The following is a 72,089-nucleotide window of genomic DNA, read 5'->3' on the forward strand; positions in this document are numbered from 1 at the left end:
TCTGAGTGTATAACAGAGCTCCACAGCAATAATACTCCCAGTAATGTCTCTGAGTGTATAACAGAGCCCCACAGCAATAATACTCCCAGTAATGTTTCTGAGTGTATAACAGAGCTCCACAGCAATAATACTCCCAGTAATGTGTCTGAGTGTATAACAGAGCTCCACAGCAATAATACTCCCAGTAATGTTTCCGAGTGTATGAGCTCCACCGCAATAATACTCCCAGTAATGTTTCCCAGTAATGTGTGTGAGTGTATAACAGAGCCCCACAGCAATAATACTCCCAGTAATGTTTCTGAGTGTATAACAGAGCTCCACAGCAATAATACTCCCAGTAATGTTTCTGAGTGTATAACAGAGCTCCACAGCAATAATACTCCCAGTAATGTGTCTGAGTGTATAATAGGACCCCACAGCAATAATACTCCCAGTAATGTTTCTGAGTGTATAACAGAGCTCCACAGCAATAATACTCCCAGTAATGTGTCTGAGTGTATAACAGAGCTCCGCAGCAATAATACTCCCAGTAATGTGTCTGAGTGTATAACAAAGCCCCACAGCAATAATACTCCCAGTAATGTGTCTTTAAACTACAATAAATGTGTTTAGAAATCATTCTGGGTAAATAAGATACATTGTTCTTATTCTAAATTAAATTTAAAGGGACTCTATAGTCACCATATAAAAGCAAGAAAGACAGGTCCCCCAGCCTTCCTTCTTGCTTTTATATGAACTTTCATTCATTAAAAAAAAAAAAATCGGTGTTTTTATATTAAAAACTTACCTCCGTTCCAGCGCCGAGCTCCCCGCTAGGCCGCGCCCCCTTTTTCGTCAAAATGACGAAATCGCGGGGCCCAATGGGACGGCTTCGCGCTGGACCAATCGCGTTCTTCATAGAGCGGCATTGAATGCCGCCCTATGAAGAACCTGAGCGCTTTACCGCGCATGTGCGCGGAATGCGCGTTCGCGAGCTGAGCTGTCTGACTGACAGCTCAGCTCGCTTTCTAAAATTATCAATAATAATTTAGGGCCCCCACCCGCCCTGTGCGGCGGGTGGGGGCCCTAAAATTATCAATGAGGGGGGGGACCTACTGTCCCCCCCCCGGCCCCCACCCCTGTGCGGCGGGTGGGGGCCCTAAAATTATCAATGAGGGGGGGACCTACTGTCCCCCCCGGCCCCCACCCCTGTGCGGCGGGTGGGGGCCCTAAAATTATCAATGAGGGGGGGGACCTACTGTCCCCCCCCCGGCCCCCACCCCTGTGCGGCGGGTGGGGGCCCTAAAATTATCAATGAGGGGGGGACCTACTGTCCCCCCCCGGCCCCCACCCCTGAGCGGCGGGTGGGGGCCCTACAATTATCAATAAGGGGGGGGACCTACTGTCCCCCCCCGGCCCCCACCCCTGTGCGGCGGGTGGGGGCCCTAAAATTATCAATGAGGGGGGGGACCTACTGCCCCCCCCGGCCCCCACCCCTGAGCGGCGGGTGGGGGCCCTAAAATGATCAGTAAGGGGGGGGACCTACTGTCCCCCCCCGGCCCCCACCCCTGTGCGGCGGGTGGGGGCCCTAAAATGAACAATAAGGGGGGGGGACCTACTGTCCCCCCCCCCCGGCCCCCACCCCTGAGCGGCGGGTGGGGGCCCTAAAATGATCAATAAGGGGGGGGACCTACTGTCCCCCCCCCCGGCCCCCACCCCTGAGCGGCGGGTGGGGGCCCTAAAATTATCAATAAGGGGGGGGACCTATTGTCCCCCCCCCGGCCCCCACCCCTGAGCGGTGGGTGGGGGCCCTAAATACAAAGGGGGGGGGGGACCCTAGTTAACCCTCCCCCCCCCAAAAAAAAATATCTCCCTACCTACCCCCCTCACCCTAAAAATAATGAGGGGGGACCATTAACTAAAAACCTGTAAAAAAAATGAGATAAAATCAACTTACCATTCGATGTTTTCTTTCTTCTAAAATCTTCTTTCTTCAGCCCCAAAAAAGGCCAAATAAAAATCCATAATAACCGACGCAATTAAAAAAAAAAAAAAAAAAAAAACGAGCGCAAAAAAAAAATAATCCATCTTCACCCATGGAGGGCTCCGCGCAGACTGAGCTCCGCAGGGCGGGGGAAGGCTTATAAAGCCTTGCCCCGCCCTGCAATTAGGCTAAGAACACTCTGATTGGTGGGTTTAAGCCAATCAGAGTGCTCTTTGTCATTTTACAAGCGTGGGAAAGTTCTTAGAAATTTTCCCACGCTTGTAAAATGACACAGAGCACTGTGATTGGATGGATTTCAAGCCATCCAATCACAGTGCTCTGTGTCATTTTACAAGCGTGGGAAAGTTCTTTGGAATTTTCCCACGCTTGTAAAATGACAAAGAGCACTGTGATTGGATGGATTTCAAGCCATCCAATCACAGTGCTCTGTGTCATTTTACAAGCGTGGGAAAGTTCTTTGGAATTTTCCCACGCTTGTAAAATGACAAAGAGCACTGTGATTGGATGGATTTCAAGCCATCCAATCACAGTGCTCTTTGTCATTTTACAAGCGTGGGAAAGTTCTTTGGAATTTTCCCACGCTTGTAAAATGACACAGAGCAATGTGATTGGATGGCTTGAAATCCATCCAATCACAGTGCTCTGTGTCATTTTACAAGCGTGGGAAAATTCCAAAGAACTTTCCCACGCTTGTAAAATGACAAAGAGCACTCTGATTGGCTTAAACCCACCAATCAGAGTGTTCTTAGCCTAATTGCAGGGCGGGGCAAGGCTTTATAAGCCTTCCCCCGCCCTGCGGAGCTCAGTCTGCGCGGAGCCCTCCATGGGTGAAGATGGATTATTTTTTTTGCGCTCGGGTTTTTTTTTTTTTTTTTTTATTGCGTCGGTTATTATGGATTTTTATTTGGCCTTTTTTGGGGCTGAAGAAGATTTTAGAAGAAAGAAAACATCGAATGGTAAGTTGTTTTTATCTTATTTTTTTTTTCTTTACAGGTTTTTAGTTAAAGGGTCCCCCCTCATTATTTTTAGGGTGAGGGGGGTAGGTAGGGAGATAAGTTTTTTTTTTTGGGGGGGGGGGGGGGAGAGGGTTAACTAGGGTCCCCACCCCCTTTGTATTTAGGGCCCCCACCCACCGCTCAGGGGTGGGGGCCGGGGGGGGGACAATAGGTCCCCCCCTATTGATAATTTTAGGGCCCCCACCCACCGCTCAGGGGTGGGGGCCGGGGGGGGGCAGTAGGTCCCCCCCCTTATTGTGAATTTTAGGGCCCCCACCCGCCGCACAGGGGTGGGGGCCGGGGGGGGACAGTAGGTCCCCCCCCTATTGTGAATTTTAGGGCCCCCACCCACCGCTCAGGGGTGGGGGCCGGGGGGGGGGGCAGTAGGTCCCCCCCTTATTGTGAATTTTAGGGCCCCCACCCACCGCTCAGGGGTGGGGGCCGGGGGGGGACAATAGGTCCCCCCCTATTGATAATTTTAGGGCCCCCACCCACCGCACAGGGGTGGGGGCCGGGGGGGGACAATAGGTCCCCCCTTATTGATAATTTTAGTGCCCCCACCCGCCGCACAGGGGTGGGGGCCGGGGGGGCAGTATGTGCCACCCTTATTTTTAGGGCCCCCACTCACCGCTCAGGGGTGGGGACCGGGGGGGGGGGGGGAGGAGAGTAGGTCCGTCCCCCCCCCCCCCCCTTCAACCACTATTGTGGCCAGACAGCATCCCTGTGGGTTCGGGCTTCAGCTGTCAGCTGAAGCCACGCCCACAGCAGTGCTGACAGGCTGTCAGCACACAAAGCGCGTTCACAGTGCTTTGTGTGCTGATAGCCCGTCTGATGCATTCACCCAGAATGCATCGGACGAGAGGCCTTTTTAGGGCCTCTGAACTCGGAAGTCCCTCTGGTGGCCGTCTGATTGACTGCAACAAGAGGTGTTCCAAGCTTCCAATGTAAACACTGCATTTTCTCAGAAAATACAGTGCTTACAAGAAAAAGGCTCCGGGTAGCTGTAGCACTCACCTAAACAACCTCATTAAGCTGAAGTTGTTCAGGTGACTATAGTGTCCCTTTAAGTTGTATAAACTGTTATTAGCAAATCACCTGGAATGCCTATGAACAGCCCCGCCCCTGGCTACAACCCCACTAATACCCCTACAATTAAAGTGCCCCCTCTTTGTCCATTTGAAATACTGAGAGGTATGACAATGTATTGTGTTTCTCTTTTGATATCACTTCTACTGAATCTCTCCTACCTGCATGGGACCCTTCTGTCACCAGGCCAATCACATTTCCTTTCTTCTACTGCACTAACAGTTAATGACTAGCCATTTTGGGGGCTCAATTCTTGGGTGTGTGGATAGCTTCCCTTTTTCCAATCACCAGGAAATCTACTGCTCACTTCAGAAACTGCAACTTCAAAAAAACAAAAAATGCAAAGAAGACCTTTTGAGTTTGGAATTTCCTTTTGCCATTATGAACCTGACCTTATACAAAAGAAAAATGGTAATGACATCTGGGATTTAAATCTGTGCAGAGAAAATGATTGTACATTAGTCACACTACCTGTATATGGATATAAAACCCAATGCTTTTTATTTCAGAAAAAGAGTATTAGCGGAACATCACCTTTTATAGATTGAGATTCCATTAATATTTCTAGTCTGAAATCTACAGCTATTAAATAAGGATGGGCATTATAGTATCTAATAATATTTTTTATGGCTTATCAAAGCGATTCTGCTAGTGTAATTGCACGGTGCCTTCTACAACGTGGTTTTCCATAAAATTCTACTGGTTCTGATAATGCTCTTTGTGTTTTATGATTATTCTGTGTACTACATTGTATTAAAACAGGAAAAAGTGTAGCAAGCCCTATAAACACCCCTAATCACCGACTGCTTTGCAGGCTGTCGCTAAGAATAACACACATTTTACCTTTTGAAAACAGTGTGATTTTTTTTTATGAATTACAGTTTGTAGAATACGGTATATTTATTAAATTAGCTGCTCCAGAGGATGTTTCGGAAGCCGCTCGATTAAGCTAACAAGCCTATATCTTGCTGCATGGCAAAGATTTGAAGAACCAAGTGTTTATCCCTCAGGAGTCACATGATTAATAAATACTCATGGCTAAAGAATCTATTAAGGATGCAGTCAGTCCATGTGGAGTGGTTTTGCACAGGGGGTGAGGGCACATACTGGCATGCCACTGGCAATTATTATATACCGGTTACATTGACAATACCCAGCTTATTAATTAGGACATTTTTATAGAACAAGTACAAATAAAAAGAACTCTTGGTAATGCGTCTACAGACCATGGAGTAGCGTTCCACTCTAATAACGTTTACTGTAAAATGAAAGCCGCACAGTTTGTGTTATACAGTCGCAGTGTATTTGGGGGATAACCTGTTATGGAACAGTTCCTTTTACCCTAAATTACTGTAGCCCAGTGGTTCCCAAACCAGTCCTCATGACCCACCAACAATCCAGGATTTATGTATTTCCCTGTTTTATTCCAATGGAGATACTAACAAAACCTGGACTGTTGGTGGGTCTTGAGGACTGGTTTGAGAAACACTGCTGTAGCCCATGCCTCTTCCAGGAAGGTAGCAGTGCTGGTCAAGGGTGAAGGGCCAATGACGTAGGTGGGACTGTCAATGTTTATAGTTGGTTAACAGCAACCAACACAGTCCTCTAACTGCTGTTTGCAGATATTTAGGAGTAATGGCCGACAATGGATAAACAGGTGAACAAGTAAAGAGTTAGCCTACAAGATACATGTGGCAAATTTTGAGAAACCCTTGTTAAGAGCCCAAGGAGGGGGCCAAAGGCTGTCCGGATAAGGGGCATGTGGGGGTGTGGGAAGGTGTAATGGGGGAGGAGTGTTAGGAAAGGGTGTGATAAAGGGGGGAAGGGGACTGTGGTATATATAGGCGTGCATTTTCTTCCCTTACTTTAGCCATTTTACAAATTCCAGAGTAGTAGCTTCCCTCTCTCCGTCCCTCCCTTGTGGTTTGGCTGGTGTTTTGTGAGGTTGATTCCTTTTTCCTGTCACAGCTGGTGGGGAAGGTCCTTGCCAATTGGGAGGTATCAGGAGCACATGGGGAAGTAGGAAGGTCGGGGCTGATTCCTCCCCTAATCTCTGGTACATGGTTTGGCTAAACAGACGTGCCCACTGAGCCAAAGACCGGCTAGTGGTTGGCATTGTGGTATGGTAAGGCCAAGTTGGAGGCCAGTTGTTGGTTAGGACGAGGGGGGAGGACAGACCCCATGAGGATTTGGGATTATCGGTGGGATGAATTGACAAGGACGAGTTTATGTTAAACAGAGCACCACAGCAATAATACTCCCAGTGACGTGTCTGAGTGTATTACAGAGCTCCACATCAATAATACTCCCAGCAATGTGTCTGAGTGTATAACCGAGTTCCACAGCAATAATACTCCCAGTAATGTGTCTGAGTGTATAATAGAGCTCCACAGCAATAATACTCCCAGTAATGTGTCTGAGTGTATAACAGAGCTCCACAGTAATAATACTCCCAGTAATGTGTCTGAGTGTATAACTGAGCTCCACATCAATAATACTCCCAGCAATGTGTCTGAGTGTATAACATAGCTCTAAAATGAAACTGTCCATCTTTGTCCATTTGAAATGTTAGGAGGTATGCTAATGTAAGATAGCCTTCTCTCTTTTAATTATAATATATAATAATGTATCTAATTAATATTTTATATTTTATTTATAAAATAAATCTGAATTCTTAATTTTTTCTGTTTTTGTTAAAGATCCTGAAGGTTTATAAGGTGCAGCACAAGTTATGCGGTGTGCCAACATTCGGCTGATGTATTTCAACCTCCGAAGGATCAAGAAGTGAAACTCAAGTTCATGAGCTTTAGGGAGATTGAATGTCTCTAAAAAAGTGCTCTATTAATCTGTGCTTTTCCACATGAGAACAGGAAATGATACCCCACGAGGTGCCATGAATATTGAGGGACATGGTCTACAAATGCCCTCCTATACCTTACTGCAAATATGCTATCAGCAGGAACGCAAAACGATCGTCCTGACCTTTCGTCGAGTTAAGTATATGGTATAATCAGAGGATTTGAGTCAAAAACAGCATTGTATCAGCGCTATATATTCACCAAAAAGACGAAAACAGCTGACAAGCTTGACATTTGCATTAGAGCAGCAGCCGGTAAAGTCTCCCAGTTCTGTACAGGAATATTATAACATCTATCTTCTTAATTTGTTTTCTCTATCACTTGTAAGCCCATCATTCATGGTGCGATTTCACAGCGGCAGCTATGATGCTAAGTATAGTCCATTAGTAGCTGTTGGCAGTGTAACAGCCATCTTCCATCGGCAGAAAGAAATTTGGTGTTAAGAAGAACAATGATGATTTGCAAAGTTAAGGCTTTTTAAAAAAAAGTCTCAATTTGCAGTGAAATTGGATTAACCCTCTGAGTTTTGCATTGTTAGCAAAAGAAAACAAAACATATATACGTGCAACTGCCTACAGGGGGACTACCTGCGTTGCCAGGCAGTCCCCCAAACATTAAATAAAGGGGAAATAGTTTAAAAAATATATTTTACTATGCCAGATATATATATACAGTATCTCACAAAAGTGAGTACACCCCTCACATTTCTGTAAATATTTTATTATATCTTTTCATGTGACCAGAAATTATACTCTGCTACAATGTAAAGTAGTAAATGTACAGCCTGTATAACAGTGTAAATTCGCTGTCCCCTCAAAATAACTCAACACACAGCCATTAATGTCTAAATCATTGGCAACAACATAATCCAAAACACAAATATATAAGAAATGACTTCAAATGTTTTTTTCTTAATTTTTATTCTATGATCGATTGATAGAGTAAAACCGAAATATCTGATATTTAGCTATTGCCGACAAACTTGGTACCAGGAGTGAATCCTCGCAAGGTCTTAATTTTCCTCTGCATCTTTATCTGCTCCACAGGAAGGAAGGAATCGTCATCTTACGTGGAGTCATGGCTCATTGACTTTAATAGCTGTTAAAACTAGAGATATCTCGTATCTCGATATTGAAAAAAAAATAATTGTAACACTTTTTTGAAACATAAATAGTGCTGCTAGAATAGTGTAGTTTATATTTTTTACATCTTTTTTTGCATTGATATTACTGTTTTATAATAGATTAAAAAAGATAAATTCTGTTAAATTTGCTGAATTGTGATTTACCAATTATTTCTCAACATATCTAGTGGATGTCGTCTTATGCAATAATTATTTAGAATTGTATCATTTAATTCAGTCTATTGGATCTATTGGTCAGCACTTTCTTTGTCCAGAAACAAGGTGGGTCTTGTAGAAACCATACTTGTGGCATGAATTCTACATACTGAGAATCACTTCTTATATTTCTCCCTATGCCACAAAGAATAGATACATGTCTACACAGAGAGGTTTTTTTCTCCCAGATGTTCCACTGTATCTTCTGTGCAGATGCCTGTTTTTTTCAGTATGTTTAATATGCTCGTTCAGGTTGGAGCCTTCAAACATAGCCCATAACTCACTGCTTCATGGTGTCCCGGAATATCTTGTAGAAATGCTGTGGATAAATCCAATGCAGATCCCGTGTGGGGTCAGTCTCTAGAGTATACGAGACACAATTTGCCTTCCATTAATTGACTGTAGACGAGCCAGCCAGTTCATTTTATGGCTGTCAGAGTTCTTTAAATATTGCTTGATGATAATGTTCGCAATCACTGGAATGAAGCACTGTGCAAAAAGGCATTTCTTTCATCAGTAGTCTGTGTGCTTCAGAGTTTAATTAGTAAATGGATTATTCTCAGCCTGCTCTAATTGTTTTGAGCTCAGAACAAATCTATGTACTGGGTGGCTACAAAAGACTCTGCACCCATTCAATAGTTCATTTTATTTTACACAGAATAAACATTTCTCAACTTTCTGTTATTTAAAGAGGAACGACCACTCCCCGGGAATTGTATTAATATTGCTAATAATTAACTAATATAATGAAAACAATGAATTGGACAATGGGGAGTAAATGGCAAAAAAAGTAGCGTGGCTATTTTCACACCAAACTTTTATACACATTTTCTGTTCACACAAATATTTTCCTCCATCTGCATCAAAGTGGGCCTTTCCTAAAAATGTGGTTCTCAATGGAGAATTCTTGGAATGACTCAGATAATCAGTAACTATGATTAGGAGGAGCCACAGGTGTGGTGAGACCGACGCAGTTTGGGATAAGGGAGTTAAATAGCTTTAACTCTAAACGCCGGGACCTCTACATCTAGATACTTATGTACCTCTAATGGTATATACAAATGTTCGAGTGTTCCTTTTTAAATAACTTTAGCTATTCTACAGTACATTAAATTAAGTCAAGTGTGTGTATGCTTGGGGAAATCTATATCCTTTATAGTATTAGATGCAATGGATTGCAATCTGGTGCTTTCTGTCACATCTCCAGAACATTTTGGCAAGAAACGTCAAGAAAATGTATGGGTTAGGGGGAGGGGAGCTGCAAAATACCTTTTCATCCTTATAGGCAAAAATCCTTGTACCGGCCCTGCTAAAATACAGTGTTTTATTTATTTCTATTTGGATAGTGATGTGTCTCTTTAAAAAATGAAGAAAAAAACGCCTTCAAATTGTGAATGCATCTTCTTTTTCCTAGTCATATTACTTAAATGTTTTATTTTATGAATTTTAGTCAATGGTAGAAAAAAGGAGCAAAAATCTGAACTCTTTAAATAAACACTGCAGTTGTTATGGTGCCAGGAGTATCTTGGGTCCCCCCATTACAATGAGTCAAACATTTTCTGATGGGTTTGACTTCTTAACTGAGGTCCACTTCCTACCTTCACTACCATAGGCTGAGAGTCGGAAGTTCCTAAGTTGGAGCCTTCACTAGCCCTCCTGATCTGATTGGCTGAGAGAGATCAGCTGACACTCTCAGCCAATGAGCTCACCTCTGTATCTCCCATGGGACAGAAGACATCATGATGCTCCCAACGTGGTCGAGCATTCTTGGGCGTCTGCTGAGAGAACCTGTACACATGCATGCATCATGGATTTCTTGCAGAGCAAGCACGCACGCGGCACTACGTATTAATATTGAATTAATTCACGTAGTACACTGGGCTTCACAAAGAAATCCGTGTATACAGTGTAAATTATAAGATAAAATAAATTTTTAATATAAGTAAATAGTTTAATGCATAAATAATTTGAATTAGTTATCAGGTTGTGCCTAAAACAGTGTTTGACAGTTCCCCTTGAAACCAGAACAAATCTCATTTCTAATCTCCGTATACGCAGAGCAGGCAGATCAGGTTATAACCCTCGTGACACTGAACCCCTGAGGAGGCGGTTTCTAAAGCACAGGTTACATAAGGGATGCAGTTCTTTATACGGAGCATTGTACGCTGACCCTCGTGACATGGGAATCGACAATCATATTAAATGAGTTCCAGGATTTCAGCTCAGAAATAATGAGGTCTGTGTGCGAAAAAAGGTGATACGCGGAACAGATACACAAAACTGTTAATTACAAATGTAATCATGTAGATAAATATTTTGCTGAATTGTTTTCAAACTCCATTGTACGTGACTGCACAGGGGACGTGTATAAAGGTGGGGCAATGAAATTCTCTTCAGAACATAATGATGGTTGATGAATAAAAATATAATATTCATGCAAACTGATGTTTTGTAGTTTGTGTAGGCTCAAATATTCTCTACCAGGAAGAAAACATAGTATGCTGTTGGACTTGCTAAGCCCTTCAAGAACCCATGGTGTGCTGTGCATATAATGATATAAAAAGATTTATGAAACTCCTATTCCTTAATAAATGTAAAAAATCCCCAACGATGTTGTGGTTTTGGTTAATTCCCCCCTCCAGTGTGAGCTGCGGTGTTCCCTGAGTATTCTACAGACAGCAGTTACATTGTAATGTCCATATCTCTTTAGTGTAAAAGATATTGGGGGGGATTTGGTTAAAGGACCCCTCAAGTGTGAACTGCTGTGTTCCCAGAGTGTTCAGCATCTACAGACAGCAGTTACATTGTAATTTTCATATCCCTTTAGTGTAAAATATATTAGGGTTTTGGTTAATTCCCCCCCTACAGTGTGAGCTGATGTGTTCCCAACGCATTCTACAGACAGCAGTTACACTGTAATGTCTGTATCCCGAGATATTGGTGTTTTGGATAATTGCCCCCTCCATTGTGAGATGCAGTGTTTCCTGCACATTTTACAGACAGTAGTTGCATTGTAATGTCTGTATCCCTTTAGTGTAAAATATATTGTTTTTTTGTTTGTTTGTTTGTTTGTTTAATTGCCCCTTCCAGTGTGAGCTGCTGTGCTCCCTTTACATTTTACAGATAGTAGTTACATTGTAATGTCTGTATCCCTTTAGTGTAAAATATATTGGGGGGGGGGGGGGGTGTTTAATTGCCCCCTCCAGTGTGAGGTGCTGTGTTCCCTGAGTATTCTACAGACAGCAGTTTCATTGTAATGTCTGTATCCCTTTAGTGTAAAAGATATTGGGGATTTTGTTTAATTGCCCCCCTCCAGTGTGAGGTGCTGTGTTCCCTGAGTATTCTACAGTCAGCAGTTACATTGTAATGTCCGTATCCCTTTAGTGTAAAAGATATTGGGGTTTTTTGGTTAATTGCCCCCTCCAGTGTGAGCTGCTGTGCTCCCTGAGTATTCTACAGTCAGCAGTTACATTGTAATGTCCGTATCCCTTTAGTGTAAAATATATTGTTTTTTTGTTTGTTTGTTTGTTTGTTTAATTGCCCCTTCCAGTGTAAGCTGCTGTGCTCCCTTTACATTTTACAGATAGTAGTTACATTGTAATGTCTGTATCCCTTTAGTGTAAAATATATTGTGGGGGGGGGGGGGGGGGGTGTTTAATTGCCCCCTCCAGTGTGAGGTGCTGTGTTCCCTGAGTATTCTACAGACAGCAGTTTCATTGTAATGTCTGTATCCCTTTAGTGTAAAAGATATTGGGGATTTTGTTTAATTGCCCCCCTCCAGTGTGAGGTGCTGTGTTCCCTGAGTATTCTACAGTCAGCAGTTACATTGTAATGTCCGTATCCCTTTAGTGTAAAAGATATTGGGGTTTTTTGGTTAATTGCCCCCTCCAGTGTGAGCTGCTGTGCTCCCTGAGTATTCTACAGTCAGCAGTTACATTGTAATGTCCGTATCCCTTTAGTGTAAAATATATTGTTTTTTTGTTTGTTTGTTTGTTTGTTTAATTGCCCCTTCCAGTGTAAGCTGCTGTGCTCCCTTTACATTTTACAGATAGTAGTTACATTGTAATGTCTGTATCCCTTTAGTGTAAAATATATTGTGGGGGGGGGGGGGGGGGTGTTTAATTGCCCCCTCCAGTGTGAGGTGCTGTGTTCCCTGAGTATTCTACAGACAGCAGTTTCATTGTAATGTCTGTATCCCTTTAGTGTAAAAGATATTGGGGATTTTGTTTAATTGCCCCCCTCCAGTGTGAGGTGCTGTGTTCCCTGAGTATTCTACAGTCAGCAGTTACATTGTAATGTCCGTATCCCTTTAGTGTAAAAGATATTGGGGTTTTTTGGTTAATTGCCCCCTCCAGTGTGAGCTGCTGTGCTCCCTGAGTATTCTACAGTCAGCAGTTACATTGTAATGTCCGTATCCCTTTAGTGTAAAAGATATTGGGGGGTTTGGTTAATTGCCCCCTCCAGTGTGAGCTGCTGTGTTCCCTGAGTATTCTACAGACAGCAGTTACATTGTAATGTCCGTATCCCTTTAGTGTAAAAGATATTGGGGATTTTGTTTAATTGCCCCCCTCCAGTGTGGGCTGCTGTGTTCCCTGAGTATTCTACAGACAGCAGTTACATTGTAATGTCCGTATCCCTTTAGTGTAAAAGATATTGGGGGTTTTGGTTAATTGCCCCCTCCAGTGTGAGCTGCTGGGTTCCCTGAGTATTGTACAGACAGCAGTTACATTGTAATGTCCGTATCCCTTTAGTGTAAAAGATATTGGGGGGTTTGGTTAATTGCCCCCTCCAGTGTGAGCTGCTGGGTTCCCTGAGTATTGTACAGACAGCAGTTACATTGTAATGTCCGTATCCCTTTAGTGTAAAAGATATTGGGGGTTTGGTTAATTGCCCCCCTCCAGTGTGGGCTGCTGTGTTCCCTGAGTATTCTACAGACAGCAGTTACATTGTAATGTCCGTATCCCTTTAGTGTAAAAGATATTGGGGATTTTGTTTAATTGCCCCCCTCCAGTGTGAGCTGCTGTGTTCCCTGAGTATTCTACAGACAGCAGTTACATTGTAATGTCCGTATCCCTTTAGTGTAAAAGATATTGGGGATTTTGTTTAATTGCCCCCCTCCAGTGTGAGCTGCTGTGTTCCCTGAGTATTCTACAGACAGCAGTTACATTGTAATGTCCACATCCCTTTAGTGTAAAAGATATTGGGGGGTTTGGTTAATTGCCCCTCCAGTGTGGGCTGCTGTGTTCCCTGAGTATTCTTCAGACAATAGTCGGTTTGTCTAACTGTTTGGATAAGTGGCAGCAGCCACATTTACACTGCTTAGAGTAGGACACTGATCCTCACCTGTAATAGAGAGATTGGAGAGAGAATAAAACTCTTATATATTTTACACTAAAGAGCTAAAGAATATTAGGACTTTCAAAGCAGTAAGTAATAAATACTAGCAGGGCTATTTACTAAAGTCTGGATTATCAGAAATTGAAAGTAAATTTAAAATTTAAAGGAACACAAACAAATGTATTCCTGACCGTATGTTGTAAAAACCACAATTTAGGTGGCTGGCCCCTCCCTTATACCCCTTAGAAAATGTTAAAACTCCCCTTATTTCCTTATTGGGTCTGCCGATGTTGGCCCTGCCCCCGATCCTCCTCCTTGGTGACATCATCAGAATTTCTGATTTTTAGGGAAAGGAAAGCATTGGATTGGTTGAAATCGACAAGGTTGGCAGAATGGCGACGTGGCAAAACAGCACCTCCAGATGCATTGAATCAATTTATCTCTATGAGGAAAATTCAGCATCTCCACGCTGAATGGTAGTGCTGCTTACTGTGCAGCACTGAGCCTGGAAGCACCTCTATTAGCCATCTGAGGAGTGGCCACTTGGAGGTGTCCCTGGGGGCAATGTAAACACTGCATTTTCTCTGAAAAGACAGTGTTTACATGAAAATGCCTGAAGGTAATGATTATAGTCACCAGAACAACTACATTAAGCTATAGTATCTGGAAAAATTCTCCAAGTCAACACTGTTTCTAGTTCTGCTATTTTGGTGTAAAATGTGAAATTCACTTTGAATTCAGGAAAAGTCAGATTTTTAGTGAATAACCCAGTATGAGATTTCACTAATAACTTTCTCATGATAGTTTCTCTTTAAGGGGCTGGTTTCCTTTGCAGCTGAATTTTTTTTGCAGTAACGTGTAAAAAAAACAAGGAAAGTCTTGTCTACAGAAACATTCAAATTGAACAGTTACACAACTTACAGGCATACAGGGTTATTTACAAATGTGAGAATTCAAAGTGAATTTCTAATCTTAGGCCAGATTGTCTGAACTGAACGCACAGCTGATTTACAGAATATTTCATGTTTGGCTGGTCTGACATTAAATTTGAATTCTTACTTTTGTGAGTAACTCTGTCAGTCTACTTTAACTGCCACAATGGCTACAGAGAGGGCACGATAAATACCAATGGAACTTGCATCATGTGAAGTGTTACAGGCAGTGGGAATCTCCAGATTCTAAGATTATATAATGTTCTAGATAAACATGTATGGACACTATAGTCACCAAAACAACTTTAGCTGAATGAGGCAGTGTTGGTACAGATCATGGCACTGCAGCCTCACTGCTCAATTATCTGCCATTTAGGAGTTAAATCACTTTGTTTCTGTTTATGCAGCCCTAGCCACACCTCCCCTGGCTGTGATTGACACAGCCTGCATGAAGAAGAAAAAAAAATGTTTTATCTCCTGCTCTGTAAATTGAACCTTAATCACACACATGAGGCTCCTGCAGGGTCTAGAAGGCTATTAGCAGAGCAGGAGATAAGACATTCTAAACTAAAAAGAATTTGCAATAAAGGAAGTGTAAACATTAGATGACTCTTTGCAGGAAGTGTTTGAAAGGCTGTACAAGTCACATGCAGGGAGGTGTGGCTAGGGCTGCAGAAACAGAGAGATTTAACTCCTAAATGGCAGAGAATTAAGCAGTGAGACTGCAAGGTCATGATCTATACACTAAAACTGCTTCATTAACCCCTTAAGGACCAAACTTCTGGAATAAAAGGGAATCATGACGTGTCACACACGTCATGTGTCCTTAAGGGGTTAAGATAAAGTTGACTTGGTGACTATAGTGTCCCTTCAAATATTAAATCGTTGTGAATGGAAAGCCCAACTGAACAGTTGAGGGTAAAATAGTCGAGATGTGACTTTTACTAAGCTGTAGAATTTCTCTGTACTAAGCTGTAGAGTCAGCTATTTTGATCTAATCGTGGCAATTTGTTTTTTACTCACTGCAGTTTAGAGTTTAGGGAATAAAATCCTTCTTGTTCTGCAAGTGTTCTATTAGAAAGTTTTTACACAGAATGTAGAGCGAGGCCGGGTCTCATGTCATTGATCTTTTAAACTTTGTCTAGGTTAATTTTTAAGCAACAACTAATTTTAAGATAAATGTGCTTAGATATCCTGATAACTCTGGAAATATTACACTAATTCTGTGATTTTATTCTATCATTTGGGCATGTTACATTTTGTATATATTGTATATTAATACTGTTTTTGTATTTTATTGTACACTAACTGTAACAATGCAATGATTTGTGGACCCAGGACATACTTGAAAACGAGAGAAATCTCAATGTATCGTTCCTGGTAAAATATTTTATAAATAAATAATTCTATCATTTGGCAAAACAAACTGTACATGGATAATATAAAAGAAATCCCAGTTCCTTACAGCAACAAGAGTCAGGACATTATAGTTACAAAAGATAAGTCAAAGTCTAGAGAATTTGTAATCATTGTCTCATCATTAAATCTAAATTGTATTAAACCTGCACGTTGCGTCTTATTATGCATAGATCGCAATATGCTTTATGCATGCACGCACATCACATGTCAAGGAGAGAGAATAAATTACGCATTTTAACTGTGAAGTTCAACAAGGTTAACTGCTGTGTAATTGCTGTCTAATTTTTGACATCCATCAATACTAATTAATAACTTTTCGTGACTTCTACACAATTTTGCACCTGATATCTATTGCATTTAGAACTTTGAGTTTGTTTTGGAAACTGCAGGAGGCAAAAGTGACACATTTAATCCGTTTACTGCTCTAACTCGCAAACCATCTGAATCTTAGGTGATGGACTGTATCCAAGAGAAATCCAGTGGCATATTCGATGTTTATGCAGTATTTAACGCAATAAATAAGGAGGACAATAATATGTCACTGCCCTAATGAATAATGCAAGCATCAACAGGGCTTATTTAAATTTAGCTTAACCTTTTCTGCTGATGGGTTGTAGGAGAAGAATAATTGGCTCAATTAAATTTTAATTTGAAAAATATTGCTTCCCCATGACGTTTTCTTTTAACTAAAACATTTGCCGAACCGTGTCTAAATAATGGAGTTTGTATAAGTTTGTTAAAGCTCTAAAGGGCACAAGAAAAAGAGGAGAAGGGAAGTAGAGGACACGAACTTGATAAATGGAACAAAAAAAATAAGCGAAAAAAAATAGTGCAGTAAGTTTTAATACCGAAAAACTACTCTCAAAAGGGGCAAAACTCTTGCAGTTATATCACACAAAGAAAATTTGTATCTAATGGTCCAAAGCCAACTGCCAACAGCCAACACCAACAGGTTTTATCTAATGGTACAAAGCCAACTACCAACAGCCAACACCAACAGGTTTTATCTAATGGTCTAAAGCCAACAGCCAACACCAACAGGTTTTATCTAATGGTACAAAGCCAACTGCCAACTGCCAACGCCAACGGGTTTTATCTAATGGTACAAAGCCAACTGCCAACTGCCAACGCCACCGGGTTTTATCTAATGGTACAAAGCCAACTGACAACAGCCAACGCCAACAGGTTTTATCTAATGGTACAAAGCCAACAGCCAACACCAACAGGTTTTATCTAATGGTACAAAGCCAACTGCCAACAGCCAACGCCAACAGGTTTTATCTAATGGTACAAAGCCAACTGACAACAGCCAACACCAACAGGTTTTATCTAATGGTACAAAGCCAACTGCCAACAGCCAACGCCAACAGGTTTTATCTAATGGTACAAAGCCAACTGCCAACAGCCAACGCCAACAGGTTTTATCTAATGGTACAAAGCCAACTGACAACAGCCAATGCCAACAGGTTTTATCTAATGGTACAAAGCCAACTGCCAACAGCCAACGCCAACAGGTTTTATCTAATGGTCCAAAGCCAACAGCCAACACCAACAGGTTTTATCTAATGGTCCAAAGCCAACAGTCAACACCAACAGGTTTTATCTAATGGTACAAAGCCAACAGCCAACACCAACAGGTTTTATCTAATGGTACAAAGCCAACTGCCAACGCCAACGGGTTTTATCTAATGGTACAAAGCCAACTGCCAACAGCCAACGCCAACAGGTTTTATCTAATGGTACAAAGCCAACAGCCAACACCAACAGGTTTTATCTAATGGTGCAAAGCCAACTGCCAACACCAACAGGTTTTATCTAATGGTACAAAGCCAACTGCCAACACAAACAGGTTTTATCTAATGGTACAAATCCAACTACCAACAGCCAACACTAACAGGTTTTATCTAATGGTCCAAAGCCAACAGCCAACACCAACAGGTTTTATCGAATGGTCCAAAGCCAACAGCCAACACCAACAGGTTTTATCTAATGGTACAAAGCCAACTGCCAACGCCAACGGGTTTTATCTAATGGTACAAAGCCAACTGCCAACAGCCAACGCCAACAGGTTTTATCTAATGGTACAAAGCCAACAGCCAACACCAACAGGTTTTATCTAATGGTGCAAAGCCAACTGCCAACACCAACAGGTTTTATCTAATGGTACAAAGCCAACTGCCAACACAAACAGGTTTTATCTAATGGTACAAATCCAACTACCAACAGCCAACACCAACAGGTTTTATCGAATGGTCCAAAGCCAACAGCCAACACCAACAGGTTTTATCTAATGGTACAAAGCTAACTTCCTGGTAATCATTGACTGGGATCTCAATTATTTAAGGCTGGATTCTAAATCACCGCAGTTTCTATTGGGTAGTCCTCAGCAGTAATGCAGAGGGTTGAAAACAACGAATGAGGCAGAAACCCAAACTCATTTCCAGAAGGAATAGGCAACTGGAAGCCTAATCACATAAATGGAATGGTTAATAATGTGTTTTGCCCAGGTAGGACTTTCTCAAAGCAGGTGTAGTCTAAAGGACCAGAGTGTGTGACAAATATGCAGACTTTTCAAACCACTTTATTCTAAGACTGCTAGAGGAAATTTCAGGATGGATAGATACAAAAACAGAAAATGAGGACAATTAAAAGAGGAAATATGTGACAAATGAATAGAAGAAACAGCATCATTTTCTAGTATGCATTGTCAGAATTTCAAAGAGAATTTGAAATGTGAGAACAATATCGGTGAATGGAGAAAATCTTCAAATCAACAATGTTTTAAAGTCTGCTATTCAGTCCTAAATCTTAAAATGACTTTGAATTCCCCTTAGTTTGCACTTTAGTTACTAACCCTGACAGCTTTGCCTGTGGGTGCAGGATTTGGGGCAGGTGCAGTGTAGGGTGCAAGCAAGCTACATCTGGGTAACGAGTTTAGTTACAGAAGTAAAACTTCCAAAACAGCTTTACTTGAAATATTCAAAAATATGCCTTTACTTAGGAACAGGAATTTTACATCACCTTAAATTTGGCGGTCTTCTGAAATAGAAATGTATGCAAAAACTGGTGGAATTTGACATGAAGAAAATATTTAGATTACTTTTAATACACTTCAATGAGTAAAATAAAAAGGCACTCCTCTGCCCACATACAAAATAAATAAAATAACTGTTTAGAAGACATACCCCAAATTAAAACTTCCATGCATTTAATATGCACTTTTCATTGGGGCTATATCTAAAAACAGTTTGCAAAACCTGCAGATCTCTTATCTGCAGCCTGTTCAAACCCTCCCCTTCTAAAAGGCGGTGTTTACATTGATAAGCATGCAGGGACAGGCTATAGACACCATTAAGCTGTAGTGGTTCTGGTGACTATAGTGTCCCTTTAACCAACACTTTGATAACTCTCCTTTATAATGTCCACTGGCAGTATGTACAACAAGCACAGTCCTTTAATTTTTACGCACAGAACTGTCTGGGAAGTGATTCCTGAGGTTTGTTTTTTTGTCTTCACTCAGAGATCTATCAGGTCAGTACCTTCTTAGAGTGGGTTAGAACTGGGATCATTTCAGTGTTTAGTTTATTGAATGCAGGTTCATTGCATGTTAAAGCCTCCAGACTGCCTAAGGTCACTCTCAATGATTTTGTACAAAATAAGTTAGCGGAACAAATCTTCTTTAAGTGAAATATTGTTCAGAAAGATTTCTTATTTAGCAGGCAAGTAGACGCTTGAGTTGTGTAATAACATAGCTCTCTCTTAACCTGTCTTATCAGTCGTTATCGGGTTAACAAACATTATCAGCTCTGTGATAGAAAAGTATTTATTAAATAGACAATCACTGAATATACTCCTTGTGACAGACTTACTGACAGCTCATAATTCACAAACTAAGTCCCAGCATCTCTAAGTATTTGATCAGGCTTATTTACATGTTCTCAGATTCCTGCTTTCTCGTACAGGATTACATGATTCAAGAATAAAGAAAGAAGCATTTATCAGCCTGCATTTTATTTCTCTTGAAGTAACAGGATATAACGAGCTAGCTAAAACTTCTCTTTAACTCTTTTGTATTGTGAAAAGCAATGCGAAGACAAATTAGCCTCACTATCTATCACTTCGACTCTACCAAGCACCCAGAGCCCCAATAGGTGGAGTAATACATGATAACGTCATATGCCCACCAGATGAGCCCCAATAGGTGGAGTAATACATGATAACGTCATATGCCCACCAGATGAGCCCCAATAGGTGGAGTAATACATGATAACGTCATATGCCCACCAGATGAGCCCCAATAGGTGGAGTAATACATGATAACGTCATATGCCCACCAGATGAGCACCAATAGGTGGAGTAATACATGATAACGTCATATGCCCACCACATGAGCACCGATAGGTGGAGTAATAAATGATAACGTCATATGCCCACCAGATGAGCACCAATAGGTGGAGTAATAAATGATAATGTCATATGCCCACCATATGAGCCCCAATAGGTAGAGTAATACATGATAATGTCATATGCCCACCAGATGAGCACCAATAGGTGGAGTAATACATGATAACGTCATATGCCCACCATATGAGCACTGATAGGTGGAGTAATAAATGATAACGTCATATGCCCACCAGATGAGCACCAATAGGTGGAGTAATAAATGATAACGTCATATGCCCACCATATGAGCCCCAATAGGTGGAGTAATACATGATAACATCATATGCCCACCAGATGAGCACCAATAGGTGGAGTAATACATGATAACGGCATATGCCCACCATATGAGCACCGATAGGTGGAGTAATAAATGATAACGTCATATGCCCACCAGATGAGCACCGATAGGTGGAGTAATAAATGATAACGTCATATGCCCACCATATGAGCACCGATAGGTGGAGTTATAAATGATAACGTCATATGCCCACCATATGAGCACCGATAGGTGGAGTAATGCATGATAATGTCATATGCCCACCAGATGAGCACCGATAGGTGGAGTAATACATGATAACGTCATATGCCCACCATATGAGCACCAATAGGTGGCGTAATAAATGATAACGTCATATGCCCACCATATGAGCACCAATAGGTGGAGTTATAAATGATAACGTCATATGCCCACCAGATGAGCACCAATAGGTGGAGTAATAAATGATTACATCATATGCCCACCAGATGATTTACAACCAAATCCGTTTACTAAGGCACAGATTTTAGGATCAAACTAATAGCCCCTCAAGTTGAGCTGAAGAAAATCATTATGTCTTTAGATGAAACAAATGAGAATAACAATCTGAAAACTATTCAAAACAGGGCTCTCCAGAACTTTTAAGTTCTCCAGGTATAGCAAATGAAGTCTGGACAAAACCGCCTTACTCCTGGGGTAAATAAAGCTGTTTTAACAACCATGAAAAAACTTTTATAACATGGCGTCCCATACAAATACAAAATAGCAGTGGTTTGGTTATCGAAACTTATATCTGCTTATATCCCCAAACAGCCCATGACTGCACAACATCGGACAACCCCTGGAAAGAGATTTAGTGTAAAGCAAAGAAAAGTCTTTTTACAGTAAGAGCAATAAGGATGTGGAATTCTCTGCCTGAAGAGGTGGTTTTATCAGAGTCCATACAGATGTTTAAATAGCAATTTGATAAATACTTGCAAAACATAACATACAGGAATATAATTTTTAATTAGTGGGGTAATAGTTTATTGATCCAAAGAGACATCTGACTGCTATTTTGGGGTCAAGAAGGAATCTTTTCCTAGTTTGTTGCAAAATTGGAAGCGCTTCAGACTAGGTTTTTTTGCCTTCTTTTGGATCAACAGCAAAAACATATGTGAGGAAGGCTGAACTTGATGGACGCAAGTCTCTTTTTAGCTATGTAACTATGTAGCTATGCAGACTGTGTCGGCCCTTGGTCCATGTCAAAATGTCTAAATGGTCAGTCCACCCTTGAGGATATGTACATTGGCACATGAGTTACAATATACGCCACATGCTCAATTTTTAGTGTAAATTTAGGAGTCCAGGAAAGCCAGCACAAAAACAGATTTTGACAAATATTATTTAGGATAATATTTTTGTTTGTTGTTTGTTTTTTCTTTGCTTTTTGAAAATGAAAATTAACAATAATTTGCTAATTTTGATAAAGCCTAATATACCTTTTATCGCTAACTAGAGCAGTCCTTTCTCTCATTTGATCACACAATATTAATCTATTCATCCTTTTTTTTATTTGAGGAAAAAGAGATTTTTTTTTTTTTTTTTTGAATGGATACAATATGTTGTTAATTTTCCTAGCATTCAGCAAGAATGGAGAAACTGACTGGTTAGAGACATTAAATATTTCAGAAAATCTTTCTCCCAATCCAGAATCCATTCTCCCTGTAATAAATATTTACCTTTTATATATCAAGGTGGTTGGCAATACCTGTACTATTCTTTATTTGACATTATTTTTCATGTGTATCATCACAGAAGATTCTGAAATGCTAATTTTCTTTTTTGAGCGTAAAATACTTATTTTTAACAAAGCATCTTTTTTAATTTTCTCCTGCCCTTTCTATCTTTGGATTTATGCAAATATTTCATTTTTATTTTATTATTTCATTTCTATGTTAATAAGTATTTAATCATTAAAAACTGAAAAGAAAATTAATACCAACCCCATGAGTTTAAAGAAAGAACCAATACGTGGTTTTAAATGGATATTAGACAAAAATAATTAATCAAGGCTTCCAATTAATTATTTAAAGTAATTATTTTTTTTATACAAACCAGTTTTTGTTAAAGTATAAATTGGATTTTTTTCCTCTTGTTAGCTTGTATTCTTGAATATTTAAAGAAACACTCCAGGCACCATAACAACTTAATTGAAAATGTGTTGACTTACCTTCAGCAGTAAAACCTTTAACAAACAGTTTAACTCCAAAGTCTTCTGTCCGGCACTGTCCAGCTCGTCCACACCTGCTTGAGTCCAAGTCTCAGACTGGGCGCCTCTGATCGCCTGAGTAGCTCCGCATTCACAAAATGGCTTGATAAACCGTGCATTAACAGTTTAAGTGCCAAAGGTAAGCTGGTATTAGGGACCTCCAGGCGCCATGACCACTTCATGCCGATTAAGTTGTTATGGTACCCAGAGACACTACAGTCACCAAAATAACTGTAGCTCAATGAAGCAGTTTTGGGGCATAGATCATGCCCCTAAAGTCTCACTGCTCAATTCTCTGTCATTTAAGAGTTAAATTACTTTGTTTATACAGCCCCGGGCACAATTACCTGCATGTGACTTCCTAAATACTTCCTGTAGAGTCATCTAATGTTTACACTTCCTTTGTTGCATATTCTGTTTAATTCGCTCATCTCCTGCACTGTTAATAGTGTATGAGATCTAGTAGGAGTCTCCTGTGTGTGATTACAGTTCAATTACACAGCAGCAGATAAAAACTGTTAAAGTTAGTTAACATCTGATTGAAAATTAACCAATTTTTTTTCATGCAGTCTATATCAGTCACAGCCAGGGGAGGGCATGGATATGGCTGCATTGGCAGAAACAAAGTGATTTAACTCCTAAATGGCAAAGTATTGAGCAGTGAGATTTCAGAGGCATGATCTATACTGGAAAAAAATAGAATGTTAATTAAGAAGGTTCTGTCTCTAACACACTGTCACTGTCAATCATTCATAACTTCCATCAGCTGAACTGGAAAATTTGTGTATTTTTCTGGAATTCATAACTCTTTATCTGTTCTTACAGCAGCCATAAAGTAGCGATATTCCAACAAATTCCACTTCAGATCATGTTTGATTCTCTAGTAAACGTGTCTTGACACATATCTACAACTTTGTGCTGGGTTTTAAAGGGCTTTATACCACTCAGCCATCAGCTCTTGGAAAAGTGATATATTTAATCCTATTTTCAGCAAAGTATATATACCAGCGTTATTCATTAAATTCTGAACTGTGAAAACCTGAAACCCAGATTGTTGCATTGTGGCAATTCTACGTATAGGAACGCGTAGGTGGCAGTTTGTCTTTTTTTACAGTAATAATGCTTAAAGTTTGCTGAATAAACACCACACAAAGTAGTTTGTCAATCTCTCTGTAATAGCCATTGTTATTCTTTATGGGTCTGTTTACTAAGCATGAATTTGTCAATTTAATAGCACCATGTATGATTGACAGAGCCTGCATGAAAAAAAAAACTGGTTTCATTTTCAAACAGATGTAATTTACCTTAAATAATTGTATCTCAATCTCTAAATTGAACTTTAATCACATACAGGAGGCTCTTGCAGGGTCTAGCAAGCTATTAACATAGCAGGGGATAAGAAAATCTTAATTAAACAGAACTTGCAATAAAGAAAGCCTAAATAGGGCTCTCTTTACAGGAAGTGTTTATGGAAGGCTGTGCAAGTCACATGCAGGGAGGTGTGACTAGGGTTCATAAACAAAGGGATTTAACTCCTAAATGGCAGAGGATTGAGCAGTGAGGCTGCAGGGGCATGTTCTTTACACCAAAACTGCTTCATTAAGCTAAAGTTGTTCGGGTGACTATAGTGTCCCTTTAACCCCTTAAGGACACATGACATGTGTGACATGTCATGATTCCCTTTTATTCCAGAAGTTTGGTCCTTAAGGGGTTAATGTGTCACACAGAAACGTTTTAAAACAATATACTTTGTATCTGGGTGCTAAGGATCATCGCCGTTCTTCTGTAAAGTCCTAATTTCCTATGAGCAATATAAACTGTGTCCCTATTTGGACATATTGTATTGGCTGATAGTGTCAGCTGGGTGCCAAGACGACTCAGGTAAGTGTCAGACAGTTCAAAAACTGGATTGACTACTTACTGTGAGATCGTGTCAGGGACCATCACTACATTGGACTTTAGAGTCTATGAAGCTTAGTCTACTACTGAGAGGGTAGTGGATGCATGGAATAGCCTTCCAGCTGAAGTGGCAGAGGTTAACACAGTAAAGGAGTTTAAGCATGCGTGGGATAGGCATAAGGCTATCCTAACTATAAGATAAGGCCAGGGACTAATGAAAGTATTTAGAAAATTGGGCAGACTAGATGGGCCGAATGGTTCTTATCTGCCGTCACATTCTATGTCTCTATGTTTCTATGTGTCTACCCCTTTAAAGTGGACAAGTCAGTAAATCCAGCTCATTATTTAGTTAATAGAGCCCGTTACAAAGTGCTAAATACATTTGCTTTCCTCCTAATTAACATGGGGAACATGTTCTATTTGTTTCCTTTCTACAGACAATGAAAGTTATTTGATTTTGATTTAACTATCTTTTTGTCAGACATTAAGGTATTTTATATTATTTTTGGTGACAGTGTTCTAATATGTAACCTGTACAGCGATCGGATGCTTGTAATCGGTTTGATTTATGTCGCACATAACGCGTATTTCAAAGCTGTCATTCTAATTGTCATTAGGTACAAAACATTGGATCAAAATGAATTGCTTACACAAAGATAGGAGATTATTTTCCTTGTATTTAATTACAATAAACGACCAAGTGAAATAGTTTTGAGCAGTGGACTAGTTTTACATCTGCACACAATTAGCGATTCACACAAACAATGGATTTTCTCATTAAACGAAGGGCAAAGTAAACGTCAAATTCTTTTTCAATAACCATTTTAATAGATATTTTTTAATTAATAATACATTTCTGCCTTTGATTTTATGTTTCCCAAATACCAAATTTGTTTTGTGAGACTTTTATTAAAATAAGCCAGAATTAAACCTGCGTCTTTAACCTTTCACTTACTGCAGAGAAATGAATAATCACATCACATCTGCAAGTTAATATGATGTATATAAAATGATGGAATAAAAAGATCCCATCTTTAACTATAGCAATTATAGCCATTATAAAAATAAAGCGATTTTCAGAAAAAAGACTTAAAGTAATAGGGCTGCTTTACGCATGATACTAACAACCATTCCGGGTGGTATGGCCACTATTAGTGCCATGGGCACCCCCTTTGCACCATAGCTAATACTGACTGAGCACAGTTTGTTCTAGGTGGTCTGAGCAGAACCTGGTTCTTTAGTAACAGAGATTGATTCATATATTGAGGAAGAGGTATTCCAGATTAGCTGAATCAATATATTTTTTAAGTCAGCGATTAAGGAAGAATCTTCGGGTCAGATCAGGATGGCTGGATCCAGTTAATATCCCATGGCACTCTCAGCCAATGAGTTGAGTCCTGCACTGCAGGAAAGCTACTGCTTAGGCTTAGCACTGCTAGTAGTGGAGGCGGGAGCAGTTCCCCTCGGATGCCATGTAAGCAGTCAAACTGTTCAAAAACATTTTAACTAATTACAATGCGGGGTGGGAGGTGACAGGGCACTCATGGCACCATAGCCACTTCAGTGAACTGTACTAGTTATGGTGCTTGGATTGTTCTTTTAAGTGTCATGATCCAATATAACGTATCTAACAGTCAATTGAAATGTTAGATTTAGTTGCATACACCCTTTAGTGTGTGTAATCGACACTTGTTTTTCCATACTAGAGCTTCATGTGTTATCACATTAAACAATAAGTTTGAATTTTATTAAATACTCAAAGGGAATTGCAAAAAGAGGCTAAAAAAGACAAGCCTTTAACCAAGTTGGAGAATTTCTCGAAAACGGCTATTTTACACTAACATTTTTCAATCTGATTTTCATTTCACTGCAATTTGATATGAATAAATTAGAAAGATTTCCCCATGAAAAGGCAAAAAAAATAAAATAAAATCACACCACTTTCTTCTGTGGCAATAAATTACAAGTATATAACAATGATCATTTTGTTTAGTAACATTAATATATATTTATTTATTTTTAATTTTACACGGTCTTATTGAGGTTATTCACAAAACAGCAAACTGAAATGAATTGAAATCAAAATTGCACATTTAGGCAACAAATTTGGAAAATTGCACAGCTTGACTTTATTAGCATAAATTTTGCAATTCAATGTTTAGTGAATTAACCCGTCTTGCTTGAAGCGTTAGCTCTGACTCCCATTCCTAACAAGATTTGCTATAGGCTATTTCTTCTTGCGTCCAATAAACAAAGTATGCCAATGTGATATCTGACCTGCTCACGATTTATTGTAATAACCCCCATGGTGGTGAATTAGGAAAAGATTCTGCAACGTCAAAGGCACGATTCATAGGTAGGGACTATGAATTTTATATTTGCGTAAGCATATTTTCCTCCATGTCGTTCAAAAGCTTCCAGGGTCTCATGTATCAGATCTCCAATGTTTTCCCTCTTTTGTTGGCTATACACAATCCCATCTCCTGTATTCACATTCAAATTCTTGAATTGGTTGAGAATGGGTAAAATATGGTTAAAAAAAGGTGTAACTTCTTCCCCCGCCCTATCAAATGATACAACCAATTGCTGAAGGAGTTTCAGGGTGTTGCGCAAAACCTTGCGATTGCGAGTACTTAGAGCATTTTTTATTGGTAGAATCAGAAGTGGAATGGCAGGAAGAATCTGTGGTCCTCCATGTTCAAGCATGTCGGAAGCTCCTTGATGAGCTAAAAATTCGTAGGGATGTTTTGTTTCGCAAAGTCCATCAAAGAATAGAGGCAGATAGTACATGTAATCCAACTGCTCAATTGCAACCTTCCAGCTTATTTTATTTCCTGTACGATCATGTTTAACGGCAATTGGAAAATCTCCTCTGTCATAGAACTTGGAAAACATTTTGGACTTAACAACTCTTTCTTTGAAGGCTCCTGATGCTGGAGGACCTCTAACAAATGAGTTTTTCATCATGGCTCGGATAGTGAAGGCGTCTGAGCAAGAAGATAACTTGGACTTATAGAGTCTGACCTTTGATGTATATCTGTCATGTTTCTCATTCTCTTCCATCTTATTCTGTCCTCAATCTCATAAATAGTTGAGGTGATCAGTTGGCAGATTCACTCTCACCTGGTTGCAGGACGCCAGGTGTATCAGGTGTTTGCCATTGTTGCTAGGAGACGCACCAACATTCCATGACATGTCATATTCTTTGATGCAGAGTGTGTGAATGTTATATTGAAGTATAGATGGTCAACCTTCTGCTGATTTAGGTTTAGTTTTATATAAAGGTATGGGTGAAAAGCCTTACAAATTCTACCCTAAATAAATGCACATATACCTGCTGACCAGTGAGCTGTTGTGATTTGGAAATGATATTAAAATGCCAAAGGTCAGATATTATGAGGTCATCATAGCTATTAGCCTATTAACTACTTACAAGTGGGGTTTGTTCTCTAAAGAGTGAGTTTAGTTGAGTTAAGTATTAGTGTGTGTGTTATCTGAGCTACGTTTTCTTAAGTCAGCACAAGGCACCTTTCCACAAAGTATTTAATTTGCCCCGATTCTACACTTATATTAATAATAACTTGCACGGCATGGGTACTTTATATGAAAAATTTACAATTACAATTTTGAACAGCAAGAAAATTTGGATCTGACGAATCATATATATATATATATATATATATATATATATATATATATATAAATGATGTACGTTAATCTTGCAAACTATGATTTTGCCCCACACATGTGTGATTATTTCTCACTTAAATAATAATTACAATAAATACAAGCTACCATTATCAATAGGGCTACTTCTATGTGACCGTTTTTCCTTATTTACTAACTGTGCGTCCTTCACACACATACAAACGACACATACAAACGACTCATTTAAGAATGTTCTTTGCCCATTGAAACAATATTCTAACTTGCTGTAGCCAATTAAATAACGGTTAAAATAAAATCTCGGCAATTACGAATTACGAATTATCCTTGCTTCAATACGGGTTATACAATAAACTTCCACCCATTGAACGAGGTCTGTATCCTTCACTGTTATTCTAAAACAAACTAATAAGCTGAATAAGACACCGGGCTGAGGTCACAATATGAAGAACCCTCGAAAGCTGTTTCTTTAACCTTTTGCCTGATTAATACGAAATTGAATGTGCTGCCTTATTAACTTGTGGCATGTTTTTGCTGAAATGGCAATGTCTGCCGTGTCACCAAAGCACCAGACAATCTTTCAGCAATCACCATGACTCTGCACTGATCCTACAGCATCAATTTTATGGGAATAATTAATCACGGACACCTTGCCCTTCAGGTGTTGCCTTCCCAGTCCGTTTAACTGATGGAACAAGCACCATGTATACAACACCCTCCTTTTACTGTTATTTATAAATTCACCTTTCAAATGAATGTATTTAAATCTTGTCAATTTTTAATGTTTAAAACGTAGAAATTAGACCAGCATCATGCCTTCGTGGCTGCATGGCCTGGCTGGTATATTCCACCATAATGTTTAGATGAGGAAAACAGAAAAATAAAATAACATCTTCAAATAATTGGGATATTTTTTTACCTCTATGGTCGGGTATGCAGGAAACCCTGGTTTGTTTATTTATTGAGGTTTAACAGACTTGTCCAAGCAGCTAGCCAATGGAAATAGGAATATGAGTGCCGGGCTACTTTCGTGTTTTATTTGCTTTTGTATTACACAATGTTGTTATAGTGCTGCTGCCCAAGTCATGTCTTTCCTATTCTGGGTAAGTTCGTTAGTGGAATTTGATGAGAATCCCCACTTCTGTCTCTTTACAGGTTGCGTCTTTCAGTAAGTGTCAGCATTATGACATTGGCCGCAGAGCTTACACTTTATAGCCATTATGGTGGTACGGAAAATCTCTGTTACTTAATAGAATCCATTGGGGTTTGGTGTAGTGCACAGGTAATTCAAAAAATAATAATTTCTGTTTTTGATTGGGGTGGTCAGAAATTGTAATGGTTCAATTACCACAATGATTTTTTTTTTAATCTTAAAGGTACACTCTTCCCAAATGTAAAACAAACAAACACTGCTTAGTAGACATACAGATAATATACATGCATTTAATTATGCATTTATTCAATGGGGGTATATCTATAAACAGATAGCAAAAACTACAGATCTCCTGTCTGCTGCTGTTGCAAGCCCTCCCCTTCTAATCCCAGCCAGACTTTCTGTGGCTGTCCAATCACAAACTTCCCAATGCAGCTCAATGACAAGTCCTTGCAAGGCAAGGGCTGTGGGCCATTGCTGCCTCTATAGCTTATCTCCACTAAGCTAAACAAACCAGGAAGTAACAGGACCTGTTGTCTGATTGACCACCAAGTAGGGGCACCCCGATTATTTATAAAAGTGCCAATTTCTATTGAAATCTGCACTTTTTGTAAAATTAAAAAAGAGGACACGCTCTTCACATAAAGTATTTCAGCAAGCTAGTGGTCTGGAGTATCCCTTTAAAGATTGTATTGCATAATGGCAGTTGTAATTATATAATAGTGGGTTACCTACTATTGGGTAAGAAATATATAATCCAATAATAATGTATATTATATTGAAAATTAAATAAACAGGTTTTACCTGGACTCAGCAGTCCACATTAATGGGAAAGACAGCTCCCAATCTGCTTTATAAAACAACAAAACAAGAAAAAAATAGTAAAACAGCCATCTCCTGGCTTTTAGAGTGCCGTTCATGCGCTCTACTTTGCCACTACTTTGTGGGTGGTAAGGGGTGTGAAAAGCTAGGGTCACCCCCAGAGCAGTCCAAATTTCTTTAGTCACCGTTGCTGTAAAGGCTGGGCCCTGGTCACTCTCAATGACTTCTGGAAGTCCAAATCTACATACAATATCTGTAAGTAGGCGTTTTGCTGTTGTTTTGGCAGTGATATTAGCCACTGGATAGGCTTCTGGCCAGCCTGAAAACATGTCCACTATTACTAGTGCATATTCATGAGGCCCACTCTTGGGCATTTGTATGTGATCAATCTGAATTCTCTGGAATGGGTACATGGGCTTAGCCAGGTGTTTCAAGGGCACCTTGGTTGGTTTTCCTGGGTTGCATTTTGCACAAATGACACAGGCCCTACAAAAGCTGTTGATCAATGTTGTGATTCCAGGTGCTTCATAATACTTTTGTATGAGGGCGGCCATTAAGTCTTTTGACAGATGTGCAGGTCCATGTGCCCATTGGACAACTGCTGGATATAAATTCTTAGGAAGGCAGAATCTAAAGTTGTTGTAATATACTCCATCCTTTAGGACTGCTCCTTTCTTCTTCCACTTCTGTATTTCTTCGGGGGTAGTTGTAGCTTGCTGTTCCCGTAAGATTCTTAGGTCAGTAGGAAGGGTCTGCAAGGTAAAAATAGGAGTTTCTTCGTGTCCGGACACTTCTTCATCCACTTCCTGCAATTTTCTTGCCGCTTGCTTAGCAGCCTGATCAGCCAAGTGGTTGCCCTTTGCTTCATCTGTATCCAACTTCCCATGTGCCTTCACTTTCAAGATGGCCACTTCTTCAGGGAGTAGGAGGGCATCCATTAGTTCCTTGATTGCAGAGCTGTGTTTGACTGGTGTACCGGCAGTGGTAAGAAATCCTCTTGTTTTCCAAATTAGGCCGAAGTCATGTGCCACACCCAGAGCGTATCTTGAATCTGTGTAGATGTTGGCACGTTTTCCTTCGGAGATTTTGCATGCTGAAGTCAGGGCTTGCAATTCAGCTTCTTGTGCAGACATTGCCGGTGGTAAAGATGATGATTTGATAACTTCATCTGTTGTGGTTACGGCATATCCTGTGTGGTATTTTCCTTCTTCATCAGCATACCTTGAACCGTCCACAAACAGAGTGAAATCAGGATTTGTTAATGGATTCTCATGTACAGTTGGTAAGTGTATTGTCTCCATTTTCATCTGTTCAAAACAGTCATGAGGTGTCTCTGGGTCATAATCATTCACTATGACCAGATCTTGAAATTCATTTTCCAGGAAGTGGCGTTGCCATGCTTCAAGATGGTCAGTTGTTGGGTATTTGACAATGCCATTTTCCTGTAGCTGTGATTCATCCATGGTGGCCCATAATTTTGCCATGGGCCCAAGATCATTCCATGATTTTGTTTTCAACTTGGTGACAGGGACATGTGGAATAGCAGTATCCCAATGATGGTACAAGTATTTGAGTTCTGAGGGCAGTTGAATCAAGACCATGCTGTTGCCTTCAGAGTCACAGTAGAAGTCTTGTGCAGTGAGTTTCACCTCCACCAGATGATAGAGTTCATCTTCATAGCAAGGTTCAGGAGTGATGTTTGGCTTGTACCACATGGTACAGAAGGCATATCCTGCTCCCTCGCAGAGAGGTGTTTGTCCATCATGAAAGGATAAATCAGGATGCATTTTCTTAATGGTACCAGTAAGAAGGTAGATGTAGGTTTCATCCATGATAAACCCATAGTGGATACCTCCCTCAGGTAGTGGGAGAAGAGTGGACGGATTGAGAACTTGACATCTTTGTATGGTAATGTTGTCAGGTAACAGGAGATGACATTGGAGGCGTAAGTGTCTTGCAGGAGACACATGCTTGAGTTGTACTTGGTTGATGATGGCAGAAATGTCATGAGGGGCCAAGACAACTAGAGGGTGGCCAAGGACCAGGTCTGCAGTTCTTTCAATGAGTTCTCTTGCTGCAAAAACGACCCTAAGGCAAGAAGGGGTCCCTCTGGCCACGATATCCAGCTGACAGGAGAAAAATCCAATAGGCCTTTGACGGCCTCTTAAGTCATTTGTTTGGGTAAGGACTCCTGTAGCATGGCCTTGTCTTTCAGAGACAAACAATTTGAAGGGTTTGGTATAGTCTGGTAGGCCTAGAGCAGGAGCAGATGCAATGGCACGTTTTAGTGTATTGAAATTATCCAGTGCTTCATTGGTCAGACAGAATGGGTCTGACTTGAGTGCATCATAGAGTGGTTGCATGAGCAGAGAGGCTTCTGGGATCCATGCTCGGCAGTAGGAAATGAGGCCTAAGAAGGCATGCAGAGATTTTGAAGTCCTGCTCTAACTCGGTCACGAGTGAGATGTCTGGTGCCTTGAGATAGACAATGTCCAAGGAAGATTACTGTAGGTTGGCAGAATTGCAGCTTGAGAAGTGAAGCTTTGCATCCTTGTTCTGCTAAATAGCAAAGGAGACTAATTGAACATTCTTCAGTTGTTGGTATGTCATCTCCACAGAGCAGTAAATCATCCACATACTGGAGCAGGACAACTTTTGGATGGTCTGCTTGCCATGGATCAAGGATAGAGCACATGGCCTTTGCAAACTGACTTGGAGAGTTTTGTGCCCCTTGGGGCATGACAGTCCATGTGTACTGTTGCATTTCATGTGTGAAAGCGAAGAGGTATTGGCAAATTGGATCCAGTGGTACACTGAAGAAGGCATTGGCCAAATCAATGACTGTGAAGTATTTTGCAGAAGGTGGGACCCCAGAGAGCAGAGTGTGTGGGTTTGGCACAATAGGGGTGTCCAGGACTGTTGCTTCATTCACTGCACGGAGATCCTGAACCATTCTATACTTCTCTGGTTCACCTTTTGGAGTTTTCTTCTTCACAGGAAATAATGGGGTGTTACATTTTGATTCACATTTCACGAGAGCACCCTTCTCCAAGAGTGCTTTGATTTGAATTGAAATAGCTGCAGCTTGAGCTGGTTTTAAAGGATGTTGTGGTTTTCTTGGTAACTTTGCTCCTGGAATGAGCTTTACCACCACAGGTGGAACTTTTAGGTGACCTATGTCCTCTGGGCCTGAGGACCATAGTTTTGCAGGTACCCTTGTCTTTAGGGCATCTGGAAAATTGGGCCTCTGTTCCTTTGCTTCCCCATGGGGTTCTTCTAAATGCAGCATCAGAGGCAGGGAGCACAAGGCTGAGGTGTCTGATACAGATAGAGGGGTAGATAGTTCTACCTGTCCATCTGGAGTGAAGATGATAGATGCCTGCAGGCGTGAGAGGACATCAGCGCCTAACAGGTTAATTGGGCATGTGGAGGATACCACAAAACGAGCAAGCAAGCTAGGGTAGTTGCCAACTCGTAATGGAGTTGTTAAGGGATTGTGTCTTGGTTGGCCATCCACTCCTACACAAGAGACATCGATATTTGACAGAAATGATGGGTCTGGCAGGTCTTGTTCTCGTAGCACACTTCGGGCTGCACCTGTGTCAACAAGAAATGTAGTAGGTTGTCCTTCAATGGGCAGTGTCACAGTGGCAAGTGGCCCCCCCCCTTTTCCCCTGAAGACACTGCCATAACAGGGGTTAATGACACAGGCTTGCCAATTTCCTAATCATCTGGTTCCTCAACAATTGGAACTGTTTTTGGGGCTTTGGGGACATGTGCAGCCTTTGTCACTTTCTTGGGCTCTTTCTTGGGCTCTGGGCATTCACCTCTGAAATGTCCTTTAGCACCACAATTAAAGCAATGTCCATCCTCGGGTTTGGTGCCTTTTGGGACAGGTCCGGTGCGGGACACCATGAGAGGAGCTGAATTGGGCCTTCTAGGAGTCTGGGCAGATTCCAGACTCCTAGCAACTAAGAGTAAGGTATCCAGAGGGACTACCTTATATTCAGGGCGTGCAGCAATGATTCCCTTGCGTATGGAGTCTTTAACACCTTGGACAAATGCACCAGACAGCATTTGAGAATGGATCTTGTCTGTAAGATCAAATCCCAAATCTGTAAACATTTGAAACAGTCTTGCATGAAACCTTTCCACTGATTCTCCTTTGTCTCGCACAATATCAGTAAGGCCAGCAGCCTGATCTGCAAGTTTGTCCTTTGCCCACTCCTTTAGTTGGTTGCAAAAAGTTACTCCGGAGGGGTAATCAATGTCACTGATAAGCATATCTGTACTGAGGTGGCGGGCCATGCTGGGCCAGTATGCATCCCCAGCTTTAATAGCACAAATGCTCAGTAAATCACGCCATGCTGCAGAATAAGTCTTTTGAATCTGAACTATTCCTCGGTAAAAAGGCATAGGTTGCTTTTCTGGGTCAGGGAGTGATTTCATCAGGGCACTAGCCTGGGTAGGATTAAAAGCTACATACTTAGGAGGGGACCGATCCCCCCGGCCCGTATGTCCGAATGGATCATCGAGGGAACGGCGGGGCGGGGGCCCTGTGGCATCCTGTGAGCCCTGGGATCCCTCCTCATACTCATCTTCATCTGTGACCTGGACCCCTCTGAGTAATGGGGCCATTTGAGGTGTCAGAACCGGGGGAAATGAGGGAATCCCAGAAGCTGGAGTGGCCAGTGGATTAGGAGCTTGGGGTGAGTAATCACCGGGAAGTACCGGCATTAGGGGTGCTGGATGACTGGGGGCCGCCATATTGGAGGCGTGAAAGGAAGCTGCGTTAGGGTTAAGGGAAGAAGTGGCGGCCATGTTGGATGTGGGCACATCCGGGGCAGACTGTGCCGGACTGGGCATGACCGGGGTCTGGGGAGTGGCTTGGGAAAGGAGGTAGGCTTGGTTTGGATAGGGCAGGGCCAAGGGGTAAGGGAAGGGGTAGGGCCAAGACAACTGGGTAGGGTTTTGGGCGGAACCTGGGGAGGGTGGGTTAGTTGGGCAGGGATTAGGAAAGGAGGTGGGACATCCGGGATACGGATATGAAACTGAAGGGGTGGGAACCTGGGCTGTGGGAGGAGTGGGAAGGGGAGAGAACGGAGAGGGATTAGCAGAGGCAGGTGTAGTAGGAGGAGCCGGAGCGGGTGTAGTAGGATTGACAGTAGCAAGGGAGGAGGGGTTAGTGAACTGGGTGGATGCAGATGGGAGGGTAGGATTATTGACGGAGAGAGAGCGTAGAGAAGGAATGGCGGATGAAATGCTTGGATTAGGCAGAGAAGGTAGTGCAGGGATGGATGAGGATGATGGGAATGTTAGGGATGATGATGGGGAAAATAATGATCCATCAGAATTCAGGACCGGACAAACAGGGGAAATGACGGGATGGGTGATGGGAGGATTGGGAGTGGGGAACATGGTCAGCTGGCTGTCACTTATTGCTGACTGAACCTTGGGAATGGACATCCCCTGGGCGCCATTTTGGGGCGCTGGCTGAGGGAATGCCCCAGCAACACAATTATTATGATACACAAACAATTTTACACCTTTGTGATCTATTTCTTCCTCAACCCAACCTTCCTGCTGAATAGCCTTCGCTACTCTGTACCATGCTTCAGCAGTACGCAATAAATCATTATCTGTAAGCTTGCCTTTCTTCTCTGTCAGTAATCTACGCCAGCTTTCTGGCTGCAATCTACCACATGAAGGCACAGCAATTTTACACACTTTAGCAATCTTTTCAACTCCTTTAACCATCTCTTCACCCTCTCTATCTTCAACTATATCACACGCTAGCCAGCCCTTACCGGGCTTACTCAATCCCTGTCCCATATCCCCCTATAAAAGGCGTCCCAGATATAGGGAAAGGAAAATGAAACAGAACGTCTACAATGCTCGACTGCCACTAGGAAGGGTGGGTCCCCCCAAGTGCGTCTTCCCAAAACGTAGACTAGTCACTAAATCCGTCTACCCGAGGCGGTAGTCACGGATTGGAGCGGGGTGAGAAGTGTGTGACCAATCACTTCTCTCACAAGAGAAATAGGAGTGGAAAGTGGAAATAACACAGGAAGTAGAGTAAAAGTAAAAGTAAAGTGAAATTTAGAGACAGACACAGGAGTTTGAATGACTCCCAATTAAACAAAAAACAACAATTCAATTGAAATACAGTGCATGCATCACAGTTCAAATAAAATCAACAGTAATCTCTTTCCTTTACTCATGTGACCAACCTCGTAGTGTCCCCGCTCGGAGAACAACTTTCGTAAGTTTCACTACCAGCGGCCACAGGAAACAGCAACCATCTCCGACCCGAATCCTGTATAGCCTCCCTTGTTACAGCAGTCCACTAAGTGTGGCCACCACTATCCTCACCCCCGTAGCGCCCCTACGGACCCACCCGTAAGTCTCACTACCACGTGGTGCTGGAGACAGCAATGCCTGCTTGAATCCACCCGTCACAAATAAAATTGGAATTCCACCAGCCTCAGCGCTCGAAGCTGGAGGGTACCACCTCTCTGCAAGCAGAGTTATGTGCACAATGAGGCTAGCTAGGCTATCAAAGTGACACCATGGGGAATCCCCAGGAAGCAATGAGTCTACACCCCTCCACAGATTCCCCCCTCCTCTTTTTCCTTACTGCTGCAGCTACCCAGCACCTAAAAGAGGTAAACAGGCAAAGAAGACCCCCAGGAAAACTTCCACAGGTCCACCCCCTTTTTCCCTACAGCCACAGCCACGTGGCTCCTAAAAGGAGTAAACAGGCAACAGAGGACCCCAGGCACACACCCCCAGGTCCACCCCCCTTTATCCCAAAATGGGTAAACAGACAAACAGAGGACCCCCAGGAAAACTACCACAGGTCCACCCCCCTTTATCCCAAAAGGGGTACACAGATAAACACTCTACCCGGGCACTTAAGCTAAAGACAGACCAATACCAACACACCCAGGCAACAGATAGACTAAATGCAGGTAAACAGGTGGGTAACAACAAGACACCGGGCAAGATATTACCTGTCTTTGATGTCCTCCCGGTAGCAGTCACAGACACGTGGACGGGTCAATCAAAGGGGCTGGAACATACCGGATAGGCTCTGCAGTAGTCTCTACCGTGTACAGGGAGGTGATCAATCTCCTTTCCTTCCCCCCGGATTCTTCCGTCCAACAGCGTCTTCCTTAGGACGGCTTACGGGCCAGAGGCCATAGCCCGGTGCCCCACGTTGGATGCACCAAATTGATGTAGATTAATTTAGAAATAAACAAATATGTTTAAATATCTATCTGTTCCTGTCCAAATCTGAGATGATTAAATTGCGTATACGCAGAAGTAAATTCACACTGACACACGGAGTTCGGGTTAAAATAACTTCGAGAAAATTTAATAGCATCTGATTAAAAGCGGGCTCGCAGACCCTTATAAGAGCAAAATTACATCATCATTGAATATCAAGATATCAGTAAATAAACACCATTAATTGGATTAAATGTTAAGTGGCTATGTCAATGTCCACCCATCAGTATTATTAATTGGCTCAAGAACTAAGTGGTTAGCTAGGTGTCCTCCCACCGGGAGGTGGTATTGTTCTGGACACGGGTGTGGACAGATGGCTCAAGCGCCATCTTACCCAGCACGAGGCTTACTCGGTGGGAAGGGGGGCTTGGGCGTCATTTTGCGTAGTTAGTGATGTCAGACTCGTGGTCAGGTTCAGGGTTCTTTTTATGAATAGAACATTTCATTAGGCCAGCTTCCCATGGCCTTGGCTATACTTTGTTGCATGTTACAGGAGATTCAATAATTCCAGGGTTAGTCATGTCTTTATAGAAAATACAGTCTCTATTCATTACACTAAATGCTGTTAGGAAATTCTGTCATGTAATGTAGTCTAAAATGGAGGATCTGTCAGGTAATGTGGTTTAAAATGGAGTTAGTGTAAAGATTCAACACAGGTTCAATACAGGTTTTTAATAATTCTACATCATAAGACATAAGACTATTTTCACCAATATATATTTGGTAGCCTGGACACAAAGTACTTTCTAGTCCACAAACGTACAACAACAAAACATAATGAGACAGGTGCTGCAAATGACACTCAACACAATCAGCGTGGGATTATGTGTGTTTAGCCTTGCTCACTTTGTGCCCTGGATCTGCTGTGTTGTTAAGTAGAGCTTCGTACTGATAAGTTTTCATTCCCACGAATTTCCCAACCTATATATGTGTTTTTTTGTGTATTATAAACACTAGGCTCTTCAATATACTTACTGTTGGCAACGGGTTCTTCAGAAAGGTTTTGGCTAAAACTATGCTTCTGGTCTACGTAGAATATCCTGGTCCTTTATCTGCCTTTTCTACTTATTTCCATGGGGTTAAATTCATTCAGGAGCCTTGCTGAATTTGGAATATAATAAACACACCTGTGTTTTCTTTTTGACAGAACAGATAACTAAATTGAAACAAATGTATTTTGTGCAAGAAATAAACTGCACATCATGGCTGCCATCATCTTACTCTCTAGCGTGAAGGGTAATTTTGGAATGTGGAATGCGTGGACATGTACATGAAACTGTCGAACGCTGCACTCACTTCTGTTTCATTTCTAATCTCAGAATTTTGTAATCAAACTTACGATTTAAAATAACGAAACCATGTAAATTCAAAAAAAACGAAAAGTTTTTCTATATTTGAAAGAACGATGTGTGTAGCCCACTTTAAACAAATGAGAAACAAATAAGTTTGAACTTCAAGAACCAAGAACTGAACTTGAAGGATTAAAGTTTGTTGTAACGGCAGGGAGCCATTTTATTAAATCCATACGTTTCCTGGTGATTCCACTAACATCACGTACCCAGTAGTTCCAATTTTTTATATACATGCTTAAAATAAGCCTGGTCATCAACACATTTAGAGAGAGTGCATTCCATGCATGAGTGCTTCACTGTAATTGTGGGTGAGATGCTGCAAATTCTTGCCCACTCTGTGCTAAGAGCAGCATTAACAGGATCCGAATGAGAGGGAAGTGGTTCTGATAGATTTCTTTATTTATAACTATAGCTTGGATAAGTTATTATTTCTTTTTTTTTTTTTTATATACTTTCTGTTTTAAAAGACGATCATTCTTGCCATTTAGATGGAGCGCGTTCTCCATTGTCATGACACAGATGACATTTGGAGCATCGATCGTAGACTTGAAATCTAGTTTCTTGGCAATGGTGATTGATGAAACAGACTTGTGTTTGTTTATTGGGAGCAGAATTTACTAGGGTTGGTAATAGTTCTCACTTCAAAATCAGTCAGGAAATGCCTGGATACATCGTGTTTCACTTCTGTAAAGAACAATACTCTGAGAACATTCTGTCATTGGAACATTCAAGACTAAATGAAAGATAAACAAATACTTTCCTACTCTTTGGCATGTGTTTTGATGGATAACCCTTCTCGTGCTGGATGGGGTTGCACTTAGACTTGTATGCAAATCCTTTTCACCTGTGACGAACGAATGAAATTCCTGTCACTCTACACATGAACAAATCGAACCTTCATGTAAATCCCAGGCAGATTGATTCGTTCGGGAACAGATTGACAGGAGTTTGATTCATTCATCACATGTGAAAAGGATTATAATATATCACATGTATCACAAGAAATCGTACTTCTTAACAGTATTTTGCAGAAAATATGGTTAGAAAACATCCATATAGCTGTGCATAACCAGGTGTTACTGCAATTTATTTGAGGACACAGTCCAAACAGACATTTCGGGTGCAAGCACCTCCTTCAGTGCTAATGTCCTATGGTGTACAAGCAAAATAAACAGTATATATACAGATAACAAGTGCTTACATCACCCAAAGTGCCGCCCCCTAGTAATCACACACAGAATGAGAACAGCTGTTGGGTAAATGTCTGAGTCCCCGGCAGTTCCAGCACCTCCATTGACTTCCTGGATCAGCAGGTGCGTGCTTGATGACGTCAGATGTCACACTCATACACTCATCGCTTGTGACATCATCACGTTCCGTTGCTAGGAAACGCAATAACAAACAAGGATACATCAGTATAAAGCAGAAGAGGAGTGTTTAAAACATCAGAATTGTACAAAAAGACAAGCAAAACTGCTTAAACATATAATCTACTAAACAAGTACTTACAAAAGTGTTTATATGTTTATAATGCTCAAATGAGGGCAGAACTACATGCACATAGGAGTATAGTTAATAGGGGAAAACAGTGATTACAAGACAGCCACCCAAAGAGATATCACATTTAATAAAGTGGCGGGAAAAAACTAAATCCCAATACAAGAAAAAAAAAAGAATGAATTAATCAATAAGTCAGACACCCTCTCCAACGAGAGAAGGTGTACAGCATGCCATAAAAGATAGAACTCTAGAAAGAGAAGTATAGAGAGACTGACAGGAAAAATAATGGTAAAGAATCATGCACATACGTATACATACCCAGATCCAGGAGACCTCCCGAAGCGGGCACATGTAGATTTCAACTACAGGAACCAGTGCCACTCAAGCTTCTCATTGAGACCATGAGGCGATACAGTATCCAGGAGGTGCATCTAGCGGACTTTTTGAAGCAGCACTTTTCCTTGTTACCTCCTCTAGTGAGTGGGGGAACCCTTTCAAGCACCTGGTAACGAAGCTGCAAGGGATTTTGCCTCTTTTCTCTAACGGGATTCTCCCCTGTTTAGGTCTGTCTGTTGTGGAAACTAGTTCCACCCAATTCTTGTCCAGAGCCTTATGTTTAGCTCTTCAAGTGTCAGGGCATGAAATGGGTGCTGCCCTGAGACAGCACTATCCCTTTAAATGTAGGAACCAATTTAGCAAAGAATAAAAGGCAAGGACACAATGAATAGAATAAATCAAGAAATATATTTTAAAGGGAACCAAAGGACAAAAGATAACAAAACAATATGTAATAAATATATACAAAGCCACAGAATAATATTTACAATAAATCAGGATAACCACAAATTGGGCAGGAAGAGTATGCTAAAACAGTCCTTTGGTATAAAGAATGAATTTGGGCACGATTGTGCATCCACCACAGAAACAGGTGGGACACAGATCCAGAGCCAAAAACAAAACCAAAATATGGCACCAGGAAGCAAAGCCCGAAGCAGGACAAACGAACAAGGCTGCAGGGTCAGGACCACTGGTAATAAGGCAGAGGCAGGAACACTGAATCAGAACACAGGATCAGGAGGCACAGGAACGCAGGACCAGGCGGACATGGGGCCGCAGGACCAGGAGGACACAGGAACACAGGACCCGGAGGACATGGAACCGCAGGACCAGGAGGACACGGAAACACAAGACCAAGAAGACACACAAACACAGGATCAGGAAATGCAGGACACAGGAACAAGGAGCGAAGAGTCAGAATCTCAGGAACCAGGAAACAAGAACCACGGAACAAGAAACTGGAGACAAGAGACAATGATCTGACCAGGAGTGAGGGGAGAAACCAGACTATAGGTGCTAAACAAGGACCAGGTGAAGTGCTAATGAAAAGAAATTAGGAACAGTGCCAAACAGTGATAGTGGTGAATGTGGGTACTGCACAAGGGCAAATCAACTAAGGAGTGTTGTGACATCAAGCAGGTGAGTGCTATAGCCCTTGTCCAGAAATTTTTGGGAAAGTCTGTCATGTTCGTTAAAGGCAGTTTCAGCACGATGGAGGTGCTGGAACTGCCGGGGACTCAGAGATTTACCCAACAGCTGTTCTCATTCTGTGTGTGATTACTGTGGGGCGGCACTTTGGGTGATGTAAGCACTTTTTATTTGTATATATACTGTTTATTTTGCTTGTACACCTTAGGACATTAGCATTGAAGAAGGGTTTGTGCCCGAAACGTCTGTTTGTACTGTGTCCTCAAATAAATTGCAGTAGCACCTGGGTGTGCACAACTAGACTGGCTGCTCAGGACGCCATTTTCTCTCTGTTTGTTATACTCTAGAAATGATTACCTAACTGTAGAGGTACTAATTTCTCTGCCAGTAGTTGCTTGTTACTGATAGGATAAATGTAAAGTTGCTGACAATGTCATTACACCCCCTGCTTTAACCCCTTAAGGACCAAACTTCTGAAATAAAAGGGAATCATGACATGTCACACATGGCATGTGTCCTTAATGGGTTAAACAGTACAGGTAGTTCCACTGGGTGATACAATTCCTACAGTCAGGGAGAGGGAGGAGTGAGTGGACTTTACCATTTCACTGTGAGCCTTCCAGTGGCATTACAGAGATTAATAAAGATTGCTATAGCATTTTTAAATAGCTTTATTTTAGAAAATATATGGTTTAACTTAGTTTATTGTACGGAGGCATTATGCTCACATGCATACATTAATTTTATATTCTGTTGCAATTTTTAGTTATCTACACTGCTAGTAATGCCTCCAGGGTCCTTACATATCTAAACAAGGTTTTCGACCATTTTTATTTTTATATTTTTGTCACACCGACTATATGTGAGAAAATTGCATTTCTGCTTTTATACTAACATTGTGAACCCTGCATGAAGTATTGAAGGTGAAGAACACTGTGTACTGCCAAAAGCTTTTCAAAAAGCTTTTACCAAATATTTCTATAAAGGCTGAACAAATTAGTGAAAAATAAAAACAGTTTCAATCGCCATGTTTTACATTTTTACATCTGTCTGCAAAGAAACATACACATGTTTATATGCTAATTATGTTATGATATGTTTATATGCTAATTATGCATCCCTTCCTTCAAATAAATATGCTAATATGTGTTCAATCAAAAAGTGCTCGTTAGTGAAAGGGTTAAAGAACATTATCACTTGGACAAAAGAATAAATAAAACGGCCACATAACAGCAACTGAACAGTTACATTAATATATAATTTAAAAAAATTAGGGAGGACCCTGCTCTGGGGAAGTTGACTTCACTCTCTTCCAGATTAATCATATTTAATCAAATTCCTTATCTTCGTAGGATGGAGAATACACTGGATGAACGTTTCAGGGCTCCCAAACCTCAGAAAATGGGATGGGTTGCCCAAAGTATTTGTCACTAATCCTTTTTTTTAATTTGTCATCATTTATACCATTTTTATAATTATGTTTTACCATTATATTTTATGGACTATACATAAATACAAATAAACAATAATGTATTTAAAAAGAAAAACATCTTTATACATCATGTATAAATTGGGTACCTGTGAGGGTACACAAAAGGTTTGTTACATTTGTTGCATTTCATACAGGTTTAATATATATTTAATAAATGTATTTTTATAAGAATACAATTTTTATAACTAATACAGTTTTAATTTATTTGTTATAAACTTATTCCTGTACCTCCCCTCATCTATGGTTTTGGTTATTTATTAACTTTATCCACCAACGCTTGAGAGAGCTGATATCAATGTGCAAAATAGGATTTCCGAATGGAATGCACGTGGGACGCAAACGTCATCACGCATGCAGCGCAATAACGTCACCGAGCTAGAAGAACGAGGAAAGTGGTATTCCAACACCACCACGGTGGAACGCACATTTGTAATGCATCACATCATCGTGTCTCGTGCAGAAAGGCGAAGCCAGGAAGTGAATCAGAGGGAATTCCAAACAGCCAAGAAGATAGAAGAACCTATCAGAAGAATATTGGAAACAGGAGGTGCGGTATGAGGACTGGAAAAGGAAGGGGGATTTGTATGCATTTTTTTTTTATTTTGCTCTGAACACAGAACTTACCCTGAGGAAGTGGGATGAACTGCATAGGTCCTATTTGATTAATTTATGGTAACATGCTACAGTTAACTTCTGTGTAAGTTATTACATCTATATCTGGCTGTTTTATCACTTGAATGCCCTTTGTCCTTTTCTTCTCATCCATTGAGATAATAAAGCTCAAGACCTGGGAGAAATGGATATCAATGCTTTTGAATGTTCTTTATTTGATCCAAACTTGCAAGTGGCCAATTGGCGCATATCTTAGATAACCATTCTGTTACACAGTTTGCACTATTTTGTGTCATTTTTTTCCAGGCAGGATAACCCCTACTTTTATATATATGGGCATTCGTAACTAAGACCGCCCAGATGTGCAGTTTAGTCAAATTGCATCTATGAGTCCTTGTCTTGTACCAGTGACTATAGATATCCAACAAACAAATATAGAAAATACCTAAAAGTCCCATCACTACTAGAAACAAAGTGCAAAAGGCTGCGTCAATCAGACCTCATCTCAAAAACATCTATTGATAATGCCACCTTGCTTAACTTCTGGTCTTCCATCTCTCCATCTTCACCAAGAGACATGAACCTTATATTATAACCATCACTGGCTCCCAATAACCAGTCTGTCCTAGGAGATCGGTGGAGAATGCTTGCCCTGAATGAGTGATGGTCAGGAATAGACAACCCACCTATATGAGTGATGCAGTTTTATAATCCTCTTTCGGTATGTTGAATGTTCCTTAATCTCACTTGTTATGGAAGATTCTGTTATGCGAACACATTTAAAACATCAACAAATGTCTTTGGTGGTAAGCTCCAGTTTTCATTGGTAAAAAACATCTGTGGATTTACCTTTTGGGAATCTCTGATTAATTAACAAGAAAAAAACCCAGAAAGTACAGTTCACGTAAATACAGCTCAGGTCCCTCAAATCAGAAAACTTTCTTAATTGTTCTTGTGCAAAATGCTCCCATTAGATTTTAGCTTTACAATATCAGCGGACCCGGGTTCCTATTTTTGTCGGTGGTTGTGTTATCCTAGTCACCAACTCATTAAAGTCGTTTTGATGTTGCCAGTTACATCATGAAACGTGACATTTTGCCAATAAAGATTGTTTTCAGCAGATTCCAACACCTGTGCAATTACATGAGCCTTTATTGTTCTTCACCAATGAGGAATTATTACATAAAAAGAAATTTCACATAACTAAAATCACCTGCACTTGCATTAAATGACTAAACTAGATTTCTATGTATCTCTGTGGGATTCCACGCTTATACTACATCCACCAAATATCAGCTCTGGGGAATAGCAGTGAGCCATAATATTGTTTTGTTTTTCACCTCAATTCATTTGGACCCGTACACGAAGCACTCTTGAGACAAGAGACCAGTTTCCATATGCTTCTAAGATCAATAAAAGATGCACAGTTACAAAAATATCCAATTTATTTTTTTAGCGAAGCAGAATACAGCAGAATAATTGAATCTGAAATTGTCTTGATATGTTGAACTTTCATTTACAAATGCATCTTAGTGCGGTGCAAGTATCCGTCACAGCGGGAGCTCTTGGAAGGAAATCCAAGGTTCATTTTCATTTTACTGCTTTAGGTTCACAACAAAAAATACTTTAGTATTTGCTAATACATTTTTTTTGCCCAAAATTTGAAATCCATTTTTTTTTTTTATAAATTTTGAACTCCTGAGTATTAGGGAATATCCCCCTTCCAAGAGACCGAGAACATGTCCTTGCCTTAAAACAAATATTTCAAATGAGTACTGCTATAATAAGTACTTTTTTTCCTTTTCAATATCATCTTAATCATGGTTGTTATTCTGACATAGGTCTTTGGTTAATGTACGATTTTAACTTTTCATTTGTTTAGAATTTTAGATCTTTAAAAATACTAACATTATTTATTTATTTATTTATTTATTAAAAATTCTTAAGAAACGCAGTCTTATTACCCATAGGGTCTCGATGCGCATACCAGCAATAAAAAACAGACAAAACAATATCCAGCAAACAACAGCATTATAATCACATGCATTTGGACCAAGTTAAAAATTTTCATGTCATCCCGTACGCCTGAGCAAATAAAGCTGTTTTTAAGCTCCGGCGGAACTTCAGTAGATCGTTCTCAAGCCTTACTGACAGTTGGTGGCCAGTGGTAGCTTGCTTGTCTAAAGCCTTACTGACAGTTGGTGGCCAGTGATAGCTTGCTTGTCTGAAGCCTTACTGACAGTTGGTGGCCAGTGATAGCTTGCTTGTCTGGAGCCTTACTGACAGTTGGTGGCCAGTGATAGCTTGCTTGTCTGAAGCCTTACTGACAGTTGGTGGCCAGTGATAGCTTGCTTGTCTGGAGCCTTACTACACACATGTTCTACACACTGGAATAACGTTGGATTTTTTTTGTTATGTTTTGTAACAGCTGGTGGCTGCTGGCCAGCTTCTCAAATTTATAATAAATGTATCACTTATAAAAGACTCACATTTTCGACACACATTGCTGAACTGAAAACACGGGGGGAGAACTTTTCCTGTTCAATTATTTAACCTGAAATTTGACATTTTTAGACAATCTTCACTTTAGTAAAACACTCTGTTGAATGGCTTCTTATTCACAAGTGTAATATTTATACAATTTAAAATAAGTCCCAAAAAGAGTCCACTCTTTTGTCAACTCTGATTTTCTCTAGGGCAGCCGTAGGAAACATTTGGCACTCCAGATGTTGTGGACTACATCTCCCATGATGCTCTTCCATAATGCCGGCAAAGCATCAAGGTCGAGGTAGTCCATAACATCTGGAGTGCCAAAGGTTGCCTACCCCTGGTCTAGGGCAATGTAAACTGTCTGTTAATAGTGAAGTACATGCCACCTAAACCACTTTAGCTCGCTGATATGCTTTTTGTGTGAAGAGTGTGTCCTCTTTATTTCATTTTGAAATTGACACTTTTATAAATTAATCTGGTTATACCCCCCCCAGATGTCAATCAGACAGCAGGTCATGTTACTTCCTGGTTTGGTTAGCTCAGTGAAGATAAACTGAAGAGGCAGCAATTGTCCAGATCATCTGTCTTGTAAAGACTTCTCATTGAGCTGCATTGTGAAGTCTGTGATTGGACAGCCACAGAAAGTCTGGGCGGGGTTAGAAGGGGAGGGCTTGCAAAGGCTGAAGACAAGAGATCTGCAGCTTTTGAAAGTTGGTTTTAGATATACCCCCCAATAAAAATATACACATGTCGATGCATGTATGTTTTCACTGGGTTTATATAAACGGTGAATTTTAAAGTGTTATTTTATTTCTTTATTTTGCATTGTGTAGTGTCAATTCATTCCTACGATATGTGCTGTCTATGTTATTGCATGGGCTTTGAGTTAACATTGTTGAGCTACTCACTGAGTTGAAACAAATTCCTGTATCATTAGAATACCCAGAACATGTCAGAATTGTGTCTGTTTTAATTACTGTACGTTCACATTTATCTGCTCAGGAGACAAGATGCACACCATCCATACAACAGATGGTATCTTCTATGTAAACCTATGACGTGATTGGAGGAAATTGTAAATTGGGGTTTTGGATGACCTCAGATCCAACATGTTCAATGTTTAGCTTTCTCTGGAGATACAATTCCAAGTCCGTTTATAAAAGGCACTGAAAGACACTGAAAGATTTGGAGTTCTAATATCACTTTTTTAAAGTAAAATGTTTTGTTGACAAATATATTTATCTGCTTAAAATTGCTGGGATTTTGTTTTTCTTCTTTTTTTATATTTTGACATTTACGCAAAATGGCAAAAAAACTTTTCTGTGTTTTTTTAGGTAGTGAAATCGGTGTTTTTGGTTTTCTTTTTTTTATTATTATTGCTATTATTATTATTACTGACATTTATAAAGCATGTTGGTGCTCTATGAATGTCAGTAATAATAATAATTACTATTACGCAGTGCTATGTTTGATGTTTAATTTTTGTATGTGGGAAAACTTGCCATTTTCTGTCTTTAACCCCTTAAGGACCAAACTTCTGCGATAAAAAGGAATCATGACATGTCACACATGTCATGTGTCCTTAAGGGGTTAAATTAATTTCCACAGTTTTGAGAATATTCAAATGGTACTTGCCTGTAGGTGTACCTCATTGTCTCTTAATGGAGAACCCCTTAGTAAATTAGGGCAGTCCTGCTCCCAGAACAGAACAGGTCCAGGCCTAAAGACAATGGAGCTTCTGAAAAGGCACAGGATTACCCATATTAATGGTGTGATACTTCTTTATTGAGGGTTCGCCTTGGTGAGCGAAGGGACAGATTAAAATTCAGACAATTATGTTTCATCATACAGACTAACAGGCAAGTGAAAATTCGGCAAGGAAGAATAGATCTTTAGTCCGGGTTAGGTATCATGGACTATTTAGGCTTGCAGTGTCAAGCAGATTTTAAGGCCAGGTTAGTAGTGAAGGACCTGAGATTTTAAGCCCACATTGACTTAAAGATAAGGATGAAATGGGGTATAGACGTGTAGGATTTATTAAATGGCATGGTATACCCAGCGTAAGCATTACCTTTAACAAAGTATTTCACCGTCAATCTTTAGCCGCCGGCTGTCAGACTGCTCTCACAAGTTTGCTAACAGGCACTGGTCGTGAATATAACCAGAATCTCAGGGCGAAAACTGACTATTCTGGCGGCATGTCCATTGAGAAAGAGGAGGAGGGTAAGCAGTGATGACACACACACAACATTCTTGTTATTCATAATTCTAATCAGCATAGCCTAGCTTGTTCTTACAGATACCAGTTCTTCCGACTGTCCCGATTTCAGCAGAACAGTCTCTATTTTAGGGCTTGTACCATCATCCCTATTTAGTTCTCTGGTGTCCTAAATCCGGGCCACCAGGGAACTGTTTCCAGACTGCTCCCAGGCAGCACAGTGCTCGAGCACCATTAGACATGCTTGCACAGAGTGTTTCAATGGCCAGCTGGTCTGGAAGAGATCTGTCAGCCTGGCATAAAAGTGATACCCCCTTTCTTGGACAGGCCTGGTCCTTATGGCCAACACCAGTGACACCCAAAGCGATATGCCCAAAATAGGTGAATGCAGTCATGGTACAGTCCACAAACAGAGTGAAGTGAACATTGCTTATCTCATGAACCCAGTCTACCCAAATAGTGCTACAACCATCCAGCTTTGAACTTTAGACATTCTACATTCACTATAGTTCCATGTAGGTTTAAGTTATTAAACCAATGTGTGTGGTTTATTCACTAAAACCAAAAATGTGCAGCATCGAAAAGGAAATATTGAATTGTGGGCTAAAATATCCTACATTCTCCAAACTGTGTGATTCTCTTGTCTGGTTTCACAGTTTCCAGTTTAGTAAAAAAAACTCCTGGTGTCTCTCTAGATAGCAGCTATTAATGCTATTGATGCTTCTTGTCTGTGACTGTACAGCTAATGCATGATAAATATTAATTACATAGAAAAGAGCACATTTACTAAATACCATCAATATGTAATCATAACCAAATCATAAAACTGACAGGTGTTTTATTATTCTGGCCGCTAAGTGAACTCATCTGAACGCGGCGCTATAAGGTGACATAATATTAGCGCCTTTCATCGTTTTCTCAGTTGTATTATTTTACACAGAAATCATGTATGACAAATCAGTTGAAGGGAATGATTAATTACACAATTACACAATGCATGTAGAAATAGGGATGTGATACAGATGGGAAATGGGTGGTTTGTCCTTGGAAAACAAATTAGGGAAATAGCTGAGAAGTGGAAATTAAAGAGGCTATGACAAGAGTTAATTAAGGTACAATACCAAGACCTCATTTCGTAAAGAATGATTGCTAGCTCTGTTGCCTAGAATAGTAAATGAAGAATTGCAGGGACAGGGATATTAATTGTTTTTAAGATATATAAAAATATAAATAACAGATTGGTAATAACGTACATATTTTATGCTATGACCAATTAATATGATATGCACAATGCAGCAAACTTGAACTAATATCAATCTACCCTTAAAATCCACAAAGTTATAAAAAAAAAAACACGTGACTTAGGTAAAATAACGGGCTTTATTACATATATAACAGATATAATATATGACCTTACACCTGTTGCTAGGTGGCAAAAAAAAAAAAACAACAATGGTCTCAATCCAAGGGTACATTTTATTTCCCCTCTACCATTTATTTATTGCCTATGCCAAAGCACCACCCTGTGATGGGGTCCCTGTATCAGTATTTAAAAAGTAAGCATGTATTAAAAAAAGAAAATTGATATTATTAAGAATCACAGGATGGAGCGGGTGCTGATTTCAAGAACGTGAAAATAGCTGTTCCTTTTTTTAAAGTAATTTTACTCAGTCCCAGGCCAAACTCCCTACGTAGAAGGCTAAAATATTCTCAGTATGAAAAGACTGAATTGCTATAACATTATAATTCTAGTTTCTTTTCTGCCTCGTTACATAAAAAACATTTTGATCATAAGACTATCATTTTTCACAAAACGAAACAGCGAGGTAGAAAAGTCTTAGTCAGCACTGCACTTTCGTTTGCATTAAAAAGTACATATCTATCACATTGTTTTGTGATATATATACCAGCCTCCCATAACGACGTGTAGGAGTCATCTCTATCACAGCAGAAAATGACCAATTCTGCAATGTGCACATCAGCTTAGCACCTTCAGCAAGTATGCTAATGGGATTCCAAAACTATTTTAGAATTTTTGTTTCTTATTTTTAGGTGTCTTTCAATCTTTCTTAAAAGCTAAGCCTCTGATTTTGTTCCACCGTCAACCAAAAAAAAAAAGTGCAAAAAATTAAGATTGAGTGGGTAAAATGAAGTAATACTTCAAAATAATTATTCTGCGTTAGAAGAAGCAATAACATAACTCACTGTAGGGAAGATTTTCCTTTCATTGCTTCTAATGTAGGTCAGATCAGAGTAGTATATTGTGAGGCTGATAACAGTGTAATGAAATTCCCATATATTCCGAATATAAAGTTGTCCCACACTTGGTGGAATGAGTGTCCCTGTAGAAATACATTCTCTGCCTTAATTTAGTGAAGAGAACTCATAAAGGAACAATTTAAACCACTTTACTGCAAAGAATATATTGATCACCGGCAAGACAAATGTTATCGTTTATGAAATCAGCAAATAATCTCTTGTAAATGTATCCATTCACTGGGAACTATTGATGAATTATTGGTAAACCCGAGAAATGTCAGCACCTGTAAAGCACTATATCACTCATGTGAAAGTTTACTTGAAAAACATTTCTAAAGTTTTTTTTTATGAAAGCTTGTTGTGTCAATTTCAATATCCTATTTATCTGAAATGTTCGAATTTTACTTTCAGATCAGTATAGGTTTTACTTGCTACAGTTTGATGTCCTTGCCTAGAGATAACAGGCAAATGCAGTTATGTGCTTACAAAAACTTCGCTAATAAGAAATCTTACGTCATCTTTTTTATAGGAACTTCCAAAACACTTAAAATAACAATAATAAATGATATGTAGGTACCCAAACCTCAATTTAACCAGGAGTTCGTGGCTTTCTCCCTCACACCCCAGGAAGAAAAACATCTGTATGGGGGAAAGATAGAGAGATATGTTTACATTTATTTATTTATCATTATTTTGAGAAAATTTCAAGGGAAACTAGACTTTTGCATGTCAGAAAAATTTGTTTCGGACAAACCACTTCATCCAAAAATGAAACATTTTTAGAGATAGATGAATTTTGGGCATATATGGTAGTTCGGTTCATCAGAATTTCATCCACCAAAAACGGTTCATGGCAAAGAGTTAAACAAACCAAATAAGCACAAAAATGGACCAGTCAGTGTGCTGCACAATATATAATATACATAATATAAATATTAATTCACAGATCAAGTGGAAAACTGTAACTACCAGGGGGAGAAAAAAATGAGCAGTAATAAATATTTTTTTATATATTTTTAAAATAAATCATGTATTAATGTAGATTTTTGTTGACTGCATTTCTTGTTTTCCCTATATTGGTCACTTTTCAGCATTTAATGACATCACTTATTAATTTACTATCATTTTTTTTGTGCTGTGGGTGGAACTCCGAATCATGAATCAAACACACTCGTCCTTTGCGGAAGTAGTTTATTTCGTGATGAATCTACATGGTGGATTGAAATTGGAAATGTAGACAATCCCCCAATCCCCAAATTGCAGTTTGTAACTAAACAAATCTTCAAGTCTAAAAGAAACTTCTTTTGATTTCTGCCAGTATTTGTGCATGGGAAATCCAGATTCTTTACTACCATATAATTCACTACAAAACAACACTTCTGGCTTGTAACTTTTTGTGAATTTTTAATTCTTGTTTTTTGTTTTTTTTTATGCCTATGAATGCACCCTGACTGACTTCATATATTGTTTGTTTGACACCTAGATACCTATAAATAAATATCACTATAAACTTTACTATTTTATCATCTCATTAAAATGTTCTCTACTAGTAGCCTACTTATTAAAGAATTCATGTGTTTATAAAGAAATCTCGCTAGCAGACAAACCTTTTCTATGACAGAGCTTTGCTGTAAATGAGACCAAGTGGGACGAGATCAGAGACAGGTTACATGAGTTTTATAACAAACTTAAAATTGCATAAAATATGCAAACAATATTGATATCACCCAAGTGCCTCACGACCACTTTGTAACTCCATGGAAGCCCAATAGAAGCAGAATAATATTTACTGCAAAACCTGAAGTAACAAGATCGAAAATAATCTAGAGTGTGCAATAATATTTAAAATGGAAGTGTTACGTGAGTCTCACACATGAGGGTTTAATGGCTCAATACTGAGTTGTGAGAGGTTGATTATCAGTTTACAAAAGTAGGTCAACATTGTACAGGAGTAGAAATATCCAACTCAACTAATGAATTCATCTTCTTCAGTCAGGTTCAAATGAACTCGAATATTCTAGATACCAGTCAAACTATTGGCTGAGAAAAACATTGTGTCTGCTTGTGGCTAAATTTGCACATTTTTATTTATATTTTTCTCAATAGGTTTCACTAAATATCTGTTCGGAGCTGAAACCTTTTGTCCCACCCTTCTAGGAAGTCCAATCACCAAGCAATCCAGAGCAGGGAATTGAAACATGTTTCTAATTAAATTCAGAGTTTGGATATTTCCTTAATTATCATATTATTAGACATCCTTAGGTGTGTGTTGCAGAAAAAAATGGATTTTGGTCAACTTCCAAGACTTTCAGTATTGTAAGTGGTTTTGGACTGTTTTCTACTTAAAGGACTGTTCTTATTTCCTGTTTTTTTTATGTATAATGCAAAATTTGTCCTTATATACGTCAACCTTTCTCAAGCCTTCCTGAAATGTTCAGCTTTTTAAAGAATAAATTTAACCCCTTAAGGACCAAACTTCTGGAATAAAAGGGAATAGTGACATGTCACACATGTCATGTGTCCTTAAGGGGTTAAAGAATCTTAGTGGATGAAACAATTGACGTACAGAATGCATCTGCTTTTCACCAAGTGTGTCTCATCTAACAACACAATGTTTATAAAGATTCAGAAAATAAAATGTTCATGTATTTGTTATGTAGAAGACGTTGTCCAGGCAGCAGGAAAAGTACAATTTATATTAATGTTAATTTTTGCTTTCTGCAACTTTGTGAATTTTTGCCCCAAATCTGTGTCTCTATAGACTTAGTCTGCAACCAGTTCACCGTGATGCCTTGTGACCTTCGACATCTCCTCTCGTTTGCAAGGTCCCTTGTACAGATTTCTGTTCCCACCGGAGAGACTCACCCCCAGGCTTTCCATAGTTCATCTCCAGTTCACCTTTCTACCTGACCTTGTCATAGTAAATCAACGAGGCATCACAGTCACATTTAAACATTGCTTGCCCGCGCTCCACAGCCACCACTAAAGTGACAGTCAAACATCCAGACACTTGTGTTTCCTACAAGTAAACATGTTTCTCACAAAAAATATTTTCTAAGTTTTGTTGATCAACAATTCTGTCCTTGGTGAAATAATTATACTGTTTTAATTTCATAATATGACAGGAGGCTTCATATTTTGCATTAAGCGTTCTTTACTAGATTTAACAATAAAGTTTAGTTAAAAAAAAACATATTGCAACAGGGTATAAGAGCTCCCCCCCCCCCCCTTTATCGCTTCCCCTTTTTTTGCTGCTTATTTCTTATTTCTTATTACTGTACCATTGCTTAATATTGTCTATAACTGATACTGTTTATAGCTTTATTGTATGTATCTACCCTTCCCTTCCATCCCTATATATTGTTTATCTTTTTTCTCCCACCCTTCCTCTGGTTTTACTGTTTATCCTGGGCTCTTCAGGTCTGGGTTGCCACAGCTAGCCTTAGACCTGCTCCCTTTGCTGACACGCCGCTGACGCTTTTGCCGCGATCGCACCATTTTATTTGTTTTCTGCCCAGTGATTTCAGGGTCTGGATGGGTCTGGATGGGTCTCCCTGTCTAAAATGTTGGCACAAACAACGGCCATCTTGGATCTCGTGAATTCTCGCAAGATCCTCGGTGGCCATGGCCATTTTAGGTTGATCAGAGCATGATTCACATGATCTTATCCATTCTTATTACTGTCTTTCTCTTATATTAACCCATATCCCATGCATGTTATGTTATATCAGTACTTGATCACTATCCATACATCTGTTATATAAGACCTACTGGCTTGCCCTGTGACCCACACAGTAACACACTATTCTGGCAAAGGACACTACAGGAATACAAGCCTCAATATAACTGGATACTAGTTTGCTACCACACTATTGGAATTGTATGGGATGAACCCCCTACTCTGTGCCATAACTTTTGGGACCTCGAAGAAAGGATGTAATATTATATATTTGTATTTATGCATACCATATGACACCTTAACAGGGCTACCTACCTGGCATTTTTACCAGCCGACTGTGACTACATTACATTAAGGGTGACCCCCTTACTATTACTGGAGTGATCCCCCAAGTACTGGAGTACCTATATATGTAGAAACTGTACAAGTTACTTGGTGTCGCAGAGTTACAGCACCGCTGTATAACTGGGGTGAACCCCATATTCACACGCCCTGAATGTTTGGCGGGCTACTTTCCTTAAGGGTGACCCCCTCCATTGGTACCTGTCCCGTCCTACGGGACAATACAGGGGTTACCCCCCTATTGATTTATGAGACTGTCAGTGTCTCCAATACTACCAAGGGAAATCCCCTTGCATAAATACACGACCGCTGGCACCGGTCATTAGAGGGTGACCCCCTCTCATTTGGCACTTCAACCACTTTGTGCACAAATTCTGGGTGACCCCCAGTTGTAATAGGAGCCAGATACCCTGCAACATTACGGGGTGCACACGTGTTGCTTACAGGTATTCCATTCTGCCATTACAGGAACACTGTGGCAAGATGTCTGACCCATCACAGACTCAAGACTTCCAAAGCATGATAAATGCTGCCATAGCAGCATTGGTGGAGTAAGTGCTTTCCTGAGTGTGCACCCTCCCACCTGAGAACACGGAACATATCCCATGTGACAACCACGATGTGGAGGGAGCAGAGGGCTCTGAGACATCCAGAGAACCCATGTCCATTTCTAAATAGCACTGGAAGGGCTCCAGCGCCGTAACCAGGAAATCTAAAGAGAAGGCTCCTCTCAAGAGACCTAAGTGTGTAGAATCACACAACGTTTTCCCACCTCCACTACCATCCTTTGAGGAGAAAGGCTCTTATCCGAATTTATCCACTATGGCGATTGCAGACGAATGGCGAGTAGACGGCTCCACTTTGGAGAAAGACGACTGGCATGATATTCCAAGTACAGAATCATGTTACTTCAAAGAATACGTAGTAAAGCCTTCTCCACATAAAATAGGTAGCCACAAACTGACGAACACAACTGAAGACATCTTCATTGATACCCAGGATTTGCCCCTATTTGACCCACAGACAGTATAACACCCAAGATCTTCTGAATGGTGTCTTCGGGACCATCTTGCACAATATGTGCATTTTTGTCTCCAAAAGCCATTGTAGAAGGAGGATTCTCCCGGACAAATTTTGTATCACCCGTAGGTTTGATACCACAATAGTGGTCTTCATGGTACAGACGGGACGAGACCCTCGTAACGGCATATTAAAAGGGCTGATGGCTACACAGGATAAACTCCTGGACATGTTGGGTCCATGGGCAAAGATCCTATACTTTGCAGAACTCACTCTCTAACGCAACACCCCACTGGATCCAAACAATATTCAAGAATAGGCTCAGAGAGCCATCTGTATGCTGGGTAACACAAACGTGGCTCTATACACTGAACAACATAAGGCTGCTCTTCTGAAGAACGACAACAACCTCTTGGATCTGGGGAAGAGAGAACTAGGACAATTGGCAAATGGTTTATTATTTGGTTAACCTTTCATTGCTGAATAGTGATGACGCGAACATGAAATTTTCCGTTCGCGAACGGCGAACGCGAACTTCCGCAAATGTCCGCGAACGGGCAAACCCGGCGAACCGCCATAGACTTCAATAGGCAGGCAAATTCTAAAACAAACAGGGACTCTTTCTGGCCACAATAGTGATGGAAAAGTTGTTTCAAGGGGACTAACACCTGGACTGTGGCATGCCGGAGGGGGATCCATGGCAAAACTCCCATGGAAAATTACATAATTGATGCAGAGTCTGGTTTTAATCCATAAAGGGCATAAATTCCTAAATTGTTTGGAATAACGTGCTTTAAAACATCAGGTATGATGTTGTATCGATCAGGTAGTGTAAGGGTTATGCCCGCTTCACAGTGACAGACCAAACTCCCTGTTTAACGCACCGCAAACAACTGCAAACAGTCCATTTGCACAACCGCAAACTCCCCATTTGCACAAGGTTGGAAACCAAGCTAGCCATGTCCCATTCCTTGTCCTCACTGATGTCATTGAAGGTCTCTTCCTCCACCCAGCCACGTACAACACCAAGGGTCCCCGAAAGGTGACAACAAGCCCCCTGTATTTTTTTTTTAAATGTTCACTACTGTTACACCAGATATGAGTTGCACTGGTGTGACACTGTGCCCTGGCAGGCCCTGAAACGCACACATGTGAAGGAAACTGACTGCTATTATATTACAGTCAAAAAAGTTGTTGTTTTTTTTAAATGCAAGCTATTGTGACACCAGATATGAGTGGTGGCACTGGGACCACCTTAAAAATATTGGATATCGCTAAAAATCATGATCACTATATACTAGACATGTGCAATTCGTTTCGGTCCGAATTAAAATTCGGCCGAATCTCAAATAATTCGGACATTCGGGTGCTTCCTGAAGTCCCGAAGTGCCGAAATTACCGAATTTCCGAAGTGTAGTAGTGCCGAAGTGACGAATTGCTGAAGTGCCGAAGTTCTGAAGTTGCCGAAGTTCCGAGGTGTCAAAGTGCCGAAGTTCCGAAGTTCCGAAGCACAGTATTGCCTAAGTATGAATATACTTAACCAGTGAAAGAAGAAGAATGTTACACTGTGAACAATTTCAAATAAAAAGTATACAAACATAGACAGGATTCAGCTGTAAGCATTTGCAACATTTACAACAATCAAGTAACACACATTCATATAAAATGTAAGTTACTAAGCCAGTCAGTGTAATGACAGGAATTAATACGTAGATAACGCCCTAATTCCCACGGTATTAGGGAGCTATCTACTAAAAGGCTGAAAGACCTAAATTGGTCTTTCAGACAAATTAACTAATACTAAGTAAAAATTACTTAGTATTAGTAAATTAGTAAATTATGCCCCTACTCGCTATACCGTGAGTAGGGGCATGTCTATTAAACAGTGAACAGTCTGTGGCTGCTCACTGGTAAAAAAAAAAAAAAAAAGGGTCCCCCCTCCCTGAGCGGGTGGGGGCCTTAAAGTAAAAAAAAGGGGGGAGGACCTATTGTCCTCAACACAGGCCCCCACCCTGAGCGGTGGGTGGGGGCCATAAACAAAAATAAGGGGGGGACCTAATGTCCTCCCCCCTGGCCCCCACCCCTGTTGCAATATGTTTTTTTTCACTACACTTTATTGTTAAATCTGTGCTGCTGGAGTTTAGTAAAGAGAGTTTAATGCAACATATTCGCCTCCTGTCCTTAATAAAATTAAGATTATAGCTACACTGCATTAGCATAATCTACAATTAAACTGTGCCTGACTTGAGTACTAATTTTTAATTTAAGAAAATCTATGTGACACTCAGGCGTAAGCAGCGTTCACAAAAATTGTAAAAGAAAAACATAAAATGCAGAACATTATTCATAAACTGAACTGTGAACTGTGTATTGGACACCTATTATTTTTTTTTTGTTTTTTTTTTAAAAACCTGCTCGTGATTAACAAGGTGGATTGTTAAATCCAATGCCACCAACCTCATGTTTATTTATTGAGTTTTTTATTTGACATTTTTAATACGTATCTGAAAAACATATATTCAAGAAAGACACAGCCGTAATAAGCAGTTCAAAATGTTACATCAAATCATTGTATCTTATAAAACATTGTATAATCAGGAAGGCTAGCTAATACACACTGTGAACACTATTTAAGGCCAACAGAAAGTCTCTGTGCAATATAAGAGACAAGAAGAAGGAGGATACAACAAGAAGTGAAAACCACAAAGGACATTTCTCTGTATCTTCTGACATCCAAGCAGACATTTATACCAAAAGCAGAATGCACGGTGGAAGAGCCCTGCTAAGCATGCCAGGGGAGCAGGGAGAGGAGGGGGTGGAAGGGATCCGGGAAAGTGGTAATGACAAAGGATCTGAAATTCTTGGCATCTAAATTGAGCCATGTCGGTATTTTTAGTAGGTTGTCCATGGAAGCCATAAATCTATCATTTTCTGTGGGTTTGTCAGAAAAGTAAAGAGTTCCTCCATGAACCTAGTAATTTCCACTTTAATCCTAGAGAGTGTTACAGATAAGTATATATAACCACCCAAGTATGCATAACCTCAATAAAAAGGCATGGTACAGGTTCTTAAAGGTGACCACAGAAAAGTCCCGACTAGCCAGAATCAAGGGATACAATAAATCAGACAAACGGAAAGACAAAGTCAAGTCATGGATACCAGAATACGGAAAGATCGAGTGGAGAGCCGGGTCAGTAAAGTAATTCAAAACAGTATAAACATGCTATTGGGTCAAACGGAAACCACAACAGGCAACATGCAAATAAAAGAGGGGAATGTAACCATAAATGAAACAATTAGAAAATGTTACAGGAACAATTGGTTGATAAGAACCCTGCTCAAACAAACTTACAGTCTAGAGGAGGTGGGGTATAAAACACAATAGGATAGGTATTGAGGGGAATAGCAACCAAACAACAAAGTGGGAATGAAGCAGAAAAAAATAAAACTCTACCTGTGGCACTGTTTTCTGCACCTCGGACCATGGCTCTGTCAATTGGCCTTGAAATGTTTGTGTTTATCAGGAATGTAAATGTGCAAAACATGTTGTGTCCATTTAGATAATATCAAGGTAAGACTTAGAGATTTTAGATTCTATGGGAGGTCACGTCAGATCATTGGGCTGCAGTATTTGTTATTTTGTAACTTTTTAACTTGTTAATTTGAAAATTATGGTTTCTGGTCCATGGAAACCATCAAAATGAGTTCCTAGACTTTGGATTTCATCATTTTATCATTAGAATCAATCCCAATATCATTCTACTCTTGCTAAGAATAAAAATCTAAATATTTCAGAAATTATGAAAAAAAATTGTACAGCCCATTAACTAATTTTTTTAGGTCAAAATGTCCTGTCCTACCATGAACAAAATCCAGACATTTTGTTTTTGATATTTGTCAGCTGAAAGCAAAGTCTAATACTAGCAAGGCACACGTAATGCCAACCATATCCCCTGACCCCTTCATTACAGCAAAATACAGCAATAATGATATAACCATTTTTTAAACACCTGGGGAGCGCCAGCAATTACCTTTCTATATATAATGTAATTACCCAGCGGAGTGCATACATTGCCAGGGACAAACTGCGAGATTCTTTCATCATTACATTTTAGTTTCTATGAAGCTGACGAAAATTTCCCTGTGACATTAAACAGCACGGATTGTATTAGGCTGGCGGTAATTTTCAGAATAAATATATACAGGTTGATGCACATAGTCATTTGAGGCCACGCGGTGACTTGTAGAAATTAAAGAGGGCGAGCTATGAAAACATGCAAAGAACTCTAATAAATCCATGTGTTTATCAAATAAATGTTGCAATTTAAAAGTATGTTCTATTTGTATGAGACACACGTCATGTAACTGATGGGAGTCTGTATTCTGAAGGGCTGTGTATTATACAAGTCCTCACTGTATTTAAATCATTACCTTATATTTATAGTTTTATTTATTTATGACATTTGAAACTATTTTTTGCGTGAACTCTATTTTTAAGTCAGTTTATTCCATTCTATCTGTTCATTTATAGCCCTACATCCATATATTATATAAACATATTTCCTTAACATTTTGGGGGCTTTGCAACTGTGACGACTGCTGGGATACTAGGTGCCAGTGAAGCTCTGCCTTTTGACAGCTTTTGTCAACCTCAGATTTACCATAAGACAAAGTAGTCGCTGTTTGGTTTTTATTTTGTTCCCTATCTTTTCTTATGTTATCTCCGAGTTGTATTGATTTCTAATTATTTTAACACATTTTAACTAATTCAGTGAGCTCTTTTATCTTATATTTTATTTTGGTTTTATTCACATAAAACCCTGATGAGGACCTCAGCTATTAATATATCCAAGAGTGGGCTTTATAGCACTTCACGCTATTTATTAGGAGCAATCAGGAGACTCCATATAATGTGAGTGTACACCTATATATATATATATATACACACACACTCACTATGTCCAGAATACCAAATATACTACACAATATTGGTGTTATTTACAGTTTCTTTTACATGTCCTTTGGATCACTCCCCCCCCCCCCCCCCCCCCCATTGGACCAAGAAACACACTGCATATCCTCTGATGGGAATTATACCACACAGGCACATGGAGCTAACTCCATACGCTGTAAGTCCAGTCCTTACATTTATTTCTGGCATACTACACTATATTCCATTTTATTGTGCTCTAATCTCGTTGCCCATTCGTGCTCTATACCACTTCCGTAGATGCATCCCTGGGTAAACAAAAATAGATTTTGTTTTGTGGTTTACGTCTTATTTGAGCAATATATCATTAACCATTTTCATATACTTATGCACAGCAGAGGAAGGTACCATCAGAAGCAATTACAGGCATGTCATGTGTGAGGTTTTTGCAAATGTTTTGTGTAATACCACGTGCATGGATTAACCTGTGGTATATTAGCCTTATATATGTCATCGTCTGTCCCTGTCATTAAAAAGAACCAATGGCAATGGCCCAAACACCCAATGGCATAACATGCTTCAGAGAGCTATTATCTGTTACGTGATGTCAAACTGTGATACTAAGCTTCAATCTGTCCTGATAATGTCCCAGCAGTGAACACGTACTTCCGCAGACTACATACATGTCAGATTCAAATACCCTCTGACCTTAAATGGACACTCCACACGAGGAGCTTGTTGAAGTGGTTTACGTGTCTAGAGTCTGTCACAGTTGTGATAGATTATTAATCTTATTTTATTATTTATATAGCGCCAGCAAATTCAATGGGTGGACTAACAGACACGTAATTGTAACCAGACAAATAGACACACAGGAACAGAGGGGTTGAGGGCCCTGCTCAATGAGCTTACATGCTAGAGGGAGTGGGGTATAGTGACAGTAACAGAGGGATTGAGGGCCCTGCTCAGTGAGCTTACATGCTATAGGGAGTGGGGTATAGTGACACAGTAACAGAGGGATTGAGGGCCCTGCTCAGTGAGTTTACATGTTAGAGGGAGTGGGGTATAGTGACACAGTAACAGAGGAATTGAGGGCCCTGCTCAGTGCGTTTACATGCTAGAGGGAGTGGGGAATAGTGACACAGTAACAGGGGGATTGAGGGCCTGCTCAGTGAGTTTACATGTTAGAGGGAGTGGGGTATAGTGACACAGTAACAGAGGGATTGAGGGCCTGCTCAGTGAGTTTACATGTTGAGTTTACATGTTAGAGGGAGTGGGGTATAGTGGCAGTAACAGAGGGATTGAGGGCCCTGCTCAATGAGCTTACATGTTAGAGGGAGTGGGGTATAGTGACAGTAACAGCGGGATTAAGGCCCTGCTCAGTGAGTTTACATGCTAGAGGGAGTGGGGTATAGTGACACAGTAACAGAGGGATTGAGGGCCCTGCTCAATGAGCTTACATGTTAGAGGGAGTGGGGTATAGTGACACAGTAACAGAGGGATTGAGGGCCTGCTTAGTGAGTTTACATGTTAGAGGGAGTGGGGTATAGTGACACAGTAACAGAGGGATTGAGGCCCTGCTCAGTGAGTTTACATGCTAGAGGAAGTGGGGTATAGTGACACAGTAACAGAGGGATTGAGGGCCTGCTCAGTGAGTTTACATGTTAGAGGGAGTGGGGTATAGTGACACAGTAACAGAGGGATTGAGGCCCTGCTCAGTGAGTTTACATGCTAGAGGGAGAGGGGTATAGATGAGTTTACATGTTAGAGGGAGTGGGGTATAGTGACACAGTAGCAGAGGGATTGAGGTCCCTGCTCAGTGAATTCACATGTTAGAGGGAGTGGGGTATAGTGACACAGTAACAGAGGGATTGAGGGCCTGCTCAGTGAGTTTACATGTTAGAGGTAGTGGGGTATAGTGACACAGTAACAGAGGGATTGAGGGCCCTGCTCAGTGAGTTTACATGTTAGAGGGAGTGGGGTATAGTGACACAGTAACAGATGGATCGAGGGCCATGCTCAATGAGCTTACATGTTAGAGGGAGTGGGGTATAGTGACACAGTAACAGAGGGATTGAGGGCCTGCTCAGTGAGTTTGCATTCTAGAGGGAGTGGGGTATAGTGACACAGTAACAGAGGGATTGATGGCCCTGCTCAGTGAGCTTACATGTTAGAGGGAGTGGGGTATAGTGACACAGTGTATGTTTGTGGTCTGAGCGCCATTCAATAATATGCGCTCAGACCTAAGCTATCTGGGGATATGTTGCATGTCTTTATTTTATGTAGTAAATGTAACCTTGTGTATTTTGTTGTATTTTATGTCTTTTTGCAACCATGTGCTCAATGGAGTCTGCCTCTTTCCCTGGATATAATTGGATTATTTTCCCATTGTCTCCAGGAAAGAGGGCTCTGTAAAACCGTAACAGGGGGATTGAGGGCCTGCTCAGTGAGTTTACATGTTAGAGGGAGTGGGGTATAGTGACACAGTAACAGAGGGATTGAGGGCCTGCTCAGTGAGTTTACATGTTGAGTTTACATGTTAGAGGGAGTGGGGTATAGTGGCAGTAACAGAGGGATTGAGGGCCCTGCTCAATGAGCTTACATGTTAGAGGGAGTGGGGTATAGTGACAGTAACAGCGGGATTAAGGCCCTGCTCAGTGAGTTTACATGCTAGAGGGAGTGGGGTATAGTGACACAGTAACAGAGGGATTGAGGGCCCTGCTCAATGAGCTTACATGTTAGAGGGAGTGGGGTATAGTGACACAGTAACAGAGGGATTGAGGGCCTGCTTAGTGAGTTTACATGTTAGAGGGAGTGGGGTATAGTGACACAGTAACAGAGGGATTGAGGCCCTGCTCAGTGAGTTTACATGCTAGAGGAAGTGGGGTATAGTGACACAGTAACAGAGGGATTGAGGGCTTGCTCAGTGAGTTTACATGTTAGAGGGAGTGGGGTATAGTGACACAGTAACAGAGGGATTGAGGCCCTGCTCAGTGAGTTTACATGCTAGAGGGAGAGGGGTATAGTGACACAGTAACAAAGGAATTAAGGCCCTGCTCAGTGAGTTTTTTTTTTTTTTTTTTTTTGTAAATCTTTATTGAGGAAAAGATATCAGTGTAACATGACTTATGTTGTACCGACAATATCAATATGTTTAAATTTAACATGAACAAATCAACGGTGCATCTGAGCAGTGAGTTTGCTAATACCATTATTACAATTTAACAGTTCACATGTGTGATTGGTCTTTGCCTCTTTTTTTTTTTTTTTTTGTATTCTCGTCATTGTTTATCTTCATACATGTAAGAAAAATTTTTAGGTAATTATATCACAATGAATAGTAAAATCGGAAGTTTAAAGGTAAGGGTATGGCACATGTTCAACATTAAATCGCAGTCTGTTTATACCTGCAAGTGCAGTTAAGAATAAGTCCATCGTTCAAGTGTAGGATATAGCATAGGAGGGTCCACTTGGTGTTCTATAGTTAACAATTAGGATAGATCAGGTATCCATGTCATTTTACCCGCCATTGCCCACGAGACCGAGCTATAGCAATTGGGTTTGTGAAATTGGCCTTATCCTAGGTCTCGCTGATCTCAACAAGACCACCCCACGGGGGAGCAGTGAATGCCATTACCCCTGGCCTGTCGGCAGAGAGCAGGTGTAACCCTTCCGTCTAAGGTCGGTAATCAGATTCCTCTCCCAAGGCGTTCCAGTCTCGGGTCCGTCAGTGCTCGAGTGTAGTGGTGCATGGGTCGTGGATGTGATCAGTCGCATTTTGAGGTATAGGTTCGTCGACGTATCTTTCTACTGTAACCTAGTCCCCCTAGTCTGAGGTCATGTACGGATTAAAGGGGTATAGTGCGTGTTAAGTGGTTGATCATCTCCTTCCTATTATTACTACTAACTGTTGGCTTTCAACTAATAGACTAAGAGTGTTATACGACTTTACTAGCCTTGCTTTGACAATCAGTGCATACAGCACTGTGGATAGTTCCAAGAAGTATTGAGTTCGTTTATATTCAACAGGGGAACATATAAGTATCCCATATCTACACTATCTACCAGTCAGTGCATACAGCACTGAGGATAGTTTTAAGTAGTGTTGAGTCTGTTTATATTCAATAGGGGAACATCTAAGTATCCCACATCTATACTATCCACCTAGTACTTTATGTTACTACCCTGTATTTAGCTATAAAGGTGTGACCAGATGTATTTTTCTGCACTATCTTAAGTTGCAGTACCCTCTTATGTTACTTTGTGACGGCCATATGATCCACCTGTGACCTCTATACACTTCTGCGGTCCAGTGTTAAGGGTTTGGCGCTGTTACAATTCAGCCGGGTAGTTAAGTATACAGTGGTACCTCCCAATTGTATTCCCCAGTAATGAGTATACATCTAGAGCACTTTTGCCTAAGTTGATATCTCATCCATTACTCCCTGAGCCCATTTCAATCTCCTCTTGCACAGTTTTTGGGTGATTTTTTATTTTAAGTATCCACATTTTGTTGTTTTATTTGTTCATGGTTAAGTATACCTTATTAAAGATTATTCATTTTAGCAGGCTTCTGAGATCCGTATCTTACTTGTGTTACCTAGACCTTGGGTCTTAGGCATACACTACCTTTACTGTCCTACTGTATATAATACAAGGGTTACCCCCTATTGAGATACGATCTGGACACACTTACCTTATCCCCGCAAGGGGGTACTTTCTTTTCCTTCCTATCTACTGCGTAATTGCGCGGTGTGCAATATTAAGGTCGTGATGGAGAAGGTTATGTTCTTTATGCTATGGTGCAGGTTGTTCGAGATTATAAGCAACAGTGCCCGTGCTCGGGTTATTAGGGAGAACGGGGGGGGGGGGGGGTGGGCAAGGGGAGGGGGGGGGGAGGGAGGTGCAGGGACCATGGTTGGACATGGTAGTTCTATGAGTTATGGTATATAGTGTAGCGGTCAGTGTGTAACTTGAGACTTTAGTAATTAGGCTTTGGGGATAGGTAGTAGTGGCACAATGCCTCGTGTGCTATGAGTTAGGAACTGGTAGTGTGCAATGTTGTGCAGGTGTTCCACCACCGTCCTCTCCGCTCCCGAGTTCCCCTATACTAGCACCTCACAGGCATGTTTTACTAAATTGCGATTGGAAAGTGGGCAAGGCGAGAAGGCGGGGTAGAGGGGGGGGGGGGAGGGTTAGGGTTGGTCGCGGTCCATTACGAGGGACCCATCCCCGCAGACGTTCCCTCCACTGCCCCGGCAGTACCATTGTCTCGCCGGTATCGCGATATATATTGGAACCATGGGAACCACATCTCTGCGTGTTTAGTTCCACGGTCCGTTAGGGAGGCATATGCCGCTTCAGCTGCTTGTATATCCTCGACTCTTTGTATCCATTCCTCCTTAGTGGGTATCTTAGTTGTCTTCCAGTGGACCGGTATGGAAGCTTTAGCTGCGTTCAGGAGGTGCCGGAGTATCGATTTCTTATATACCGGGATTGGTTGCGTCGAGATATGGAGTAACGCTAGCCCTGCATTCCAGTCTACTACGTTCCCCAAGATAGACGTTATCTCATCTCTTATCATTGTCCAGTATGCGGTGATGACTCTACACGACCACCAGATGTGGGCCATAGTGCCCCTGTCCGTATTGCAGCGCCAACAGGTAGGGGAGATGGATGGGAAGATCTGATGCAGTCTTGTCGGTGTTCTGTACCACGATGAGATCAACTTATAATTTACCTCTTGATAATGCGAGCTCATGGAGCTCTTCTGTTGCCAGATGAGTGCCTTATCCCATTGAGGGGTTGAGAAGGTCATTCCCAGTTGTTCTTCCCATTGTCGTTGGAATGTACCGGTGGTGGGTATGTCGGCCGTAATAAGGTTCTGGTAAAGTACCGAGATTGCGTGGTCCAGGGGGTCGCCCTCGTAGCAGAGATTTTCGAACCAAGATAGATTCCGGTGTAAGCGATCCTTGTGGGGCATGGCGTTGTAGTAGTGTGTCAGTTGTATGTACCTCAGGACGATGATGGGGGTCTGAGGTTCACCGTCCAGCAGCGAGTCTAGAGTGCGGAGCTTCCCAGCTCCCAATACTCTGTATATTGGGATATATGACCCAGTGGTTGGGACAGGCCATGCGCCGGGCGGGAGCCCTCCTCCCACCGACTTGTTATGTGTCAAAGGGGTCATCGGGCTAGGAATGGGAGAGATGTGAGCTTGGCCTCTCATGGTCCTCCATCCCTGGATCGTCTGTAGAACTGTCCCTTCCTCTCGGTGTTGTGAGACAGTTTGCCCATCGCCTCCCCAGATCTTAGCCTCGATCGTAGGGCCTATAAGGCCCCTGTCCAGCTCCACCCATTGTTTCCAAGGTGCTTTCGCGTGCCAGTCCAAGATACGTTGTAGTACTGTGGCTTGGTAGTACTTCTTGAAGTCCGGCAGCGCTAGGCCTCCTCGCTGTCTGGGTCGGGTAAGTATGTCATACCGCAGCCTGGATCTTGCGCCTCGCCACACATAACGGATAACTGCCGATTTCAGGGGAGAAAAGAAGGTTGTTGGCAGAGCAATTGGGATGGTCTGCATTAGGTAGAGGAGTCTCGGGAGTATGTTCATTTTCAGAACTGCAATACGACCATGCCAGGAGATGTGCGGGTATGACCATTTGGTCAGGTCAGCGACTATTTTTTGTGACATGGGTTGAAAGTTGAACCTGTATATATCCGACGGGTCAGTGGGTATCCAGAGGCCAAGATACTTCATTTTGTCCCGACACCATCGGAACGTGAAGTGTGGTTTCAGTGAATCGTATTCTGAGGAGGGTAACGTGAGATTCAAAGCTTCGCATTTCGCAAGGTTGAGCTTGAACCCAGATAGTTTCCCGTATCTTTCAATTTCAGAGAGGAGGCAAGGTAGGGTGGTTCTGGGGTTGCGTATAAAGAAAAGCAGATCATCCGCATACGTGGCTACCTTATGACACCTCTCCTTCCATTCGTATCCCTGGATGTCGGGATTCGAGCGGATCGATTGAAGTAGTGGTTCTAGTGTCATTGCGAACAGCAGGGGCGACAACGGGCACCCCTGGCGGGTGCCGTTATTGATTGGGAAGTCGGTTGTCGTGGCTCCGTTGACTCTAATCGTGGCCCGGGGTCTGCTATATAACGCCGCTAACCAGGTGAGTAGCCTTTGTCCGCATCCCATCTGTTGGAGAGTCGCTATCATAAAATTCCAATTAACGCGATCGAACGCTTTTTCAGCGTCCGTCGACAACAGCATTAGGGGAGTTTTCGATCGCCTGACGTGGTGCTGAATGGAGAAGAGTCGGAGAGTGCTATCTCTAGCCTCCCTGCCCGGGATAAAACCGGTTTGGTCAACGTGGATCAAATCTGGAAGGAGTTGTTTCAATCTGGTGGCCAGGACCTTGGTAAAAAGTTTAGCGTCCACATTGAGCAGTGAGATCGGGCGGTAACTAGCGCAGGCTAGCGGGTCTTTCCCTGGCTTTAATAGAACCGTGATGGTGGCTGCCAGTGATTCCAGTCCGAAGTTTCCCCCTTCCCCAGCTTCATTAATGGCCTTGGTCAGCCATGGAAGCAGGGTATCCGAGAATTTTTTGTAGTACCCGACCGAAAAGCCATCCGGTCCCGGGGCCTTGCCGGTTTTGGAAGATTTAAGAGCTGCCGTGAGTTCTTCAGTGCTAACCGGGGAGTCCAGTATCAAGGCCTCGTCCCGGGTAATTGTGTTCGCGATGGTGCTGCGTAGGTATTCCTGGATCCGCGTAGCCTGTCGTGTCGGAGATCCTCTGTCCCCAGGTGAAGGCAGGTTGTACAGGTTTTGGTAGTATACCCTAAATTCCTCCGCGATTTTTTGTGGTAGGGGTGATACTTCTCCTGTCGCGAGCCGTATTTTGTGTATCTGTCTGTGAGGTGAAGGGCCCTTTAGAATCCTTGCCAGGTATTTGCCCCCTTTATTCGCGTGAGCGTAGTAGAAGCCTTTCGAGCGCCGCAGCGTCCTGAGGTGCTTTTTCAGGATGAGTTCTCTAAGGTTTCTTCTCTTTTCCATCAGTTCGCCATATACTGCGTTAAGATGGGTTCTTTTGTGTTGGCGTTCCAGGAGCGCAATAGATTGGTAGAGGTCGGTCATTGCTTGCATCGCTTCTCGTCGCTTGATCGTGGCTATGCGTATGAGTACTCCTCGGATGACACTTTTATGGGCTTCCCAGATGGTGATGGGGGATATCCCGGGAGTATCATTATCCCTGAAAAATTGTTCCAGCTCTTGAGCAATTTGTGTTCTGGTCCCTGGGTCTGACAGGAGAGTTTCGTTAAGTCGCCATGTCCACCTGGATGGCCGAAATAGAGGGGACTCCAATTCCATTATAACGGAACTATGGTCTGACCATGCAGCCGGTTCGATATCGGCTTTACGTAGCCTAGATAGGCCTTCCTGTGTAATAAAGAGGAAATCGATGCGGGAGTATCGGTCATGTAAGGCTGAGTAATACGTGTAGTCCTTAGTCGTGGGATTTAGGGTTCTCCAGCAGTCAACTAGCCTCATAGAGCTCAGAGAGTCCCGGATGCTTTTAATGTGGCGTTGTGGCAGGCAGCTGTGCCCTGATGAGGAGTCTAGTGTCGGATCTAAAGGAGCGTTGAAATCGCCTCCTACCAGGAGGATCCCTTCCGTAAAATCTTCCAGTTTTTGTAGGACATTACGTAGAAAGGGGGCCTGTTTCTTATTGGGGGCGTATATCGTCGCTAAAGTGTAAACTTTGTCGGTCATAACGCCCTTTAAAAAGAGGTATCGCCCTTGCGGGTCAGTTTCTCGCTCTAGTTCCCGGAACGATAGCTCGGCCGCCACAACAATAGCTACTCCCGCCCTGTGGGCCGATGGGTGGTTGCAGAAGTAAGCGTCTGGGTAATGCCTATTGTGCAATCTGGGTGCCGAGCCTTCCTTGAAATGGGTTTCCTGTAGCATGGCAATCGAGATCTGTTGTTTCTTCAGCGCTCTAAGTAAATGCGACCTGCGTTCTGGAGCATTTAAGCCTCTGCAGTTTTGTGTGAGGACCCTCAGGGGGGCGCAACGGTACGCCATGGCCAAATCGCGATCTATGCGGTTCGAGCGTCAGTCAGGTCTAGGGCCCACAATAAGGTCCGCGCCAGGGAGTGGAAGAAGGGGAGGGGGGCAGGAAAGAGATGAGTTAGCCTGTGAGGCACCAGAGGGGGGGGATTCCTCAGGAGTTCGAGACGGCTAGGAACTGAGTCGGTCAATGAGTGTAACTAGTAGGGTTGGAGTGATCCCAACTACTAACAGTGGGTGTCTGCAATGATCGGGTGCGTCTTGAGTCTAGGGGAATTAACGTAAATTAGGTCCTTTCCTTCAGGAGGGGGATGGGGGGGGGGTGGGGGAGGGAGGAACAAGTGCTGCAACCAGCGCCGATAAGCACCAGACCTGGGACCTGCCCGGAGGTCGGGAAAGCCTACAGCCTGGCTGAGAAGCCTGAGCACTAGTGAAGGTATGGGTAGCGTGGTGCAGGGTCCGCACCAGATGTAGTGGTGGAGGGGATAACGAAAGGTGTTAGGAATGTAGGGGATGTGAGATTACCCGTCTCCTCCCTCTTATCTATTTTGAGTGCTAGGCTTACTTGTGCGTCGTGTGTAAATGGTCACATGTGTCAAACGTGTACAGACATTATATGCAATATCGTATTAGCTTTCAACATCACAATTTTGTTTCACAGCCAGACATATCAACTCTTTAAGTAAAATACTAAACAAGATAGAAAACATGAAATACTAAGTATTAATCATAGAATGTTATAAAATAAAGACTACCCCTGTGTCTTGGTTCAGATCCCCTTAGGCTATGCGTTACCCGCTGAATTCCTGTGCATCTTTCCCCGTGTTCCTGCTTCCCTCCGAGCTACGTTAACTTCGCAGTGTATGTACGGCCCTCTCACCCCAGGAATAAAACCATCTCTTCCCCTTAGGAGTGTGGGTTTGTGTTTGTGTGGATCCCGAGTTCAGGGTCATTGTCATCGTCGCCCCTGCCCACCCGATGCAGGGATTGCTAGTGGGTTGTCAGACACGTTGAGATCACGAAGTGGGCAGTGTGTGCGTGGCATTCCCCGTAGTTATGGTTAGACATCAATCACCGGGGAGGCTCATAGAGGTCTGAGGTGTATGTGTCTTGCCGTGCACTATCAAAGCTCATTTACAGATAACCATTTTGCAACAGGTGGCCCGTATGGCATGGGTGAAATTCTAAAGACCCCGTTCCCAGTACCCAACAGCAATGTATCGGTGATAGAGTTAGATAGCATACAAATGGGAAACAGTGTGTAAACTTATATCGGGTAGTATAAAGTCCATATAAGTAACATTGGGATTGCATATTCACGTGTCCTGCTATGTTGCCGTCTGGACTGATGTCCCAAGACTGGTATCGGCAGGCAGCTCGGAGACTGGCCCCAAAAAATCCCCGGAAGACCACAACCCGATATCCCCCACCCCACAAATATTTCCAGAGCCCCAGTAGCAGCGGGATCAGGGGGGCGGAGAGGATAATACAGGGGGAGCGGCACCGTATCAGATATAGCGCCAGGAGTCTATAGTCCCGGAGGGGGCCCCATTTAGAAAAAATAACCCCAATGTACCTGAGGGTGGCAGCTGTGAGTAGTCCGTCCTCATCGTCGGGCGTGTGGAACACAGGCAACATTCTTCCCATGGTAGGAAAGTGAGGTATGTCCTAGGTAGGCTGGAACTGCAATGGCGTTGTGGTGGGGCAAAGGGCAGGTCGGGGAAAGTGAGAGTATCCAGGTTGATCCTTGGTAGTCTTCATCGGGTAGGAGTCTTATTCTTCAGGTGAGGTTGGGTTTCTGCGCCACCTGGTGAGCTCAGGTGGTGGGGATCTGGCTTCTCTGCGTCTGCTCCCTCTTTGCGGTCTTGGGGGCAGGCCTGGGGGGCCCAATATCCAGTTCGGTACCGGCAGCGGGG

General features: G+C 41.4%; 1 protein-coding gene across 1 annotated transcript; it reads right to left on the bottom strand.

The window, feature by feature from the left end:
• Positions 1–27,082: 27,082 nt before the first annotated feature.
• Positions 27,083–33,393, bottom strand: LOC134570607 (parkin coregulated gene protein-like). The gene is made up of 2 exons (XM_063428535.1): positions 33,340–33,393; positions 27,083–27,808 (listed from the first exon to the last, which is right to left on the bottom strand). Exons 1-2 carry the CDS (start codon positions 33,391–33,393, stop codon positions 27,137–27,139), a joined length of 726 nt encoding a protein of 241 aa, XP_063284605.1. The 3' UTR covers positions 27,083–27,136.
• Positions 33,394–72,089: the final 38,696 nt, after the last annotated feature.

This window comes from Pelobates fuscus, chromosome 8, assembly GCF_036172605.1.
Source record: "Pelobates fuscus isolate aPelFus1 chromosome 8, aPelFus1.pri, whole genome shotgun sequence".
Classification (NCBI taxonomy): Eukaryota; Metazoa; Chordata; class Amphibia; order Anura; family Pelobatidae; genus Pelobates; species Pelobates fuscus.

Bases quoted from the DNA above. Each gene is read 5' to 3' on its own strand.
- LOC134570607 (XM_063428535.1), bottom strand. From the start codon at position 33,393: ATGGTTCAGGATCTCCGTGCAGTGAATGAAGCAACAGTCCTGGACACC. The intron at 27,809-33,339 runs GTGCCAAACCCA...AGACTCTATAAG, and splicing joins CAGTCCTGGACACCCCTATT to TCCAAGTTATCTTCTTGCTC.